This window comes from Megalops cyprinoides, chromosome 24, assembly GCF_013368585.1.
Source record: "Megalops cyprinoides isolate fMegCyp1 chromosome 24, fMegCyp1.pri, whole genome shotgun sequence".
Taxonomy (NCBI): domain Eukaryota; kingdom Metazoa; phylum Chordata; class Actinopteri; order Elopiformes; family Megalopidae; genus Megalops; species Megalops cyprinoides.
This window is the reverse complement of record NC_050606.1, coordinates 10,810,364-10,882,452: the sequence shown is the minus strand read 5'-3', so window position 1 is coordinate 10,882,452 and position 72,089 is coordinate 10,810,364. Positions and strand designations below refer to the sequence as shown.

The following is a 72,089-nucleotide window of genomic DNA, read 5'->3' as shown; positions in this document are numbered from 1 at the left end:
GCAATATGATCTCTTTGTGTGCTGAAGAAGCACAGTACCTACATGCTGTAGAAATACCGGGCAGCTCCTCTGCACTCTTGTTCCTGCCTTGGCAGTGGCGTCCTCCCTTGCATGCAGATGAAACGCCACTGCCGCTGAGATCAGAGCTGACGTGCACGCCATACAATCGGTTACACTCAGACAGACCAGCCAGACTCAGAGGGACTGGAACCCTTTTCAGCTTACATATAGCCCGTTCATGCTCAGTTAGTCTCGGTCACAGGTGTATGGGCTGTCGGCGCAAATCCCCAAATGCCAGGCGTTCTGTTCTATGAACGGGAACTGAAGGTCTCGTTGCAGGCAACCTCGGAGTGCCAGTGATACTCTGGAGACAGAACAGCAGGAAGTGAATTTGTGTGCGTTAATCGATATAAATGACGGTTGAACAACTGCATTGAAGCTATATTTGAAAAAGTGAATTTTTTTTCACTTGCTATACTGAAAATGTGGTGCTATAGTTTCACTGCACTTGTATGTGTGTGTGCACATATGTGTATCTATATAATACAATTTCATTCATGAAAGAAAATGTTTTGGCTGTATACTACGGAGATGAAACATCACTGAACACATAAGTCTCTTTGCCTATTTACAGCAACAGTGTTATAAATAGCTTCGTATACATAAAAAAACAATCTTCCCTAGACAGTGTTTTGGCTTTCTTGTACACCAATGACACTGTTTAGTGGTCTGAGCTCCCACTGAGTTTAATAAATAGCTGGTGCAATTGTGGCCTGATAATTATTTTCAAGGCTCATTGGCACATAACACTGATGTGGTACACTGAAGTGTTTGACCCCTGGCATACCACGCCTTTTCACTAGGCAAAAAACAAGTTATTCCTTCGGTATCTTGGGGATCTTCACATTAAAAGTGGTACAGATTGTGAAAAATATGAATGCAGGCGTCCCGAAGGAAGCATTATTAATTAGGCAAGATAATCACCACATTGTGCTTGAGCCTGGAGACAAATCAAACTCATAATCCCTGGCCTCTGTCCCTCTCTGCTAAGACAGTCAAGGAAGCTAAATTAGTCACTAAATTGTCCTCACCGGATAGGTCACAGGATTCCTGAGTAATACTGCAGCACACACACACACACACACACACAAAACATATCACTGATAACCACAAATGCAAATCAAACATGGCATGGAAATTATATGAGCTGCATGATAAAAGAAACCATTCGTCAACAGTATGAAATAAAACATTTAAACCAAACACTATACATCATGAGGTGAATGCAGCGTGCCTGCTCCTTAAACTCCTTTCCGGAGCTATCATTTTTATATCTGCGCTGAGGCAGAACCTTCTGTGAATGGTAATACAGCGGTGAACAGAGTGCTCTGTCAGCATTATAACAATTCAACAAAGTAGCAGCGGGGAGAAAAAAAAGGTTTAACTCACTCTGCCATCCATCAATGAAAGCCGGGATGTGTTTCATTCCTCACTGTGGGTATAAAGACTTTTCTTGAGAGGAGATTTAAATGGATTTCAAGGTATTTATATAAAGTTGCTGATACAATGAACCAGACCCTCTCGCACATCAGGTCAGGGACTGTAGTGCAATATTTTAAAGTGCAAATTCATTTTGAAAGTGAGGGCTTCTTGATCGTTAGGTATTTGTCACAGATTAGCTGAAAGCAGGGTACTCAGCTGGAGGCCTAAATGCCTCTTGATCACAGAGGAACAAACAACAGCAACAACAAGAAACAAGTATTAATACACATCGGAAACTACAAGTACTTGAAACTTTAGTGTAACACTTATGTAACATATGGGATGATTGATTTGATTTGATAGTGCAGACATGTTTAAAGCAAACCTTTGGTGATGCCTTGCTCTTTCATTAAGGACTCTTAGATGAAACACTGGCCAATTTCTGTGCTGCTACCCAGGCGGGAACAGATATGATATTATGTAACTTTTTATTAATGGTAGTTGTACCCATGACATTTATAATAAATCCTCTCATATTAAACTTACAGTAAACATCTGTTATCCACTCAGCCGGTTCTGCATGTGTCACCTCTGTGAAATGGAGCTTCACATCCATCTTCTCAGTCATTTTATTCAGACAAGCCACAGCTAAGCACGCATGGTCACATTATTTGTCGATGAAAAGGATGACTACAAATGAAAGTGAGTTTGAAGTCTTATCAAAGTAAAATTCAAACAGACTGGGTTGTTCAATTTAACGGCTACATCCGCGCTCCCCATCAGTAAATTGTACTTTGATTGACATCTGACATCATTTGCTATTTGAAGATTCACCCACAGCCTAACCCTACCTTATGCTTGCACAAGGCATGCTTAGTGGTATAATTTGTGCATCACTTTAATCTCACAGTGCCTTGTTCACAAATTCAGGTGGGATTTTAGAATGCAGGTACACTGGATAAAAATAAATGATTTTTCCAGTGATAAATCCATGATTGCAATTTTTTTTTGGTTTTGTATTCTTATAAGGGCACAATAAGTCAAATTCAGTTTATTCTAAAGAAACATACTGATCTGACTCTTCGGAGCTACTACCTATATTACACAGGAATGCCAAGTATTTTTCTCTCAGTGTCAGAAGAGAAAGAAGAATTACAGAATTCACATCATAATTTCTTAATCTATACATAATGGACAGTAGTTAAGAAAAGTTTCTTAGCTTAGTTTCTTTCCCAGCTCATTGTTACTGTACACCAGCTACAGTTCTAGTGTCTTAGTATTCTGTCCATTTTTCAAATGAACAATCAGGTGGTGTTCAGGCAGAATCACCTTCACATCTTGATTTTGTGGGAATGCCCAAGACGGTGTACACCGAAATTGTACGCCTGCATGCCGGTCTCATGTAAAAGGTTTATAAGCTTTAAATCGTGTCTACAAAGTCCAGCCTCTTGCCTATACCTGTGCCACACCCTGGTAGAGTTGACTCTTTAATTGGTTTACAATCCACCAAAGGGTAAGGCACTCAGAATATTCATGAGGAACTGTCCTGATCTGAAATTTGCTTCCCAGCAAATAAACAAGTTCAAAGGGTGGTGGTGAAGTCCATTGGAAAGCATGAACGCATTGGCTAAATTACTTTCACTAGTTAATTGTAGCATAAGTAACAGCAGGAACAAAAAACAGCCAGCCCTGAGTATTCTTTTCTGAAGATCATGAAATGGTAATAGTATTAATGTAATATAGCTGCTGCCATGTTACCATGACATGTTATTCTGTTGTCATTATTACTTTGTCTTTTTTTATCATCCTGGTTATTTTAGCTGGTGCAAGAAATGTTTAATGTTTGCATTTGAAACATGTAATATAAGTTATGGTAGATGGTTCCTGGGTCAGATCAGGCCATTCCCAACATAAAGCAACAACTAAAAAGGTCTACATTTTTGATGCCGCTCTTAGGGATTACAAAGGGTTTAGTTATTTACAGCAGTGCATTTAGTGCATACATGAATATAAAGGTGCACTCTAATCTACATTTTCTCATAATGATGTCCGAAGCAGTTAATCATGTTTCACTTCATTTCAATAAATTTCTCATGTGAGTATGGAGGATACCTTTAAAATGTGGGCCTAATGCCACACATGCCAAACATATGCTATGTTTTATTGAAATATTTTAAGTGTGCTGTAAAAGAATTGTCTTTGACAGATTCAGATTGCTTTTGTATTTGTCATTTCCCACACTCAAGGTATCCTCTACTATAGATACTGATGGTCCATTTTCAAGAATATCTTTGACAAAGTCAAAGGGATTATGTGTACTGCCCAAAACAACTGGCTGTTTCTCTTGTTTTTAATGGAATTTCCTTATCGTTTGTAATTAATAGTTCAAAATCTGTTTTACTTTCTTCACATGGAACTGTGTATGCCCCTGTGATCCTTATACTTTAATCCTTTATTTCAAGGGTGAATTGCTACATTATCCTTTGAAACGAAAGTGTTATGTGACCATGGTGCCATTTCATAAAGACGGCTTTAAAAAAAAAAAAAAAAAAAAAAACAGGATTAGCTGAAGTCAGCCACTTTAAATTAGCACAATCCATTATCATGGGCTAATGCAGCTTCATAAACACTATTTCTGCCTAATGTGATCTTGTTAACTCAAGTCTGCCTTGTTCAGTGCCATTGTAGTGGGCTGAATGAAGCAGCATTTTTGATTTATAATGCACATAATGGTTGCTTTGGCTCATAATGTGCTTTGATAAATGTTGGACAGACATGTGTTGCCCCTGTATTGTAACTGCTAATTCATACTTATCAGGCTACTTTTACCAGGGGCGCCACATCCTTTTAACCCTTTAACGCACATCAATTTTCCGCCTCATTAAATTTCTGCTGTTAGAACTCGTAGAGACATGAGATGCCAAAGAAGAAAATAATGAAAAGTTGTTCTGCTGGCGAAGGCCTCTGTTGTGGGAGCAGGGGGTGAGTCCAGGATGGTCATGACAACCAAGCAATGAAAATCACTGTGTGACTGAAGTGATGGCACAGAGCACAGCACCTAGGAGTGTCCTAGAGTGGACACATGGAGTCCAAGGACTGTGCAACAGATACAGGAAACCTATGGATGGACATGCCACAAGAGAAGCCACAAATGCACAATTCCACAAAAGCAACAAATCCTTATCTTTGTGGAAACTCAGAGCCAGATTTGACACTTAAAAAAGTGATATGATTGCAAAAAAAAAATGTATGTGGGATATTACTAACTAGGCAAAACTGCTAGTTGTGGAAAACATGGAAACATTTGCTAATTTGTACATTCATGGATTCATCTTGCATAGATGGATTCCACACCCAGTGAACCACTAACTATGACCAGATTATTAACAGTGTTTTCACTACACATTGTCTGTTGGTAAATGACATGGGCATTAATGGCAATTATCTGGCTGTAAGTGGATTGTCATTGATCTCTTCTACCCCCCACGGATCCATGTAATTCCAAGTCAGCAGTGTCATTCTTAAGTGTAAAGATACTACAAATCCATTTGGTATTTCAGCACGGCAGGCAGAACAAGGTTTTGCCTCTCCACACTAATTTCTGACACTTTAATCCAAATGTGAACTAACAAACTATATGCAGTATAAAAGAGCTTCTCCGAAATGTTTGACACCCTAAGATGGAATTTTAAACAATTACAAGCTTCCCTTCATTCTCCATCTCTTAGAATACATCCTCAACAGTGAACCTTCAGTCATCTGAACTAGTTTGTGGACTGTCCACTGATGGCGCTGGCCTTCCAGTCCTTTGGGATGCACCTCTCACAGGGAAGCAGAAAGCAGAGGGTTGTGGCACTACACTTGAATTTCTCTGCACTTCTTGAGAAAAAAATGGACCCCCTCTCACCAACACTGCATCACTTTGATCTTGTCCATCCTCCTGAAGGCCCCTTACTGCACCAAGAAACAGCTGCTCTCTCTCTCTCTCTCTGCTCGGCCATCTCAGTTATGCCATGCACATAATCCCTCGGGAGCGGTCCTTCATCTCACATCTGCTCTCCCTTACCTTTTCAGTCCCATTTCTGCACCTTGCAGTAGCCTTTGATTCATCTTGCCAGATGGAGCTCTGCCTTTGGCACTGATTTCATCTCCTCTGCCATGGCATCTTAACGAAATCAGGCTTGTCTCAGGGCGCCTTTTCCCACACTGAACCGACTGATCTCGGCATTCAGACAGGGCATGATCGTGCCATCATACTCCACCACTGGTCATAATAAGCCTACTAAAGCAACAGGTCCAATAAAACATTGTCCATTCATTGCCATGCTCCAAATGTAAACATCAGCTTCATGTTTGTGATGATGAGTTCAAATCAGGAGCTCATTAGGCCAACTAGCTAGAAAAAGATCCTCCCTTTGATTGAATACCTGAGTCCACGTGCACTTTTTTTTTGCATATATCACTATGCCTTGTGCGTTACTTGTAAATTTAAGATAACGGCACATACTGCAATAACAGTAACACTAAATGAAGACTGTAGTCAATAATAATGACATTGCAGTGCACTCTCAGGGTAATGACTGCCATTGTTGCCATCATAGTGGAGCATTATCCCTTACTGAACACTGTGCCCTCTAGTGATGTTAAGTGGGTTATACTGTTTGTTCATGGAGCCATTTCCTAGCAGGCCCTTTAGACCCTGCAGATCCACTGACCTTTATATGATCTTGATGGACTGATGATGCAGAGTGACTATTACATTGACCGATCCGCATACTGAAAAGATTAGAGGATTTGTGCAATGAACGAGGATGGATGCCCACGAAAGAGCAGCTTATTAATTAGATATCATCTTTAAAGTCTTCAAAGTTGTTAATATACTGTTAGTGGATGAAACACCAAGAAGACTGAGGAATTATTTTTTCTTTACATTACTTATTACTGAGGTGACAAAAAAAGGATTTTGTGGCTGGATACTTGGGCATTCTAAAAAATCTGCTGCATCATCTTGTAATAAGTGAGTACAGATGCGGTCTGTATCTAGTGAATTTGCATTAAGTAACAAATAATTTTGTGTGGAAGGAGCACAGCTTAAACACCACCAGTTACCAGTCTAAGCCAACATGTCACAGACCTGCTTTCACTGCGTACTGCAATCTCTTCATCCCTCCCACTCCCTATTTCCTCATTTTCTGAGTCTCTCTAGGTTCCTGTAAAATTGAGGGATCATGCAAGCCAAGAAATATTAACTTAACACTGCATGCCACATTCTCTTGAGAGATGACTCAGCCCCCCCACTTCCAGTGTTACCCCCAATCAAATGCATCAAGATCACGCATGCCTACCTCTTAGCAGTCATCTCATTCTTTTAACCTTGTCTCTTGAAAGTGTCATCTTGTAATAAACATTGCAAATTGGTAGGTGTTTCCTGTACCTATTGATCTGCTGGATTGCAATGGAACTATGCCTAAGACATAAGTGAACTTTACAGCCACAGTTAGTGTAATGTCATGTAAAACTTTTTTAAAAACTTTTTCCACCTATTTGAGACAGGCCACCAGGATTATAAGAAAATGGCCATAAACTGCAATAGAAATGAGCAGTAAGAATTTCATGAATGTTTGGAGTTCAGTTTTTACATGTTTATGCGTTTGACAAAGGTGTGACACAATGTGTCATCTACTTAAAATTTTAAATAGGCTAACGTAATTAAAATTAAAATGACTCACATTCAGTTATTTTCGATCCCGCAGCATTTGGCTACTAATTGATGCATGCCTGCTGATGCCTGATTCCCACACTTCCTGCCCCCACTCCTCTAATGTTGGTCTGTACTCTTGACTCAAGGGCCTTGACGTGATCCACGAAACAAGAAAATTACTGCCTCTTTCTTTTCTTCCCTCGCTATTCAAAACCCTTGACCATCACTGACTCTCCACTTTTCTTTCACAGCATTCTCTTCTTGATCTTCTCCAGGATTTCATTCCTCTCACTCACACAGAAAATACATCTTAATTCTTGATCCCTCTGCTTTTTGATACTGTGACAATCTACTCCAGCTGACCCCGGAGTCTTTGATGGTGTTCATATTTGGTGGCATGCATATTTATCAGGTGTCTCAGGTTTCCTATAACCTGCTCAGCAGACAGATGTGTAGCACATTTCTCGGTCTAGAAAGATCACCCTATTTCACTTTGGCCTATGTCATAAATTAAATATTAACGGTTAGGCCTCGGGGCATTGCTTACCCGTGATGAGATGATCTTTCCGAGCCATGGTCGATGCACTCACAACAACAACACCAAAACTAGAAAACGCCTTTTTCTGCCTTTCCCTGCCCTTGCCGGAGACGTTTTTAGACAATAACCTTGTGTAAAATTTAAGAGCAGAGTACAGGAGGCCAGATGTTAATAGCACAATCCTTTCCACTCGGAGGTCTTGACATGTAGTTTCCTTGGCTTATCCTATCATTTATATTAAGGTGCAGGCTCGGGTGATGCACAAATATGTTTCCCCTATACCACCTCTCATTCCCAGGTTCTGTCTTGGACTGTAGCATTGAAATGTCTTCTGGTTGCATTCATACCACCATGAAATTAACCTTTCCAGATCTGACATTTTATTTCTATAACCTTCATTTCTATTAATTTTCAAAATTTTTACCATATTTTCACCTCACACTGAATGAATACTTTCTCACATTACGGAGTAATGGACATGATTTTTCTGTGTATACAATCTGTGCCAGTCTCTATAGAGATACCTGAGCAGACATACTTGCTTTTAGAGGGGGCATTCAAGTAATTTTTTTTTTTTCAACAAGCAAAAATGATTTTACCTCATACAAAAGGGCATATCAAATTCCGTATGTCATGGTTAGGGATTCTGATGATATTTTCCATTAAACAAATTAGTTCTGAACAAAATTGTATATGGCCTTTGTGGATGGCTATTACAGATCAGTAGTACAGATCAGAGTATTATGCCTAAAACTGTCCGAAATGTCAAAAAAGGACAGGGTAAATAGGGGGAAAGTATTGGAGTGGTCAAAAAAACAATATAAGCACTTATGCAATGTGATGCAAGACTTTAGGAAAAAAACATGTTTGTTGTGTCCTCTACGTCTAGAACAAGATAAGAGCTCAGCAATCTCCCTATGAATCTTGAATTTGACAGACAGTCAAGGACAATGATAAATTAAACCCATGTGACATGGAAGAAAAAGCATATCTTGACTGTTTAACATTTAGTATGCCTGTAATGTGATAGTATGAATCTTACACAAGTCTAACTCACTGTACAAGATTAAATACATATAAAACAAAGACAATTCATCTTCATAATAAATCAAATGTAATATGTACAAATAAGGAGTCAGAAATGAAACCTTCAATTCTTGCATGCACAGACAGACGAGGTGGAAGGACTAAGATGGGTAGAATGAACTCTCTTTTTAGGTTGGGTCATTGTTCAGGTTGCGGGTGTTCAACAGCATGTCACTGGAGACTAGAGAAATAAGAAATAACATAGTATTGTAACATAGTAAGCATTCTCATACTGTGAAAGAAATCAGTTCTACTTTGCTCCATATCTCAAACAGTAAAATTTTTTTCTAAAATAACCCTATAATGTCCTGAGCTACGTTTAGTGGACATTTTGAAACGTTAACATATATTTTAATGTCTGCCAGGCTTCTTCCTCAGATGTCATAATCATATACAGTCGTGATATCACTTTCATATCTGTGGACATTGGTACTATACATTTACTGATCATTCTACTCAGATTGGATGTACCAAGAGAGGAGCAAATAGGTGAGAACAGATCCTTGTGGGACTCTGAATCCACCTCTGCCCTGTTCTAGCCAATGACCGCTGATTAAAACCCACACCATGCAAGCATGTTTTAGCAGAGATCTTTTCTCTTTCATTCGGTTTATCAGCAAAGCTGATATTATGTCACACTGTGAACGTGCTCCTTCTCAAAGAGTTGATATCGGTTGCTCTTGTGCAGCTACAAATGGAGTCTTCCAGCACTTCTCATTTTTCCATTAGGACCACTACAAGTTCTGGCATGCTGACGGCCAGCATTTCTATTAAGTTGTCAGCTCATTTCAATTTCAGGGAGATTGTCAAGGAAAACATTGGGTGTAGCACAGACCACAGGCATCTAAATAAAACCCACAAGAATACTGTCTTGACACGACAAGTGTTGCTCTTTGCGGAGGATTGCCAATCCTGAAGATATGTCATGGACACAATGTTTCTATAAAATGGATTTACATAATTAAACAACTTTTTTTTTTTTTTTAAATATGACAGACATTTAAAAATACTTTTTATTGTTCAGAGAATTCCATCGCTACAAGTAAACTTTTCATTAATGACTCATAACTGTGTTATTATTTTCAATTGTTAAATAAATAATAAAATAACTAAATTGTATGTATGTATGTATTCAATCTAACAAAACATTGACCATCTTAAAAAATACATACAGTCAACTCCTAATTACCCAGGCTAATGGAAGGGAGCTGAAGCAGAGATAATTTGAAATCTGCAGAATGACATTTTAATTGTTTATTTACCTTTAAAATTATACTTTTACAATCCTCTCAATAAGATTATTAATGAGTCATGTTATTAGTAAACACGTGTCCTGGGAAAGTATGATAATCCACTATATTGATTCTGGTGTAAACAAATGATACTTTTGGTATTATATTTCCTATTACATTTTGAAGTTGCAAAAAAAGTTGAAATATATAATTAAGAAAGATCACTGCTGTAACAACGACGGTTATACAAGTTTTATGTCAGGCATTACATAAGACTGTTAGGATATAAGACTGGCTTCATAAATAATATTGATGCTTCCTACTAAACAGTGTACTATGGTCAGGTATATATGAATATATATAATTAAAAATATAGTAGATATTATGAGAGGTAAGAGGTTCCTGCACATTCTTGTAAAGTGCCATCCCTTATGAGGTGAAGTGTTTACATGTCAGTAAAATTACTAATTATAAAACAAGATAGATGAATGTCTGACATTTTAACTTTCCATTTGTAAACTCGGCATCTCAAAATTATAAAAGCAAAAAACAAACAAAAATCTAATTTGTCCCATTGCTATTGCAAAATCTACAATGAAAATGGCATGATTTGCAGCTTGTTTAGAAAAGAATGCCAACCATCCAAATCCTATTCAAGTCTGTGATGCCATATGCAACGGGTTAGTGACAAGTAATGTAAATATTAATGCACATATGATGTAGCTATGGCCAGGAAATGCTATGGTAACATGTCTTTGTACATGCCAAATAGCTATGACTTGATATTTAGGAGCTAACTGGAATTTTACACTTACCAGCGCAGTTAGCCGTAGTCAGAAATGCACTTTGGAATGAAAGCACATCTGAGGCATTTACTGATTGTTTGTATGTCTCCCCTCCCAGGGTAACAGGTATCCTACCTTTTACCTCAAAAAGGAGCTCAGGAACTGTATGGAACTGAGTTGTCTCCCAGGCTGTTTTGTGCAGCCCAGACACATCAGGCTATCTTGCAGCTGGCTTGCCCCTATTTTCTTTACAGTACAAAGAATCCTTAAAGAACCTTGCTATCTAACACACCCAGACACATTCTGAATTGTTTATAGCTGGTTTATAAAGGCAAATTTTGATTTAATTATTCAACCATATTATTTTTTATCACTTATAAAATATTTTTGCTGACTGTCATACCCATCAACATGTCAACATTTCAAATACGTTAAGAATTAATGTATACTCAAATGTTTCACAACAATCTCTCTTTGTCCCCTGTTAAAAAATTACCTCAGCTCATGCATGTTTTGCAAAATGTTTTGTTTTTTATTAATTACACTAATTTGTAGACCATAAACAATTATCATTTGGCAAAGAAAAAAAAACAAACATTTTCCCATTTGTAAATCATAGCAGGAGGACATGTTCCAAAATAATATTTAGAGATCTCCCCCGTTTTTAGCAAAGAGCAGCCTCATTGCACTCGTTTCCTTTTGCATAGTGTTCACTGTGCCATTTGAATTCTTGTCCTGCTCACCAAAAGGCTGCATAACAGGATAATCTCTGCACTTACATGACATCATTTCTTTGTACTATGATTTCCTTCTCCCATCCCCCCCCCCCCCCACCCCACCACCCTCCAATTACAGAGTACATTTGTGTGGCATCCAGAAAGTGGGGCTTAAGAGTAATAGTGATTTCTGGCAGAAGTGAGATTTTGCGGTAATAGTTTTGGGGGTAGTGGCTTCTGTAAGCACTTTATAAAATGAAAAAATGGCTCCCTTTACTGTCAAAACACATTGAGCGTTGTCACTAACAGCAGACAGTACTACCGCAACAAAATGTATAACTCCATTCTAAAAGGAAATAGACAGCATTGGCCTGAAATGTAGAGCCTTTGACTGTGTAAGCAAACAATTTGGGCCATGGTGCTACATACGTGTTTTGCAACTGCTTGCAATACATAGTTCTCATAGATTTTTTTTTTTTTACTTCGTTTTTTGTCATCTTATATATACATGCTTATTTTTCACGAAAGTCATAGCATACCAATTTAAATGTAACCACTTTCTTGTCTATACAAAGCAATTGTATAAAATGTATGTTAAACTTTTTATTAGTAGTGCTATACATCATTTTTAAAAATTTAGGTCATTTAACTTGGTCCACACTAATGAAATGGATAGTAAGAATCAAATAGAATTTATTCATTTGATATTTACAATGATAGAAAGCCACAATTCTATATATTTATACTATACGATAGCATAATAAATAAGGACTGAAAGTGAATACATCACTTATTTGGCTACAGAAACTGAGTTAAACAATGACTGCATGGTGTATATAACATGAATGTGAAAGGTGAGGTATTCACAGTTGGCTAAAACAGTTTCATTGGAGGAAGGCCTGAGACACCATGTCAAATATATGTATCTTTTTTACATATTATATATATATTTTATATTGAATATGAAAATGTATCTAACAACGCCACAAACGAAAGCATTGAGTTGAATCTACAAAAAAAAAAAAAGCAACTGTCATGACTCGTGGCAAGATGGACATTCAAATATAAATTGATCCATGATTATATCTACAGAGACAATACACTTTAAAAGTGTCATTACAAAGTTAACGTGTGGATGTGAAATAAAAACGTGGATAAAAACTTCAGATTCAATATTGCTTCTGATTATGATTTCCTAATGATCATTTTGTGAATCTGGCTCAAGACTTGTCTGATTACATGACATTTCAATGAGGCAATAGTAATTAACCGGAAACATAAATGAGTTCACTTCTGTCTTTAAAGTAGACCTGATGAAACAATGCATGCCTCTGGGGTATATACAACTGTGAAATCTGAAGCGGTCTTTGTTGTGTGTATGTGAAAAGAGCTGTAATCAAATGTATATTACATCCTCAGAACAGTAGGTGCTGCGGTGTTTATCATTTTTATGTGACCGCATATCTAATAAATGGACAAAAAAAAAAAAAAAACTGAAATCCAAAACACATTGATTATTTTTAAAATGCAAATTCTTATTCTGTTATCAACAATTAGTAAATCAATTAGGTTATAAAATAAAAAAATATACAGCATCAGTAGTATTTCAAAATATTACCTTTTATATATTTTGGGGAGATTAGAAGTGAAATACACTTTTATTTGCTACAATTGTGCAAAAGAGACCTTTGGACATAAGACAGGGGTAATGCTTAACAGAACTTGACAATATCTACCAACTCGATGGATTAAAGACCATAATAGGGGGCAGTTAACCTTTTGATGGGGAGGCAGAAGCCACATATTTTAATATTATCCCAGTCAGACTTTCTCTGATAATGGATAGTCTGACAATTGAAATGATGAGGAGCTCGCTCTTTTCAAATAAAAGTTTTATAGGTGATTTTTTAAAAGATATCCTTGAACATTAAAATTGAAGAAAGGATATATTGGTTAGTCATAAACAATTCCAAGATTTCATAAAACTGTGCATCAGAAATTAGATTAGAAGTGTTGTTTGCCTCAGCTTTACACACAAGTAACTTTCATATAAATGTGCTCTGCTCCTCATGAATAAAACTTAATAAATAAAACATGGTGTTAATTGATTGACTTAAGATTTACTGTGTGTGTTTGAACCTGGGTGAATGGACTAAATATAAGGTCAATTAATATACTACTTAGTCCATACAACATGAAAACTCTTAGGGTGCATTCTGAGAATGACATGTTAGAATGGCAGGTACTACGGTAGTATATTTTTGGGTAAGAAATACACTAAAAATAAAAAATAACTCAGGCTGGCTAAGAGGCTTATCAGCTTGATTGACAGAGTCCTGGAAGTTCACCTGTGCTGTGATCTGTCAGATGATGTCACAATGGAAAGGTAGATTAAAATTGTGGTGGAAAGTTTGCAGGCAACGCCGTTGATGGGAAAGAAATATGAACATGTCTGATTTATGGAATAAAAGACAGCAGTTTAAACAGCGCCAACACCTGCAGTATTGTATGAGACATCAATACATTTCTTTGCCATTTTCTTACTACCTCAATACTTGTAAACATCTCATTTAGAATAATCTGAACACAGGTTCAAAATTAACTGGAAATTATTTTATTCCAATGCGTTTAAAACGGGTCCGACGGTCCAATCAGTTCAGAGTTCCGATCAAAATGTCTTTATCAGTCGACTCTGGTTGCTTCCAGTTGGTGGTGCAGCTTTGCGCCCTAAAATTGGGGTACACTAAAATCCTCCATTTTGCAGTTCAGGCTACGCTCTCTCTGAAGGAAAAGCAAGCAAACAAACAAACACGGTCTTCATGAGGATTCCTTTAGTCCTTAATGGTGAAACTATCCTGTGCTGGCCAGGGCGGTGTGGCTTTCCTCCAGGCTGTGATATGATGAGCATGTTGTGTGTCGTGATACAGCCAGGGAACCCCCAAGGGAGCGGGGAAACGGGGGAGGTCTGCCCATTAGGGCGCTGTCAGGTGGAGAATTTGATCTTCCCTGTCGGCGCAGTACAAGAAACGGTGGCCGCCACGTTGGCCACGGCCGCCGCCGCCGTGCCCTGACTACCCACGAACAGCGGATCCAGGCAAGCAACTTTGGCAGCGAAAAACGAATGGATACAATGCAGCACCGCGAACAGATTCGAAAACTCCAGCTCCTGGAAAGAGAAGAAACGCCAAGTTGTGAGATCATAGCGGATTGTTCATTCATTTTGACATAAGTAGGACTGCATGCATACCGCCTTTATGGCTCAAGGCGATACAAACATGCTACTATACTGTACCAGAAACCCAAACCATGTGCTTTATCAATTAGATCTGATATTGTTGTCTTTGCTGTCATTCAATGTGCTAAGCAACCTAATTTTTTTTTTTTTTTCTCATTGTCCAGATCCAGATGTGTACGTCTTATTTCAACTGTTTCAACTTTTTTTCAAATGCTGTCATCAAGTCTTATTTTGCAAATGAAAATATTTTACAAATGTAAAATACATCATTCTGGATCTTGTGAAAATAATTGTTTGAAAAGACTGAACAACATGAGGGTTAATACTGAGCACAAGGAAACAGCACTCATCAAATTCTTACAGTACTTGAAAATGATTTATATTCATGATGGGAAAATTGCAAGCAATCACATAATCTATTAAAATGTCAAAATCAAGTTCCTTTCTGTGTTTGTAGAATGTTGCCATTGCAGTTGAGGTTATCATCATCATAACAAACACCTTGAATCAGAAGTCCATTTATATGCTGGCACAACTTTACTTTCACTGATTGTGGAGAACTACTTTAAAAAGCGGAGCGTGTCCATTTGATTTTCTTTTTTTCAGTGAGATATTTTCTTCATTATAAAGATCGAGGATTATGCAACTTCTTGAGATTTCCCCAGTGCAATTTACCCAGTGTAAGGGGTTGCTTGAGTTGAAACAGACAAAACACTAAATTGGGAAGTTAAGGTTGCCATGACATGCCTCCACCTCATGAATATTTCCCTTTATTGCTGTGGTATGAAAGTGCCTTGTGCTCCAGCCAGAAGCGCATGTAGCTATCGATCAGGCTAGTTTAAACAATCAATGGATAACTTATTAGACTGTCAAAGAACACACAGTTCTGCAATTACAGAAATAACTTCCTAAGTAGCCATTGCTCAGTTCACAAAAAAAATGAAGTAGGCTATTTGGATATCCTGATAACCCTTTTATGTTATGATGTATAACCACTTTTTGCTTGTTAATAAAAAGCAGTGTCATTTAAAATGGTCTTTACGAGGCCCTGTTCTCTGTCATGCATCAATATTTAGGGTACAGCCATGATAGATTCTGTGATTGTCAGGCATATTCATGTTTCTATAAACCTAAACAAGTACTTAGTAGCAGAGAGGGACTAACAGTGGAAGACTTGTTACCTTGGCTTCAATGAGTTTAGTGTCCTGATTTTGGAAGAGGAATTTGATCTTGCTCTTTCCATCGTCAGACGACCCTTTTAGTTGGGAGAACTTGTATCGCCAGAGTACAGCCTGAATGGAAAAGTAAGGTGAAGTATACACTGAGTACCTTTAACTGAGTACCGCCATTGTTAACATTCATGAAAAGGCCAAAACACAGCAGACAGTTGTGCAACAGTGAGCAACTGATCAATCAACTAGAGCTCTAGTCGACTACATTTAAATTTACAATTTAAACATTGCAGTTTTGCCCACACGATGGGCCGATACAGCTGCGGCCATCTTGGTTAAGCCCTGCATGACTTTCCATTGCCCCTGCATCTGAGAAGTAATCAAAGAAGTTCAATTCTTGTTTGATAAATCAAAAAATCCTGTGAAACCTGCCAATGTTCATTTCAGTTTTTCAAAATGGATTGTTTTGAATCTTGTACTTCCATTAGCTTATCTAGATTGCTTTCCCTTTTATATCTGTATGCAGAATGCTTTGGCAGTGCCTCATTTCCTCTTCTAAGCCTAATTTGATATCATCTGAAGAAATCTTGTCCACAGCTGTATACTGCTACAGACATCTCATCTGACAGAATTATTGGGACCGGCAACACAGAACCCTTCAGAGCTTAGCTGCAGGGTCCCAAGTGTGTGACGGTGTCAAACAATATCATTATTATATGGAAGCAATCACACATTTTAGGCAAGTACTGGTAATGATCAAAAGCACCTCGTGATTCTTGTAGTATACAAAAGGGTTTGTTATAAATAATATGAAGCAATTTCAATATTAATTATCATGTCTGTATTTTTTTTAAGAAATCCTTTTATTATAGTTAAGTGGAAAAGACAACAACTTTTAGAAACAACTTTTTGAAAAGTTATATCAGCAAACTACAAATCGGTGAAGGCAGCCTTCCCATTTACTGAAGCAAAGTTTAGCAGAGAGAAAACTCACTTGCATATTAAAATACCTCCTCACTGTTCATGTTCATCCTTTTAACAGACAGCAAAACTTATAGGTTAATCAGTAAATTATTCTGCAATCAATTATTGCTATTCATTCAAAACGTTTTAGTTTGACGATAAATGGTTTGAAAAGTACCATTAGTGACAATATTCAGGTAAAAAAACAGGAAAAAAAGGGGCAGCTCAGAATCTGCATTGTCTTCAACTGTATATCTTACTCTTGAAACATGAGAACAGAAAGCTTTAGGAACTTGGCTGCATATTTGTTTTGGTTTGTCCCCCAATGGATTCTGGTTCACTTTGGCTTACCATTCTCAACAACAGTATTGCTGCAGAGTACCTTGTACATCATGATACACAAATGATCATGGACGAGAGGACAAGGATGTGTTTTGCGAGAGAGATCACACTGATAAAAATTAACTGAACAAAGTGAAAATAACAAAATAAAACGTGATAAAAAAGACAAGGGTGACATAAAGACAGTTTAAGAGCATGGGATTACATCAGTAGAATGGAGCACGGGGTGTAGGGTAGTGAATTCAGTTTTGTTTACATAGACCGAAATCACACATAGGTCTACTTTCAAGGAGAGCCCTGCTGGCAGGTAGCAGCCCTTTGAGGAAGAAAGGCCAGGTGTGTCAGTGCACAGGAAAACCAATGACACAGTAAGGGCTCTCAGGGGGATCGAGACTTAATGGAGAGGCCTGATGCATTATGACATTCTGATTACTGCAGGTCCACACATAGTTTTCCAGGGTTGTTTTCTTCTCTGTGCAGTTTTCAGAAGCTCAAACCATCTGCAGTGCTCTCCATACTCTATTTTATCAATGACGGGCTCTTTGGACATGAGGGTCTTTGAACAGGTCTTCAGCAAGCGCCTCAGTGTGTCACTACTGTATGTGGTACAATATAATTGGTGGAATTTGTAACTTACTGAATAAGGTATAATGGTAGCCATTGTCTTATGGCAGCTACAATAAAGTACTGCAGAAAGTACATTCATTGTTAATTTATGAGACTTGGTTGTTTTTTTTTTTCTTTTCTTCTTTTTTTTCACAGCAAGCCAAGCTCACAGGTTCCCGGATAAGATAAATTATTACACTAAAAATGCTGAAACACAACAGTACAGGATTTATAGTGCACTGTATATTTATTATATGCAAAAATAACATTTCAGGCGATAAATGTTGTTGTATCAATATTTCACAATTACAACTCAAGAATTTAATTAATAAACTTGCTAAAAATTTCAAACTAGTACAAATTGTACTTTGTGCATTAAAACACAGAAGTGAAAACCAGAATGTCATTGTGATTAGCATTAATGCTTGAATTCACATTTGACATATAAAACAACTGACAATTGCCTATATGTAAATTACACAGATGAAGCAGACCAGAGTGTTTCTCTACCCACTTTCCATAAGTTTCATTCTGGCTGAGCTCTCAGTTAAGGTTTGCTTAAGCCGCTTCAGCTGATTTGACATTTATAAACTTAGTCTGCGACAAATTTGTTAAAGAACATCTTTTATTTGGGACGTATTTGTGCTATTATGTGGACAAAGTTGTTTGTTCAACATATAGATTACCTGCCCCCTGGTCAAATTTGGTGGAGCTGTCTCAATTAAGCATAATTGCTCAAGTACTTCTACACCCCACTGAAGTATTAATTACTCCTAAGCATTCACAGCAATTACTTGTTTAACTAAATTGCCTAAGGTATTGAAATCATCAGACGTAGCATACAGAAAGACCTTACTTGTATCCTTCCATTAGAACAACATATCAAACAACTCAAGAAGTAAGAGTGTTTGCTTAAGAAATGTTAATTCAACATGAGCATTCAACTGATGGCTCAATAAAACCTAACTAAGAGCTCAGCTGGAATGAAAACCAGCACAGAGAACCTGCTATAGACAATTATAGAATGATATATATATATATATATATATATATGCTATAGAAGCTAATATCATTACAGGCTTTCCACTCATGGTTCTCTGTCAAGAAAAACGAGGAAAACAATGCTGTAAAAAAATTAAATTAGACAAAACTAAATGCAAATGCGTATTACAAAAATACTATTATGCCATTTTCTAACATTCCTTCTCCTTTTATATAACATTTTAGTGCCTCTTGGCATAAATGTTATTTAAATATGACCTTCCACCTATCCTTACATAATACTCTTTTATTACTATTGAATTAATAAGCTAATATGTGTTTTGTATTTTGATTTTGATTAGCAAATGATCCAGAACAACATATCTGACAATTTTTACATGTTTTCCATTTATACAACTGGAAATATATATTATTTATGTATACAATGTCTAATTTCCTATTTGTAACTGCAATATCAGTCATACAAAATGTTCATTGTTTCCTTCATGGATACATTTAAAGCCAAATTGTTTTGTGTGTACAAACCTCATTTTTGCATAATTGTCTTGTTTCATCTACCGTAGCAAATGATCTGAATGAAATTCGTGTCTCCCTTACGGTAGACCCAACATTCATCATGGTGCCTTTACCAGTAAACGCATACTAACAATTTTATTACATACCCAAAAATACCTAAATTTCACATTATACATAACTAGTGAAAGGATTTTAGTGAAAGTTACAAATCATGACTCCCCTGTAGACAGACCCAGCATTCAGAATTTTGCCTTTGCCAATAAATCCACATTAGCAATTTTATGACACACCCAAACATACCTGAATGTCACATATTTCCATAATTTGAGGTTATTCTGTTTTACTATGTCTTGACAGATATGAAGAGGGTTATTCAAGCTTAAGGGCAATCTCCACCATGGTTATACATATGCAGCACTGAGAGATGGCAAGTAGCTTTAAACATGACAGCCTTCATATATATTAATGTTTTTTTTCCAGGTATTTTTCCTGTTCAGGAGAATGTGGAACCTACAAACTCCATTTTTAGCATTTGGCTACGAATAAACTAAAAATAGGATAGAATTGACCAGAATAAACAATTGCATATTTAATGTCATTACTGTTTCAAAATATTTGAGAAACAGAGTTTCAAGAAAAAATACAAATTCTTAAAATCAGAGAAACTTAACCCTTGGTATTGCAGAGCCTACACATGTGCAGAGCTGTTGTAATTAATATGTCACACATAATACTTATGTGTTTAAACAGTTTAGAATAAGTAGGGGCCATAAAAAACATGTGTCCTCTTGCCCAGCTTCACTACATTCATATTTGAGACCCCCCCCCCAAATAATTGTATAACTAGAAACTTTGCATTTTAAAAGAAATCTATAAAATGCTTCCGTCATTCTGTATCCTTGTAACCTTTACACTGTTAAAATAAATGGTAAAGTACAAATTGGACTCTTGTAGTTCCAGTTTGAGGCATATCTTGGCCAAAGTACAGTATTGCATGTCCTCAACACCCAGAGGTATTCAACTATTTGAATGCCTATGTGAGAGTATGAAGGCCTCTCCCTGCATCTGAAATGTCCGTCATTACACAGTAATGACACTTAATGAGTTCCTCAGCTCCTGAAAAAGCACCTCAAAAGAAGTTGCAGCAGCTGCTGCTACTGTATTTGTATTAAAGAAAACATAATTTATCAACTTTTCTCAAAGCTATGTTTGAAAAGCCAGGCAAACCATACTCTGTCCAGTGTACAATGTAAGAAAAGGCTTTAGAATAATGAAACGATACTTCTTGCCATTTCAGTAATTCTGTTCCGAGTACAAAGTGCAAAATCTTTCCCGTAATACTGGGTTTTTTGTTTTATTTATGGACTGATTATCTTGCCTCTCCTTATTTTAGATATGATGAATATTCATGTGAAACAGTAATATTGGCTTTACTTCATTAACTTACCTTTGATGCTGCATCAAAGCATATAAAACCCATTCCGAAGTCTATTGTGAGTCCCATTAGGTGACTTTCCATTATGCAAGCATATGTTTTGCACTGGAAAACAAACAGTACGTTAGAGTGCTTAGACACTATGTACAGCAGAAATGTATAAGCAGCAACACTGAAAAAGCAGTTTTTCCTTCTCACGTCTCTAAAGAGTGATTGTTCAATATGCATGCAAATCAATGTTGTGGGGTATAAGGAAGCATAATGCTGTTATTTTCTTATGCCTGAATTTATATTTCAATATGTTATTTTTTCATATGCAATTTTCTTTCCACCATTTGAAGTAGTTGCCAATGTCAAATCTTATGCTTTGGCCTTACATCTAGGGTGTTTTTTTTTTTTTTTTTTTTTAAACATACAGTCCTGTATTAAAACTAGTATTAAAGTATATTAAGTATTAAAATTCTTAGAGTCTGAATGCAAGTAATATGCAAACAGATTTCTTTTGCTTTCTGTTTAGAAAGAGGCGCAAACATTGGGTTGTTGTGCGACTGGTACCTGTATTCTCTCAACTTCTAAGAAGGTCGCCATTTGGAAGGCCTTCTCCCAAATCATCAGCTCACTCTCCAGCTCCACACTGAAGAACATGTCTTCCCCACACTCTGTCTGGAGGCTGAAGCAGTGTTTCCGCTGGTCCAGAAGGTCACTGTCCTGAGAAAACTTACAGTTATAAACTCTGTCACAATGTTTAATGAGTGGATATTCAATATCCACGTTGTGCTACAGCACAGTCAAAATTGGCTGATATTCTTTACTACAGCTGTTATATTTGTTTTTTTTTCATCTCACTCAGTTGCTCAGAATGAAATCAGATAACGCATTGTAATGACTGTCACATATCTCTCTTTCATGGACTTGATGGTGAGATTATTTATTTTGAGTATTTCTTTATTTTCTTTTTTTAATTATGCTTGCTGTTCTTTTTATAGCTGGCAATGATTCAGTGTTACATATTTTTACAGTACATATTTCATACTGTTTGTTTGTTTTTTAATGTCAGTTATAAATATGTACCATGCATTTTTTACGTGTTCCCTACCTGCTCTAATATACAAAAGAGGTCAATTGAAGATGTTAATTGGTATTTTGAGTTTGATTTTATATGTTATGAAAGTTACCGGTTAACAGGTCAGAGGTCCTTTTTGCACATGACTCTAATTTGGCAGAGCTATTTCCTAAACTGTTAATAATATCAAAGGTGAAATGATTATGTTTCTCTATCCAAGCATTAAAATCACTAAAAGCAGCAACAGTTCCATTATCTGGCCCCCCTAATTTTTTTTTTTTTTTTTTTTTACTTTTAATGCTTGTTACTCTTGAGAAAATTGTTGTGCTTTTCTTCTCTTTGGCAATCCCATTGAGGCCATTACAGCAGGCTTCATTAATAAATATTTTGTGAATGGACACAAATGCCGGTAAGAATAATCCAATGTATAACACAATGACAGATGCCTTCTTTACCTCCATGTTTCCATCATTGGCTGTTTTGTAATGTTAGGACTGAAATAGGTTCTAAAATACTATAACTTTACTAATACTAGTACTGTTTTAAATGTTTATCTCATGTCTAGAATTTACATATGTACCTTTATTCAGTACATTCTGTATGTCTTCCAACAGTTCATACTGCAGGTAATTTAGTCGAAAAATGGGAGTCTTATCTGTTCTGATCTGCAGTAAAGTATTAATATGTGAGTCCATTCAAATTTTTCTCCATTTAGATGTGTGGATAGAAGGGAAATTTGAAAGTTCTCTTTTCTTGATATCTATCAAAAAATCATACCATGAACACTGAAATTCTGTTGCCAATTGTTTATAAGCTGTCAGTTTATGATCATTTTGGAGCTTTCAATATATCACTCCAAGCTTTGCTAGGGTTTCCCCATCTGTGTTTTGATAGTTTTGGTCCTGCAAGCATGAATGAACACAGTCATGATTGCATCACAGTGTCTTTTGTTGAATTTTGTTGCAACCAGGCAATCAACATCTCATGCACCACTCATCTCAGTGCATGTCAATAGATGTATGCAGTGCTTGTAACAATTTATATTTCTATGGAAATTTCACCATCAAAAACATTGCTGTCACCTAACACTTTCAGCGAAGTGTGAAAATCACAGACACACTTTTGGCTATGAACTGAACACAGTGATTGAAATAGTACCTCTACTTAAATGAGATTGTCCAAGACTGTTAGTTCAGAAAAAAAAATATTTTCCTGAAATTAATTGTACAATAAAAAGTACCTCATTAAAAAGTACACAAGCAAAAGCTCACATTATTTTTGTGAGCCCTCTGCTAATATTAGTGGCCCTTGCCATCACTATTACAATGTAGGCTGGCATGCTCATGCTAGTACCTAACCTTATTGTTTGTTATCCTGGTAGCTGCAAGTGATGTTCTAGCTAGCTAGCAGCTATTGTCATGGTAATGTTAACTAACTAGCCAGCTCTGATTAGTTAGCTTACCACCTCTCAAACAATTATTACTGAAACTTTCCACTGCATGTGCGCTCAGCATAAAGTAAGATCTTTGTACTGACACAACTGCCCTTTCTTTCAGACTCCCATCTTTCAAAGATGAATAGTTCATGCAGGTACAGTCAGGGATGTCCATGAAATGTGCCAAAAACCTCTAAATCTCAAATTAAAATGACTTGCAAAATATCACTTGTGTCTAGTGCTGAAACCTCTAAAGAATATCCACGTGAAATATACTTTGACATTATGGCCTAGTTGGCCGTTTATCTAATGTCCCTGTTTACATCTGTGGTCATTAATGTCTCCCCAATTTGGTTGGTAAGAGGCTATGGTATTGTAGTATCGTCTGTTATATCAGCCCTTAAACTCACTCACATACAGCACACACAGTTATTTAATATATGAAAAGTGTGGCCTTACCTTTAAAATTTTGCACATGATTTCATACACAGTGAAGCTTTTTTCTGCCCTGGTCCAGTCCCATGTGGTTACCTGAAACATTTCATCATAAATAGCTTTACTTGTATTTTTGACAAGTAAAAGGAACAGCAGATCACACAATATAACTGAGAGTGTGCTGAATTTGATGGGCTCGGTACGGAAGCAGTTATTTCACGAGAAACAAGGAAAGAAGTTCAAATGCTGTTAAAGTAGGAACACTTTTTCAATAAAATTCATCAGCATGCCTCCGAGGGCATTTTATCTTCCTTTAATTAAGGAGGCAAATATCACTTCAGGGAGAGCTCAGGATGTTAATCAGCTTTCACTCCAAAACAGAAAAAAAAAGAATGGAGGCACTGCTCGACGGCTGCTCATTTTCTGGCCTTTTCGCCATCCAACATCCTTCAGCGAGTGACTCCCAGTGCTTGCACAGCCAGTCAGTCCACGTGAGTGAGTCGGTCAGTCATTTAGTGAGTAAGAGATACCACCATATATCTTCTTCCCTCTGCTGACCTCTACCCTGTGATCATGTGGTATAAAACGTGCCTTTCTCCTAATGCTTTCATAAATTGGTTCATGGATTTTGATCCGGCCGGTTCCATTTTAAAGGTAAATGCCACCGTTATGTCTGACCTTTTGATAGATTTAAGATACTGTGGATTTACTTGTCCACACAGTAGAAATAAAATAATGTATTACCCCTGCATGCTGTCTTGTGCTGCCTAGGAGCTTTCAGTATTCAGGTAGCTTTAATTTTCGCATTTTGTTTTGAAGATGAACTGTCATCATCGAAATAAATTTGAAGAACAATAGTTTGACCCTCCAGGGAAGCACTTAATTCTGTTTTTTATTAATAAACACTGCAAGGGGATATTTAAATCTCAGCTTGAAAATAAACAGTATATTACTGTTTATGTTGGACTGTCGCTAAAGCAATGTCAAATATTCTTGTTGGTCTAAATAAAAAGGAACAATGTCTAAATGAAGAATTGCCTTTTATTTTTCAATATTTTCAGTACTCTTTTTGAATACTGATGAACAATAAAATTGAACAATATAATTAGAAAGCAACATTTCACATCTAGTTTCATTTGAATTTTGCTTTCAGAACAGAATAACATTCAGTTATTTGTCTTGTCTGCCTATTATTGTATATTTGTGTATTTTTCTGACAGCTAGGTAACTACCCATCTGCAAACTGCAATCAGCCTTGACCTACAGCATTGTAGCATTGTTTCTGATATAATAGTTACTGGTGGAGGCAGACAGATTAACACTGTGAAATGCAACAGGATAATTAGCCAGAGATTTTGTGCATTTTGTACAGACATGTCATTTGAGTGCCTCAAGCAACTTGAAATCTACATGTCCTCATTTCAAGTCGAACTAATGCCACCACATGAACCATTAACATTCAACATCCAAACGGTACTCTCTCTACCTAGTCTTTTTTGATCATTTTTATTAGGAGGTAGCAAGCCTTCTCTTCCCCTGCTCTCCTGCCTGCTCGTCAACTTATATGAACGCCCACATGACTACTTCTGTCAGGTGGTGTACAATGATCATTGTGTACACCTATCTGTCTACGAGTTGGAGGAACTTGAATGCGGAAACCAGAAATCACACTACCACATGTAGCATGCAGTGGTTTCAGCTTATTGAATGTCACCATGTTAGGAGTTGCTGTCACAAAAAAGGAAAGGATTTACAACGTATAGGGGAAAGACATATATTTGTAGTGACAATGCTTTCCAACACACACTTCTCTCCTAAATGGTACCATGCTGCATATGTGGCTTCATTTCAGAGTAAATGTGGCCACCACTCAGCAGGTCAGAGCGAGTTTCTCAAACGGCCTAAAAGCTTGTTGGGTTTTTGTTACAGTATGCATTAGTGCACTAATAGTCTGGATACAGACTGTGAATACTTTCAAACAACTAATCACATACACACAGCTGGCCCAGAGGACCAAAGGCGAGCACGGGATGAAATGGACAACAAGAGCTGACAGGCAACACGGGGTCTCAGTGGTGTGGGATGGCAACTAAGTGACAGAGGAGAGTAGATAAGGTGGAGAGGTGGCTAGCGGATCAGGGGAAAAAACAAAGTTGATCTGATGTTCAGTCCACTGGGATGGAGAGAAGAAGGTATTAAATGAGGGGTGCACAAAGGAGAGCATTCAAACGTTAAAGTTTAGAAGATGAATGTTGACTTCACCTAACAAGATAAGAGTAATTGGAGAAGAAGACATAGACAGGGGGAAAGCAATCCAGTTCATTGAGGAACTGTCTTAGTTGACCAGATGGCTGATGAACAATAATAGGAGGGATTTCAGTTGAACACAACAGATTATTTCTGCTCGTTTCAAGTCTCACCGTCTATTTTGAAGGGCATGTGATGGTGAGATAAATTTTTTATCATTGCAGTGACAACCAGAAATATTCAGAGAACTTTATAGACAGTCATTCTGGCAACAACACCCACAAAACAGATGGGCAATTCCAGAGCTTTAGAGTAGAGTAAGTCCAGACTTTCATCACAGAGCACAATGAAATGATCACTTAAAATTAAAAATTAAATCCATGAAATTATATCAATTACTTCACCTTACTTACACTACACCCCGCTACATTCAAGTCAATTCCCATCCTACAGTATGCAAATGTGTTTTGTTAGAGTTTTATGAAATGAGATGTTTAGAATTTACCTCAACTGCAACAAAAAAAAATTCCCTTGTGTGAATATCTGCACTATTTGGAAATATATACTCAGCTAAACAGTTTGTGCATAGAATCCAAATAGGATGAGGATTAGGATGATATCTGGAAATATATGCTCAGGTATACAGGTTTGTCCATAAAATCCAAATGCACAAAGTATTTGTAGCATGTTATGTGCAGCATGTTAAATGGGAGAGGGGGTTCTTATATGAAGGTTTTACATGCTGTGACCAGCACCTGAAAATATCTCACCCAATTCATGTATCTAGAGCAACGACGCTGTGGAGGATTCTCAGCTGGAGCTCTCCAGTGCCTTTGGGAATAGATGCTTTATATAATGGCTCTCTGGTGAGTGTCAACTTACTGGAGTGACTGGTGTTCTCTCCATTTTATGGCAGTTACAGCATCTTGACTCAAATATCCTACAATTGTTTTTTTTCCTACTAAATTACATACACTTGTTTTTACACCCCAACAGTTTTGACAACAAGGTATTTTAGACCATTGAACTTGAGAAATTGCCCGTGAGCTCCTCTTGCTAAGGGCAGGAAGATTTACCATTACAGCTGGAAGTGGAGCACTATCCCAATGGGTCAAGGAAGTAAAAGCTGTCATCTTACAAAAGTGAGCTGAAATGTGCTCACTAATCGACGATGATGCTGTGGATGTGTTGGGTTTTGACTTAAGCCAGTCACCTGCCAGTGCGTTCTTGAGATTGCAGTTAAAGGATTGGTCTTAATTTGGAAGGGGTTGGTTTGCTGGGACTGGTCAAAATACAGTACATCACAAATGCCATCTGCTAAATGCCAATAATGTAATGTAAATAAACTAAACTGATATCATGAGTTCACTGTTCACCCATGTTCTTGTACACAATACCAAACAGAGTTGAGTATAATAGAGTATTCTTTTTGATTTAATTTCTACTTCTTCAATATTCTGTGAAACCCTGGCCCACGCCACTGGTTTTTCAATCCTTCACACAAGGCATACGAGCTGGACAGCACTGCACTCAAACAGCACAGAGGAGAAGAGCCTGCTCGGGGTGAGGAAAATGAGATTTTATTGATTGCATTGACCTGATGGATGTCTCTCGCACGCCCGAGTCCGGAGTGTCCGGATTAGATCAGCAGGCCCCGGTGTTCGACAACATCTGCATCACAAAAGACATGCCCTTGCCCGACTCTGCTACGGAGCAGGAGGCCAACGATGAAATAAAACGCACACCATGACAGATGGCATCGTCAGGAGAAAGAGATTAAACATTTATCAAGCCTGGAGACTTAAAAAATGATGTTAGTTAATGTATGCTATTGAAATCCAGCGCTTCTGTGGAATCATGAGCTAACATAAATGCATATCAGTTCAATTTTTGTTCATTAGCTCATTAGCTGTCTACTTTGTTAGGACTTTCCTTATGGGAATTATGGCTATGTGTAAAGTGTAATCCATAAACAGGTCATTGATGTAACTGGATTTAATCACGCATCATATTATAATTTAAGATTCGCTGTTATTGGCTGCAACTTTTATTTACTGTGATTTTTAATGCACGTGTGCATTAAAAAATAACATGAGTGATTACTTATTTGTGCAGTTGAGGCACTGCTTATTGCACTGCTTAAGTTAATTGCTATGCAAGGTTTTCATGTATTAGCTCATGCCCATTCACAGGCACAAAAAGGGCCCCTATTTCACTTACTTCAAAGTGAGGCTGTCATGACAACTACAGACACATCATCCCTCGATCTCCATCCAAGACCTCTTTGGTGGAAGTGAGTTATATGCCTGAGGGAGTTCCCATAGTGACCAGCCATGGGTGCAAAAAGATAATTTATCAGTTTGGCTACACTGAGTTCTACCTGTAGTATTCAGTAATACTTGTGCTATGACATCAGGGTGCAGGTAACATTAAACAGAATTTTGCCTCCACAATGTGTCATCCTGGTAACTTAACTAGCTAACTAGACAGCTCACAAGATGTTCTTTAGTTACTAACATAATATGAAATAGTTGGCTAGCTGCTTTATTATATTTTCTAACTTATTATATTAAACTCAGTAATTTAGCTAGATAATGATGTCCTGTGTTACGAGCTACATGTGTACATCAGTTTATATTAAAGATAAATGTATTCTAATGATCGATATGTTTTTGCCAGTGGTCCTTAGCCTGCATAAAGCATCAATGTACAGAAGTGGTACAATAAGTAACACTTGCTCATTAGCCAAAAGAGTAGCCAGAAGAAAATCTCAAAAATCTTAAGTGTAAAGTTACCAATACAGTTACGATCTGCCAAGTTGCAAAGCAGTCACACAGAACAACAGCCTGTGTGGCTGGGTAACCTTTAGATGTCTGTTGGGGGCAAAGTCAGGTCTATTACATCAATACATTTGGTAACTTTCACAAAAAGGGTAAATACTGTTTGTAACCCCATTTGGCCATTAAAGGTGTCTTTTGAGAAGAAAGAGCCCTTATTCTTTGCTTGGTCAAGCATAAAGGCTGCCATCAGGCCGGCGAGGTGAATCATCACTGTTCCTTTTCCCACAGGGGCTGAGGGGGCCAACACCAGCTTTAGCCAATGATAACAACGATCCTAGAGGAGCTTAACAGTATCCTTTGGTTTACTTCCAGGAGTCCTTAGGTCTTGGGTCAGAATAAAGCAGTTCATAGATGTCATAACCTGGAGACAACCAAGGTTAAATCGTCCTCGTGAGAGAGAACTGAGGAAGGAGCTAGCCCCATCTGAGGAATTTGCCGATTTTACCCTACTCCTTTGTGTCTTGCCAGTTGCTGTTGTACTAGCAATCTCTTGCCAATAAGGTACAATAGATTGATGCAGACAGACGGATAGACCATATTGGTCTCTGCAGGCCTTAAAGAATAATCTGATGCATCATATCGACTCAACTGTTTTTTCCCTCTTGAAAGTGCAGAGGGGAGTCAATACAATGTACAATAACTCTGAAAGAGCACTTCAGAGATGGAAATGGCCTTGTGAATTATTTAATTCATTTTTTCCCTGTATTTTCTGTCTCAAACACAAATAAAGCAGTGGTCAGATGGAATATACATATATATATATATATATATATATATATATATGTACACACATAGTGCACTCTTCCATCTGACCACTGCTTTCTCTATATATAATTACACACACACACACACACACACACATTTTCCACATTTTAGAATGATGTAGTATACTACGATTAATACAGAGTAATGTATCATAAGTTCACTTAATTGATACACTGTAATGTGTAACAAGTTCACTTTAATGTATAATAATATGCTCACTTGATATTAATATGCAATGGATATTGCACTTCATTGCGCTGTTTTCATTTTATAGACATACTTGAAATAGGATTTAAAATCAATATTACAAATGACTTGTAATGTTGACTTATTATAGTATTTTGATGCACTGATCTGGAAATATGTAAAAATGGAGGGGAACAGTGCATGGAAATATACTGATTTATTTATTTAGTTTTATTTTTTTTGGACCAAAGGAGCAAAGGGGGGATGATCTACATGGCTCTCAAAAGGTAATGATGGTCTTGATCGATTACATATGGCAAAAGCCGCTATCTGTCAAAAAAGAGTTGATGTGAATTCTAAAAACGTGTACGAATTCTGCTCAGAGAAATGACGGCTTTTTAAATAATTGATGCAGAGAACTTTTGCTTTAGCACGTTTTGATAATAAATTTCATGCTCAACTGCTAGTAGCAAATCCCGAAAGTGCCATAACAACAACAATAATTTATGAGTTTAAGCTGTTTAGAATTTATTAGAGCTTTGTATATGACTGTTAAGGCATGTGTAGACTTTCAATTGTGGAAACAGTCTTTATCCCTCTTACCGTCTGCTTTCAAATCAAAAGTATTTTAAATAACAAACTTCAAAGGTTGTGTTGTAATCACAAGAGGTGTAACCAGTGATGATGGGGAAACAATCTCTTTGAACTGATTAATTTTTCATTCCTTTAAATCAATGAAGATTGATAGTTTCCTTAGAGGCTCATCCTCCCTTTTTTACATTTAATACTTTGTATACAAAAATTAATTGGCTGGACTTCTCAGGGGCTCATTCACTCTGATTAACCAACAGACTGATCAAATGTTTCCCTTTGTGCCAGACTGTGTAAACTAGCTTTGTATAATGTAACACGTAGTACAGTAAAATCACGTCATATAACTCAGGTAACATAATTCAGGAGGGACTTTGAATCAAACAAAAAGCAACCTGATGGAAAGGAAGCAATTAACTTATTAATACTGCATGACTTTAGCAATGAAAAAGCGAGAAAGCAATTCAAATCGGGCTGGCTTTAAAGATTTCTTAAACTTAACTGCTTGCTATAAAACAGTTTGCTAGATACCAATAGTACTGTGGAGTCAAATAGGGGCACTGAATACAATAAAAAAATCAATAATAAATTCAGAATATTAAATTCAGCTATACTGTTTTTCAGTGGGATATTTATCCAATGGAATTCAAAAGAATGACCATGACCTTTTTCTGAATAACTTCAGTAGCAAATACCATAAGCATGACTTAAAATGACTTCAGTATATACCTGAATCGATGTTTAAATATGTTGAAAGATATGTTCTTTATTTCGCTTTCAGAGATACAAGTACATCAGTGTCTGACGTCAAAATAATTTCTTGTAGCTCTTCTATAACTCAAACGGCATGTATATTTGGCCTGTCTCTCGCCTCAGGAGACTCACTGCAGTGGCCTAGGGCTAGCCCTGAACTCATAGCACTAATAAAGAGAACATGTTGACACCTGGCACACCAGAACATTTTAATCCATAGTTGTCACAAATGTGTGATTAACTGTACCATTGTGCACACTCACTGAATTATGTTTGCTTGGTTGATAAGCAAAGCTAACACATTTACATCTTATACATTCTGTCATCAATTAAAAAGAGATTTAAACAGTGCATACGAGGTGAAGTCACTTACCTGAGATTCAACTGATGTGGCCTGCTCAAGATTCTAAACTCAGCTGTCACATCCCCGATCCAGTGCCCTGACTACCATTCAACACCCCTGTCTTGTATCCATGTAGACCATTTTCAGAAGACATTGTCTCAATGGGTGGAAAATAGGGTGAATCTGCAACACCTCCATTTTTTCGGAGGTATTATTGACATCATCTCACCACCAGAAATTGGTTTTATGAATCGCCTGGATATTATGCAAATGAAAGGAAGGGAGACCGATCTGCACCATTGAATGCTGTCATGGCGATGTCAAAGCTACCCTAGCAGAACCTGCTTACAATTCAGAAAATAATACAAGTGGACAGGCTCATTCACTGTCATATAAAATGGTGACAGGTTGGGGATCATAGCTTTTCATCAGAAGAGATTGGTTGGGGAAGGGTGAAAAACACTGAGCTTCCTCCTGCACCACAGTAATACCAAACTCCATAAAAGAACTTGAATATAAGGGGACACTAGGCTCGAACCGTAATGCCTTTTCTTGACCTGTATGTACCGGCATTGTCTGGACTGAACAGAGGGGAGCAAGAAGCTGCTGCTGTAATGTGCTGGCAGTGTCAATCTGCCAGTTTCCATTGACATTTTCAGCTCAGGGAACAATGTTTGAGCAAATGTCAGGCCTAAATCCGCACTGGCTTGACTATTTCCCAGCATTTCCCTGACATTTCCCTGTGGAACATGTGCACACATTTTGAGAACCTGCTATGTAAACTCAACAAGTATAACAAAGCTGTTACTGTTCACAATCTACAGGAGCAACAATAAGTTAACAAGAAACTGGTTCTGATGGAACTCAATTTTCCTCACTTGATTAGTGCTCTGATTTTAGCACTAATAACCAGCAGTATATATATAACCAGCAGTGTATATATATATATGGGTTTTTACATTCACCATAACAATTTAAGTGTTACCTCTAGCCCAATTGTTTTGCTAGTATACAGTTGTATTTTCTTAGTTGTAACCTTTCCCTTGTTTTGAAATAACTGACAGCCTGGCCATATTTGTCTGTCATCCACCATCAATAGCATTCTTAGTGTGAAAACCCTTCCAGTCCAAATACTTAGGCACCAATACACACCTTAGAGCTATTATTGCCAGATTCTGCTCAAGCATAGAAACAGAATCAAACACATTGTGTCATGCAAGGTCAGAATGTGTGGCCTGCAGGTTTTCAAAAAAAAAAAAAAACAACAACTGACAGCAGGTTGATGAAAACCTGCTAAGTATTTAAATACTGATTTTATCACACCGGGCTTCTTGGCGAATACATATTCAATCACGTAACTGAAAGATTTTAACCTGCCTACCCAGTTGACAAACATGGTTATGCACAGTACTTCTGAGATGTCTGTTGCTTTCCTTAATTCTTACATTCTACAGTACAGGCACATTACATGCTGTGCAAAATATCAATCTGCCTCATTCAAGAAATGTTCCCTTTGAGTAATTATCAATAACTCCTACCATTAGCTATTTTCCTACTTGATGAAAGCATTTCATTTTACTCTAGAAACTAATTTCACGCATCTTACAGCAGATTGCCAACAACTGCAAATTTTTTTCTTATTGGCATCCAAGAATGAAATAGTGGGGTGCAACATCGACAGTGCTCAACAAGAAACCTGTTTGTTTATGCTTACTTGAAATGAAATCAGCAGTAGCTATTTTATTTTTATCTGCTTACACTGTATGCCTGTGTTTAGCATTTTCCTGATTGCACAAGCATGTGGTAATTTCACAGCATCTTTTGACCTTGGTGAGCTCCATGACATTTTCATTTTCCCGACAGTCTTGACTGACAAAGGGAAGCGTCTTTGCTTCATGTGAGTAAACACCTGAAGGATGTATTTCACATTAAATGCAAAACTGCTTTCCTTCGTATTATTGGGGTCAAATCTGATTGCACTGTGATATTAACCAGTTTTACAGTTAGCATTTGTTTGCTGTGATTCTTTGCATATGTGACTAACTGTAGAGTTGATTTTAGACTAATTAGATTTTAGATTTTCTTTCCTAAGCCTGCTGTGTTTTAACTAACTTTAAGCCTACATAAAACATATTGATCCCATTAATATGATAGTTGCTTTGTGGTGGAAAGTCTTCACCTATTCTCCGCAAAACTGTGTTTAATTGTTAAATACAGTATGTGCCCTAAGGTTGCCTTTGCAATTGCTAATTTGTTAATAAATGAGCTCATGTCAATGAATTGCATCTGAACAGGCTCATCGTTTAATTGGCAATTTATATTGTCCATTTGTCTGTCTTTGTATTTTTGTGAACCAGCACCTGGTTAATTGGTCCCACCTGCTTAATTAAGGATAGTTAAATACAGGTGAGTGGCTACAAAGGGAGGCTCACTTCTGCACACTGCAGCTGAGAAGTGCAGTACAGTCCTCAGAGCTGGTTGCTTTTGTTTGAGGATTTAAAAAAAAAAAAAAAAGGCCGTATCGTTTTTGTGAGAGGTGTTAGCCAGGTTCTCCACTTTCTTGTTGCATTCATTTTTGCTAACTCATGAGCTGGTTTATTTTCAAGACCTTTTTTAATGGAGACATGTCAAAATTTCAAAAAAAGCTTTAAGTGAGAAAGAGAATGTATGTTTACCTACTAAAAAAGGACCAGTATCAGAGATGATTTCCTGTTATCAGAACAAACCTTAAAAGGATATACGTTGAAAAAAAACTATACCAAGACTAAACAAGTGCGAACTAGCTACAACTAGTAACAGGAAGCCATTAAGAAAACAAAATTCTAGGTAGGATTTCTGTGCCCCCGTTCCTGTATCCTTTAGCTCTGATACCTTTGTACACCATTTTTTTTTTCCTTTCAAAGACATCTGTTTTTCTTACTGGCATTGAGTACATATCCTGCATGCTTTCACTATGCTCAGTATAAGCCCAGCCATTCACCTTTGTTAGAACACAAGAATGGAAGCCTAAGAATTCTCTCTTCTTTTTGATTAGAGACGGCTCAAATACTTTCGGCAAGGGATTTGTGAAGCAGCTTGTCACTATTTTAATCTTCCTGATGACTTGTATATTTACTCCAGTGTGTAGGAGCACATTGATTATGTGAATTAACAGCACTTTGGTCAACTCTGTTTGACAGAGTGTAAACATGCCGTCTCATTGCATTTTGGTTCATTGTCAGATCAAGTCCCATGGGAAGCAAACACAGAATGATCACTCTTAAATTATCCTCTGTATTTACCTTGGATAATATATTCCTTCTCCCTGCTAGTGTATCAGCGTTACCCTGCCTCATGTAAACAATGCAGTAATGTATTGCTTAGAGGTGGAAAATTTACAAAGGGGAAATAATGTGTCCTTGAAATTAAAGAGACTTGTGTAAATTATTGTAAAAATGTACCATCTTTCCTTAAATCTGTGAGATTCTATTCAGAATTCATCCTGATCCCGAATTGGTTTACATGAGATTTAAATGTGATAACACTTCAAAACCAAATTATAACTGCACAGTTCAAAGTATCCAGGTAACGTACACCAATAATGGGAAAAAAGGAATAAAATAAATTATTGGTGTTTGTTTAAACCTAGTTTTTGTATTGCACAATATAACATGTAACATATTACCTTCATGGATGAAAGAGAATATTTTAATAAAGTATTTGAAAGCTGTGAAACCCATAAAGTGAAACAAAAAATAACCAGGAGGATTTGGGTCCACTGATGTTAGTTGCATTATTAACTTTTGCAATGGACGTTGGTTATCTGTTGCAGTTTAGCACAAGGTTCCCTGAAGTTTAGTTTTTTCATTTATAAGGTTGCTCTTAATTGCAGCAAACATTTGATCTTTCAATCATGTGTCTCAAGAAAATTCATTTTAATTTGCAGCTATGTATTATTTCTCATTGTAGTCCGAATTGCAACGTTCATAAATTATGTGCAGCCCCCTGGGAAACTAAAATTTTAGTTTGTGTTGAGTTGTACGTCTGTTGATTTGTTAGAGGATTGATTATTGATTGATATTGTGATGTTTGACTACCCATCAATCATACATGTATGAATAGCTACATGAAAAGAAGAAAATGGATAAGAATGTCTTTCACAGTCATTTTGTCAGACATTAAAATCAGTGTATATCTGTACAATTTCACTTCACTCTCAGAACAGGTTGTAGGTCAGACAAGACACATTTAACATCAACTTAGCTTTGCTTTTTGCTCATTTGATGGAGGAATCTGGCAATCATCTTGTTTGTTGTGCCACACATGCCATACCAGAACAGGCTTAACCAAATCACAAAAAGCGGATCTCAAAAGACCACCGCAACTGTCCCAAGAGAACGGGATCAACAGAAGATCAGACTGCGGGTTATGAAATACCGTCTTGATCCTGTGCAAATCCTGTTGTTTGCAGCATGCTAAGATGAACCTGTTGCAAATGCTTCCTTTTTACGACTCCCCTTTGATACTTTCATCTTGTGTGATTATCAGCCTAAGGCATATCCTCTCCCTAGTTGAACAAGACTAGGCGTTAGGTTTAAGAGGTGTTGAGTGTTGGTGACTGCACATCTCTGATATACGATCTGATACACCAATGATATACAGTACCAGTCAAAAGTCACAAAAAAGACACATCTGAAATCTGTTTCTTAAACAAACATAAATAGACATCAACTTTTATACTATGTATAAATGAAAAAAGGGCTACTTTGAAGAATCTAAAATATAAGAGAGTTTTGACTTAACACTTTTTGTCACTGCATAATTCCATTTCTGTAATTTCATAGATTTGATGTCTTTACTATTATTCTAAAATGTGGAAAATAGCGAAAAAACCCTTCTATGAGCAAGTCTGTCCAAACTTTTGACTGGTACTTTATATACATACATATATATTATGTATACATATGTTGCAAAACACAGCCTGACCATTTTGTACAATGATGCAATCTTGAAAATGTCACAGTAGCCTATACATATGTATTTTCATATGCATTTACTGTGGTTCCTTCTCTGACTCTTGATCTTTCAAACCTCAGTGTGTTCTTTCAACCCACTTTTAATCAGATATAAATCACTAACTATAAAATGAAAGTTTTTCATGACCCTCTTCTTTAAACTGTGCATATTTTAATGCAGATATATTCCTTTCCGAGCAACTGCTGAAAAGGAGAAGGAGACGCTTACCGGAGGTGCTGAGAATTTGAAGAGCGACGACCCTCTCAAGGCAAGGAACTTTGGTGTATACATTCGGTCCTGTACAGAGTCCTGTTCCTTCTCATCTACCCAACCCATGTAGATGATCTGCCAAAGACAGCAGCACAGTCCACTGAGTGGGCAAGGCTTAAGACCTTTGCTTAATCATTAAGTCAAGTTGATTGCATCAGCTGAAATATTTTGATTTACATTCCTTCCCAGGAAATTTTGACAAACGACAAAACCACTGCAGGTTATACTCAAGACAAGTAGTCACTTCTTATGACAGCGGGTTGTTATGATGTGTGCTCATAGACGCAATGCATATATAATGGTTGATTTTTTTTTGCTTTCCCCCCTGGTTCTCAGGTTCTTAATGTGCATGACTTGTTACACTAATTCCATCTAAAAAGGCATCCATCATCATGGGAAATTGCATCTGTCATTTAATTCCTTCATCATGATGAGGTGATTGTTCAAAATCAGCTCAGTGCAAGTGGGTGGAATACTAACAACGTGAGCTCTACAATATTCCAAACAATCAAATTACTGTATGGCAATACACCTTGACCTTAGTCAAAGACAAATCAGACTGAGACTTCCCTGTCTCTTTCAGACCATGAAAATGTCAAGGAGACTTGGATATATAGCTGTCAGTGGAAGATTCATTATGCCTTTTGTCTTATTTTCTGTAGGCTCCGGAAAACCAGAACAGGACAAATAACATGCATTTGCAATTAAATGAAATATACAGGTTTGTTCTTTTGTACAGAGGAACACTAGCATGTTGATTTCTTAAAAAAATCTCTTTCTGTCTTTGAGCAAGAAATTATTACCCCCCAACCCCCCCCCCCCCCCCCCCCCCCCCCAAACTGTTTATGCAATATATTCAGTGTTCCCCAGGCAAGAATTTCAGATTTAAAATGGTCCTTTTTACTGACTGGAAGATGAGGTGGATTATTTTCAATGACTACACATAAAATAGAGGGAGTGCTCTCACAGCCTCTCACAGGGCTCATGTAAAAGTACGGCCCCTAATAAAGGCAAGCAGATCATCAATACCTCAATATCAGGATGAGGAATGGAAATATCTAATCATTATTGTCCATTTACTAATTACCTTTTATGACTTTCACAATAAATACGAAGTGCTACCTTGGGGAAAATAATTCTATAAGGGCCAAAAATATAAATAATACATATATCAAGAAATACAACATATGCTAGTGCATGCCACAACTTTGCCACTGCAATTGTCAAAATCTGTAAATCAGAGTTACTACCAGACAAAATGAGGCACAACGGTCCATTAGCAGAACACAAGCAACTGCTAGCCCTTTTGATTAATTGATACTATTCAGGCTTGATTTGCAACTTGGTTTTAAGGAACATTGATCACACAAGAGATTGAAGCTATTTTGACTCTTACAGATTAAGAGGAACAGCCAGCCAATAAGCTATCCAACACAAAAGTATCTAGTTATCTGGCTAGTTACTATTGATACGTAATGTTTCAAATATAATGTAAGTGCAATTGATTGCACAAATGTATGTGTAACTTATCTACACAATCTTTTCATGCTACAATATGAGATGTACAATAATATTTACACTGAAAAGAAATGCTGTTTCAGCAAAAACACAATGTTTTGTTAAAACCAAATTTAAAAATGGTATAAAAATGTGAAAAAAAACAGTATGCATTATGGTGGAGGAAACATGGTTTAACACAGGTGGCTGTGTGTCTTTCAAGGTCCACTTTGAACCCACAATGGAAGGCTGAATGAAACCATTGTAAAATCAGAAGCAATTCAGCTATCCTCCAATAGGGACACTGAAAATAAAGAGGTAAAAGGTAGAAAGGTAATGTGCAACTTATACCTAATCATAAGTGCGTTTTAGAAAAAAAGTCATAGCAAGGGTTATGATAGTTGAGAGGATATTAACCAGGTTAATAAACATACAACGTGGGGGGAAAAATGGAAAATAAATTAAATTCTGTGTAATAGAGAGGGTCAACAGAATGCCAAATTTTGTTCATGAAATTATGAGAATGAAATTTCTTTTTACCTGTTGGTTTACTGGAAAATTTCTATTTATCTTCTTCACCTGTAACAACAAAAACCCTTAGTCAGAAACATACAATACAGGCAAATCAATGATCAATGATTTTTTCTAAATCATTTCAGCTGCATTTAATGTCAATTTTAATATTAAATAATTGCGGACAAAATTTTGCAAAACGTGAGGTCAACATATGCACAATTTCATGACTGACATATGATATCCAATGTCTTTTTAAAAACTATAAAATGTAGTTACAATTTTATAAAAAGTACCAAAATCAAAATTGCTTCATTAACAGTTTACAGCAAATTTGATGAAAACAGAATCTAGAACAGATACTGGACAGTGTTGTGGAGTAATGGACACAGGCATTAAAAATGTAACTAAACTGAATGTCTCCACTACAGGTAGTCCGTTCATGTGATGCATATGCATTTGAAAACAACTAGTTGATTATAGCAAGAATTAGCATCAAGACATTAATATACACAGTATGGATACTATATTGTGCATAATGGGTACCAGGATACTCATAGGCTGAAATCATAGCAGCGTTTACTGGTTGTCAGTTTTCACCTCTAACCACCACCTATGCATCAGCAAATCAATAGCACCCAGGTAGCTGCCTTTTTCTGGTGGCTTGAAAGTATTTACATAAAGTAACATCGCACATGGAAGCAGACCTCATTATTGACTGATAACATTATTTGTATTCAAGAGAATCCTTACATAATTAGACAAATCAAAGCCTTGCCTGGAAAATTAAACCTGATAAAAAGTGTTACAGTGTGGGTCTCTCAAAGATGGAACATATCAGCAACAAATGCACTGAAGTCGGGGGATATTATATATCGAAAAATAAAATAAAATCTTTTTTTTATCAATCCTCACAGTGCTCCAGTATTTCTCGGTGGTTGCCTGTCCTATTCATTTAGAGCTTTTGGGCAAACCAGCCCATTAAAATTTAACACCCACCTTCCAATGTATATGGTGCTGCTGATTGGCGTTGGTTAGATAGATATTACTCTGGTAGCCAAAAACAATCATGAAAAAGGCCCTCCAAGACATTAATGGCACAGCTGATTAGCTCGGCTTATTGTTCTTATTTATAAGGGCTAAGTGGTTATGAATAGTAAATGATACAAATACATTATTTATTAGAAGCATCAAGAGAATAGCACAGCATTTGATACTTACATTGTGCTTTGTGAGACCAGATATATTACTTGCTATAGCTTGAAGCCAGTCTAAGCAGTCTTCAGCAGTGGGAAACTGAATTACTCCACTGCACACCCCATCCACTGCAATCACTTGAAATGCATTTTGCCTAAAGACATGTCAGAATATATGAGGATAGAAGATATCACAATCAAGTCGATGAAGGGCACACATCAATAACATCCTCAATTCAGGCCTTTATGTATTCAAGTATAGTTACCTTATCACATTAATTATATCACAGCAGTCTTTTTTTCCGCACCCAGTATAAACCCACTAATTGCTAGGTCATCATTCAAGGGGCCTTAACACTGTTATCAAACTTGATAATATTTCACCTACCTCGTGATTTACATTTTTAAATGTTTGATCATATCAATAAATACTAAAGAGGTCCAAGTAGCAAAATAATCTTTATGGCCAACATAATGCTTAAAATAGTTTAGAGGTGGTTCTTCACTCATTTCACATGTTACTACTTCAGTTTGGTTGTCTTCATTTCTGCTACATAATGTTTTGTTATTTAAATGGCATCTCAAATCATTCTAGAAAAAATACTAGTGGTTTGCAACACCTAACTGAAGATATATTCAGCCCTTATGCACACTTAGTTTGTGCTTGCTACAGTCAACTAAGACTGAGTCCATCTCCCACTGTGTTTCTTATAGCATCATGAATCTTAACCATCAAATTACTGCTGGCATACCTTTGCAACTACATGCAAAAAGATGATTATTTTCTGCACTATTATATTATATTATATTATATTCTGACATATTATAACACATTGTGACTGGGGTTAAAATTATATCACTAAGATGGCACGTGGTTGAATAAAAACACGCCCACTCATACCTTAAACACCTTAACCGAATATAAAGACCTATTCTGCAGCTTCACATCACGGTCAGTTTACTGGAGATACTGTCGTGCCTTGGGCGCCCGATGATGACACTCAAGCCACAGCGCCTGAAGTCCTGAGGGAGGGTGCTGACAGCAGATAGCCCCGGCTCACCTGCAGACATCCGAACCCGGGACATACTGTGACAGGCGAGAATGAAGCAGGGGGATGAGGCGCAAGTCAACCCATCGCTTCTCCCACCGTAACCCCGGAGACGTGGGCCATGACGAGCAGGACAGCGTGTCCTGGAACAGTTGAAACACACACACACACACACACACTTGCATGACGGAAATGAAGAGTTGCATATATTCCTTTATAATTAGGACATCAATGTTTTCATTGCAAGACATAAATAACATGGGAACAACTTCACATGTAAGAACTGGAACATTAGGTTTTAAAAACTTTTTTTAATCCCATATTTTCATAATCAACATTTGTTAAATAGATTTTATGAATAAATTCATTTTGCATTGGGATATACAGTGAGCTGTAGCTCTATAGGTTAATATACAGAACCAGTCAAAAGTGTGGACACACCTGATTATGGGATCATGGGAAACATGCATTCAGTTGCATTTTGATTAAGACATATGCTTAAATGCTTCAAATTTCTTACTTGTTCTACTTCACTATTTATATTTGTCTATGTATGAGTTTCTTTCCAAAAAAATTATATTTTTAAAAAATATTTTTGGATACTTTGACGAATCTAAAACATACGAGTTTTGATTTGTTTAATACTGTATAATTCAATTTGTGTTATTTCATTGTTTTAATGTCTGCTATTATTCTAAAATGTGGAAAACAGTAAAAAAAAGAAAAACACCCTTCTATGAGTAGGTGTGTCTGAACTTTTTACTGATACTATATGTATAGGTTGATTTTCTGCATTACACCTGTAATAAGTAGTTAAGTTGCAGTATATTTAATGTATACACTCTAATTAGTAAGTTTCTTTTATAGTTTCTTTTTGATGATTAGTATTTCCCAGCATGCACTGCAGTCAGCACCTTTTTGGACATGGCACCAGTCAACCTAAGCTCTCTTCATGCGCACACAGATTTGGGATACTTATTGCAGGTTCTTGTTTTCATTATTATTGCTATCATATGTTTTTCCACAAAGTATATCCAAAAGAAAAAAAAGGATAGTCACAAACTTTACCCACAGTTTAATATAAAATATAAATGAAATCATGTTTTGAAAATTGAGAGTAAAAGCCTCTCTCTCTCTCTCTCTCTCTCTCTCTCGCTCACTCTCTCTGCCCCAGCCCTGCTCTCAGAATTTCATTATCAATGAAAAACCTCTTTCCTACCAGGAACATATTCTTTACTTTCTGTTGCTCTTGAAGATGTGCCCAGAGCCTATTATCACAGGCACAGTATTAACTAAATATAAATTATTTCAGGGTAGTTGCCTTCCTTTAATCATCAAAGTCATACATTTTGCTCTTAATCTGAGTACATGATGAAAGTGATTATTCACAGCTGAGGCATCTTTACCTACTACTTTGATGTTATGAATGTTTTTGATCGAAAACACTGTTGATGCATTCATGGTACATTTTAAGATTTTCCCCTTTTTTTTCAATCCCTACAGTTTTTACAATTGCCAACCATATATGGCTCATCTCACCGTGACAACTTCAGTGTAGTAGCACTGGTGACAGGGAATGCAATCCTCTGACACACTCACACACCTGCATTGACTATTTTGCAGACTGTGAAAGCCACAGTACACCACAGCACCAATCTGAGAGTCTCATTGGTGCCTGATAAGTTGCAAGGTGCCTGAGAGTGGTCAGACATGAAACCCATGCTGGCAAGCTCAACACTACCCCAGCAGAACAGAGCTCACTTGTTAAGCCACTGTAAGCTCCTGGCCATTGTCAGCTAATTACACAGCGTAAACCAAACCTGTGCCGTAAGGCCTAGCCTGAGCTTGGAGAGAGCACCTTAGGTGGCTGAGTCACCTAAGGAACAGCCAAATATTATCATCTTAATATAAGTTAGGTTGTGTGGCTTCCCCATCCTTACCGTATTGTTTGGATGATAGTTCAAGTGTAAACCGCTATCACAGAGCGGTGATGACGTTCCGCTGCTCTGGTCACTGGGTACACCTGACAGCAAAGACAACATTGGCAATGCAGTTTATGAAACAGTTGCACTGTAATGACTAAATTTTCACACAATGTGCCAAACCCCACTGATGAATTCCCATCTTTACACTGAAATCAGTGATTTAAAAAGATGTACTAGAACTATAAATCTGGCTTGGAATGGACCCAACATCTGTTATGTCAACATTAAAAGTGATGAAGCTGTGACCCACTGAGTCGTGGGAGTTGAGCTAAAAATAGCAGACATCTTTGTACTAATCACAGGTGAACACATGGCACATGGTCTTCTGAGAGTGAAAATCGTCCCACATATTAAACCTAGGCATGAATTAACATGCAAATGAGAGAGGAATTAATAATGCATTGCACTATATTTCTGAAAAAAAAAAAGAAAAAACAAACCGTATTATTAAATGACAAAGAAATGCTGTTACGCCTTCATTACTGGGCTCAGAAGATCTGGTCTCAGTCAACATGTATCGCAATTAAATGATAAAGTTAATGGGATGATAATAACTTGCTGAATTATAATTGATTTTATGCACATAGACAATGAGCTTGTACAGCATTCTGCCATCAAAGAAACAGATTCGTGTTTCAAGTTTGCAAGACTGAGCTACGATCTGGAGAATACGGTTTTATATGGGGGACAGTGCGCCAGAGGTCTGCAGTTACTGGAGATTTAGCACTTTTTGTAAATGGCAAAAGAAGGTTAGATTTATTTATTCTCTTGACTCTGGTGATGACTACTGCAGTGCTGAGTTTATTTCAGTGATATAGCTCTTTGATTTATGCCTCTGTGCAGTAGCAATACTTTGGGACTCTTTGTCCTTAACTTTTGGAGACAAATTTAAGAAAGTGCTGTTTGTTTTTTTGTTTTTTTTTATGCCGTTCAGTACATGAGTTCTGAGGCTGCGAAAATAAATTAAACATTTGTGCAGAGGAACAGAAAGCAACAAAATGCTATCAAATAATTCAGAGATTTTTCACAGCAATGACACTACATGTAAGGATATAAAATGGAAAAAAAAAAAAAAAAACATACATGTGCAATCTTCACAGAGAGGCAATTTCAGGAAAGCCGGTGTCTTTTTCAAGAAGGAGACTGTCAATGTCACCTCCTCCCCGGCGTTCCTCAAAACCTGCACCTGGGATACAGAGGCAGAATTACACACAACCCCACACGACCGTCATGACATACACAAGAGAACCGCAAAGGCACGGCCCAAAAGCTACTGCTGTTTTACTGTCCTCTTCACTCCTCCTAGTGTTTGGTTTCCATTACTGCGAGAGCTGCTTAGTGAGTGAGTTAGTGAGGATCACCATCACTTCTTGGGCTGCTTCCTCTGGTTGCAAGCAAAAAAAAAAAAAAAAAAAAAAAAAAAAAACGCTTATTTGCATCACAGATTGACATTGATTTAATATTAGCCTGAATGTCTGTATCATGGATTTCCATTCAGAACTCAACCCCTAAATGACAATTCATAAACCCAGATACCCCCGCCCCTCAACAGGTATGGGTTTGCGGGGTGGGGGTGTGGGGGGGTGATCTCTTTGAAAACCACTAATAAACCACCCCATGGTAGATTAACAATGCTTAAATGATTTACTGACCCCTGGACACTTTCAGCACAGCGCATTCATCTGTGGTTTATGCCGACCCGTTGGATTCAGGATCCATTTGAGAATGCTGATATACCTCTCTAATGGTCCCGCGGATGCCGTACAATCACAATATCAATGAAACCGAGGGAATGTTATTAGTGGAATAATACGTGGCAGTCCCTTAACTGTAATTGATAAATCTTATGGCTCTGCTATAAGAACCATAAAAGAACCAGTGCCCTGATATATTACTCGAAAGCATTAAAGTCTATACGATCCATCACTGCCCAGCACATTTCTAATTTAATTATATCAACTTCTTACTAAATTTATTTCTCAGCTAGGAGATGTGCTCCCTTTCCTATGATAGACATTAAGAATGAATAGATTATGCCAGAATCGAGTCCCTCTGTATATAAACCAGGAACCAGTCAGGATATTTATAACAAGCTCATTAGAGTTTGGCCTCTGTAATTTACTCCTGGTAATGTTCCAGTTTATCGGCCTTATGCAAGACATCTGTGTACCTGGGAAAACTCAGCACAGGCAGACATACCAACATAGTCATGATTTCAAACAATGTGAAGTGTGCTAAATAACTGTTTTCTTAAAAAACAGAAAGATGTAATTACTACCAAACACTAATTCAAAGTCAATTCAGCACCTCTGTTTGCTTTTCTAATTTACTGATACAGCTTTGACTCACCACTTTGAATTCAGTGGCTGTACAGCTAGCTAGAGAGACAGGCCCTAGTTGCTAAGAGTTACTTGTGCTTGCAAAGCAATGCAACACATTCTCTGCCATCAAGATGCCATTAACCTCTCAATTGACCTCAGCCAACAGCTTTGCAGTAACAAACACATCCCCAATAGATTACTAGATCTGTGGTTTTCCTGCCAGTGCTTGCTTGCTTTTGAGCCGTTATTTTGCATGGATACAAGAGGGAACCTACGGAGCCGAGAATCTTCCTGTGGCAACAATGTAGACATGCACACCATATTTTGTGACACGTCAGCTGGAACTCATGAGATTTGACATGTTATGCTCCCTTGACAGCTACTGAATGCCCAGTAGGCCGTGATGGTAATCCTCAATGAGATTTAAGCATACAGTTCTCCAAATTCTAGTGGATGCACATCATTAAAACTTCAATGACTTTGGTTAACGAAAGCAAAATGATCATAGTATCTTGAGTGCAAAGACCCACAGTTGATGATTCCCTTTGATATTTAATTGGAACTTTGAGCCACTTACTAATTGCATATTAGAAACCTTTTTATAAAATTCTGTATTGCCAACAGGCAAATAAACAGCATAACCCTCAGTAAAAAAGGGGGGGGGGTGGTAATGAAAAATGTAATATAATAAGAACTAGGAATGCAAGAGGTTATGTACAGATAAAAAAAACAGTTGGATATATATTTAACATGTAGCACTTTTTGCAAGACAATAAATTACTAAAGATCATTACAGACAAATTGAAGTATAATATGTCACCAGCATAATATGTCACTAAAGTGTATTTTTCTGCCCCATCCTCTTGTTTCCCATGTAAGCTTTCTCTCATCAAAAGCATTCTCAAGTACAAGTCCCCTGTTAGCAGTGCAAACTATAGCCTAAACAGAGTATATGAAAGCCTCCGTCAAAATGACAGCTTCATTACATTGGCAAAGGTTCCATGAGATTTCACAGGGCATCTGTCACGAAAAAAGGTGTCACCATTCATCCACGGTCGCTTTGCTTACATTGTTAGAGAGGGATTTTAATGACTGATATGTTGGAACACATTTTGTGGCTCTCGATTGCATGGAAATCAGGGTCCCGTGGTGTCTGAGGGAATTGCTCGAAGTCACTGTTGCCATCTGTAATGAGCCCTGGACAAACCTGGCCTAATAGACTGGGCTCCTGTCATTGTGAATCAGCTCACCCCACAGCCGGATGTTGAGGCATCTATGTAAAAACGACCTGGTGCTTTACTCATCGCAAGTACGCGTGTGTTACCATTCCATGGCATTTCATAAAATTTGACATATTAAGAATTTTCAAACCATGGAATGCCTGTTTTTTTAAATAATTATCTGATTTCAGTGATTAAATATGAGTTCCATCTCAATTTCAGGTAAAAGATAAGTTTTAGAAAGGAGTGGACATTTTGTGAAAACAATACGGTGTTAGTTATGGCATGAGAATCTGTGGTATATCATAAATATTGGCACAGCTATGGGTTGTTGTTAGGCATGACGCCATACTTTTATAAAACAGATCCATGAACTATGTGAAGTGGGAAGAGAGACAGAAGTTTTATTGATTACATGAAAAATCCTTCCGCCACTGAAATCAGTTACCAATTTTCTTATGATACTCTTCCCATAGTAATATTTCTAACATTATCTAATTTTTGGTATATGAAGCCTTTAAAGTCTATGGGAGAGCCATATTTTTGTTCTTGTCTATACACACACATTTGCAAAATGATCACAAGAACCTTTTGAAAGGTTCAAATAGTAATCAACACTGCATTTCAGTTTAAAGCCGTAAATTTAATTAAAATGAATTTCAATTTAAAGTCTGTCTCATAACTTGACATCAAACATTAAGATTCAGGTAATTAATAAATTTACGGTGAAGCATTCACAAATCCCAACACTGGAAGTAGCCAAGACTGACTGATAAGCAATACCCATCAGCCTGTGTGCAATACAGGTCATTTCCACAGTATCAAGCATATTGGCTTTGTAAGTGAAAAAGGGATAAGTAAATATTTCCCAGAGTCATTCAAATAAGGCTGATACAGAGAAGAAACCCATCCAAATTACATGGTGCAATGAACACGTCAACATTGGCCCTGCAATTAAATAAATATCCAGACAGGAATAATAGTTGTATTATACAGGTGATTAATGAGGTATTGAATGGGCTAACAGAAGTATGCCCTGTGACGTGTATGCTAATGCACATATTTTCCTAATGACACGATACTGGATGAGATCTTTGTCATTCTCTCATCTTGGGTCACAGGAAAGATGACCATCTGTTTGTCATCAGGTGGTCCAGCAATCACAGGCTATGGATATTTCAGTTCACACTGTAAATGTATTGCTTTGGTTATAAAGCATGTTATAGGTTGAATATCCAAAATTTTGTGTTTATATTTAGTACTTACGCAGGTAATACATCATAAACATTCACTTACAGGTGACATGAAAACTTCCTCTATAGATCCCTGAAGGTATGGAATCAAGTTACAATGTAAATCTTGTCATACAATATTTTGACAATTTATCCCTACTTTTTTAATTATTATTTTATATTCACCCATATTAAAAATAAAAATACTGTAACATATTGAGAAAAACGTTGTTCAGCCCAAGAATATATTACAAATACATTTAAAATATATTTCTGCTTTGTATGACTATATTACAACATACCAAAAAGGCAATAATTTTCTTATTTTAAATATATTGATTGAAAAAAAAAAAAAAAAAAAACCTCCTACCCCCCCTAAAATATATTCCAAATGTATTTTTGTATGGGCAGTGACATTGAGTTTACAGCAAGATTTTAACTGAAAGCCAAACCAACTCAGAAAGATACCTAAAGACAGTTAGCCTTTGTTGTTTCCCTTCTCCCTAATCAGACTGTGCAGTTATCACAACCCAGCCTTGTTTTGTTTCTTGACAGTAACAGCGTTCATCTTGAATCATTATTTTCAAGATTTCCGAAACACCCCCAGGTTCAAAATGGTTTGTTTTGTCCTTACCTGAACTGCTCCTTCAAATTAAACTTACAGCCGGGAGGACAGTTATTCCTGAAGACAGGTCAATTACAGCAACCCTTGCACTTGTTTTAGTTTCAAAGGCTTTATCATAAGTTCAGTCTGCACTACCGCTCCACACAATATATGCCTGCCATTGATGATAGCCACCTAAACAATAGAAAGTTTTTACTGCAAGGTGAGATTATCCATTTGTATTATTCAAGGCAAATTGTCCATTTACTACCTAGATATTCCTTGAAGTAGTTCAAGTGAAGTATCTTGCACAAGGGTACGGCATCAATATCCACCCAGAAATTTGAATACGCAACGTACTGGTCAAAAGTCCAGTTACCCAACCGCATTTCCATACTGTCACTCACTGAACTGTACATTGACATTTCACCAGTGTAAAACATTCATGCAATTTCACCCATCTGTGCTAAAAATGGTCATTGCTTTAAGGTTTTCATGACATATTGTACAGTAATGTAAACACGCATACACACATGCACATTGTGTTTGTTCCTGAGAAATGACTACATCTATGATTCATATGACCTTTTAATATTGCAAGGCTGTGGTTCTTGTTATACTTGAAGACGTGATTGACAAGGGGCCTGAGTGGCAGGGACGCTAGTCTCTTATACAGTGTGCAAGTCAAAAGTGGTGGGGCTGGCACAATAGCAACATGATGACAGCACAAACATCACCACAAGCAGCTGGAGGGCCGAAGAACAGTGTTGAATGACTTGCGTGAGGGGAAAAGGGGTGACCATGTACTGCTCAATCAAGCCATTCACCACAATACCTTTAAAGTGTGTTGGCTATGAGCTTTGGCACAATGGCACTCTGGCAAAAGTGGACAGTAGCAACCCTGACAATCAGACAAAAAGGAAGACAGCAGCATAGGAAAGGCAAGAATGTGTCAGCAAACTGGTGAATGTGTTTTGAAAATAAAGGTAATCAAGTGGATAAAATATTCTACGGAGTTTATTATAAGTAATGCTCTAAGCTTGCTAAATTTGTTGCAGGTATGTCTTCCATTACCTTCATTAGTGTGTAATGTTTTTAAAAAATTCAAAAGCCCTCTGTCGCATACAAAACACCTGCTGTGCTCTGTGTATGTACACTGTGTTCCCAGTCAGACACTTGTTGCATTAAACACTATTGTTCAGAGCTACACTTTGATCACAAAGCGTCCTTAAGAGAGGATTATTCAACTATAGGCTGTATCTGTCAAATATAGATATTAGTCATGAAAATGTAGCCCATAATATAATGGGGAAAACATAAACTAATTAAATTGTGCCTGCTTGACAGCAGCAGTGGAGTTACATGAAATTCCCCATCATTTATTTTTTTCATCCTAATGTCATGTCATGTCATTAGAGTTTCTTTTTTAAAGCAGTTTTACTGTATTAAATGTATAAGGTTTATGGCACAAAAGGTTTTTTTTTATTATTTATAAGATTTATGGTGTACATATGGTGTGATGATGCACCTGACACCTCAAACTGTCTAGATATTGATGGAATGGATCCACTGATGGTGGCTTAAATGACACCGCTGACCGATGGCGGGCACAGGCAACGTGACCTCACAGACACACTGACAGTCTACAGGGAAATACCCCATGGTGCAGCGGAATGACCTGGTGGTACGGAGGGACAATGCGGTTGTCACCTTCAGTGTCACAGGTGTGGAATACAGACATGGGGCTTTAGCTATGGAGCATATGGCTGAGATTGGCTGAAATTGAGCGGAAGTAATTCCAAGGTTTCTGTACACTGCCAATACTTACAACACTGTCCCCACTGAATTAAAAATGCATGATCCATTATTACTCGGTGTCTTTCTCTGTGTTCCCCTTTCTCTCCCATGGTGGGTGTGAGACCCCTCTACTGGAACCATGCTCATATTGTTCTTGGCTGTCAGTGTTTTAGTATTTGACCATTGAGGACTATTTGCTGGAATGATTATTGCTGTTCATACAGAAGGCACAATTAATTAGACAATGTTACAAGCAATGCAACACTAGTAATCTCCACATTTGTTTTATGATGTTTTGTTAGGGATTGACTTTATTTAGTTTACTTTTTTACTGCAATTTTTTATCATTATTTATTATTCATAAGAATTTATTAATATTGTTAATTAAATGCTTGTGTTCATAAGCAGATGCCTTTTCCACATCTGACATAGTTGGTAGACACTATGCCAGACCTCACTGTGCCACATCTAAGGTGGTATAAACGTAAATGCAAAACTGTCTGTCACTGTGCCAAAATACTGCTGGGCTCTGAATATTCACAGCCACACCATGCTTTTTTGACCACTACCCATCACTTTCCTATACTAAGTGCCATGCAGGGCAAATGGAATGACAATGGAAAGGCAATGCAGTTATTATTTTTACTGACATGAAATTTCCAAACACCACTGCGGGAGGTGCGTTTGCCAACTACACCAATCATCCCGCGCTATTAAAATCTGTGATTACGTCCATTCCGCAAGAATCAAATCATTGCTTCATGAGACACTTCCTAATGCAACCTCAAACAGACTTAAATTAAAGAGTTCTGGAGGCTCCAAATGCATCACTCGGTGATGGCTTGTCATTTTGATACAGCTCAGAGTCCTCCGCCCTTGTTGCGCTCATCAGTCAATTCACATCCGCTTCCCGTACCTTCTCCCTATTAAATGTCTCACCTTTTTTTCCTCCACAGCCTAAAACAACATGAGTAATAGTGGGCTGAATGTCAGGTGCCAGACTTATAATTTGAGATTGTCATCAATAAGAACAGTGTGTACCTGCTGCATCCAGTGGCAGGGGCTTATAATTTTATTCATGAAAATGTTAATAAAATTCCCCCGTAAAGTTTCCCAAAGTACAAAAGGTAGCTTTATCAGCAAGATGGCCGTATAAAGAGGCAAGCATCATTTCTTTTCAACAGACACGTGAGCATTGCCCCCAAAGAATTGTATCAATTCAGCATTTTTTTTCTCTGTGAAATACATACCCAAACAGATGATTGTGTATTCATGAGCAGATGCAGAAATATTTGAAATTAAAATGCGCTTTACTCAGAACTCAGAGCAGGTGAGCCCATTGCCACCTATTTGAAGTGCATGTTTGTTCTGTCCTCTTTTGAACTTTTGTTTGAAATTCTGCCTATTGATATGTTTTCTTGACGATAAGTTTTCTTTCTGTAAATTTGCAATTGCTTCAACTCTGTAACCCATTATACTGTATTCAGAAGCTATGGCTCATGTTTTTTCCATTAGATTTGCAGACGTGTTGCTGATGCTGGGAAAATGCAATGTTGCTATAAATGAGACTTGAATGCTTAAATGAGAACGTGTTCAGTTTATCCCACTTTATGTGTTTCATTACAGTGATTACAGTTTAACTTCACCAGCAATGTAACACATGGTGTTTAACCCTATCAAAAATTAAAAAAAAAAAAAAACAAATCTTAAAACCATACTTTCGAAGTCAAAACGATAATTTGGCATTATGAAGTTTATTTTAGCATAGTTAGTATTTAAGTGGGAGCCACTGTTCTACATTGAAAAGAAATAGCTCACTGAAAATTAGCCAAAGCCATTTTTTCTGCTTCTTATTTATTTATTTATTTATTTATGTATTTTTAGATATGCAATGACAATGGTGACAAAGTGTTATGAAAAAACCCTGTAAATTGCATTAACTGCTTGTAGCCAACACTAGAACCTTCAAAGCTCCTCAGACCTTGTGATTCATTAAAATCATTTAATATAACACTGTTGGTTGACTAACAAGATGCTGCTGAAAGAGTTAAAAATGCACCTCACTTCATTCATGGTGTAAAATGCCTCTATAGAGTCATGAATACTTTAGTTTTATGGGAATGGAAGTCATATAATTAATAGTCATGTATAATTTGACACCCTGTAATGCATTGCAAAAGAAAAATGACACAGGGAAATTCCACATTTCACAAGGTTTTATCACATTACTATTATTATAGGTACTGCATCATTTTTAGAGCTTCATAATCTCCTGTCATATACAACACAAATGTGTCTACTCCTTTGTTTCCTACAAACATCAAGTATTCAAGTATCCATGTTTCTTGTGGCTTGCTAAAAGTCTGGTTGTCCATCAAACATAATTTGACAAAAGTCATTTTATGGTTACAGGGAATTTTCCAGAGTTTTTTTTTTCCTCAGTTCTACCTGATTTGACCTAGTACTAAAACAGAAAAACAAATGGAGTTGTTGTTTGGTCATTTGGTTCTCTTGGTATGAGGTTTGAGGTTGTTTTTGACCAACAGGTTTTTGGCTAACAGATACAAACAAGCTTTTATTTAAAAAAAAATATTTTTTCCCCTTCATACAGCCCTGTTTAGCCATGCCATTTGCACATTGCTCATCTCACAGCAAAAAACTGTGCAGTCCTACAGATGCACTTTGTACTACAGATCACACAATGGACCACAGGGAAATGGAGGCCAGTTGGAGAATAAGCACTATACCACTGACATCATCTGAGCAACTCATAAGTGGCTGATGAATCACAGAGTGTCCAGGAAGGATGAGGCAAGGAATTCCTGGTCAATTTACCCACCTCTTTTCCAAGTGGAACAAATTTCCCTCACTGTGGGATGCCAGGCATTGTCAAAAGATGACACAGCTAGTTTCAAAATCAGGCTGTAGGGCTCAGCCAGTCCACAAGATGAGATCCTTGCTTATGGAGCCACTCTGGAGCCCCAGTAAGCATTTTTTTATAACTTAGTCACTATAATATTATAATAGTCATTACTGGATCAGCACTCACATTAATGAATGAGATTAATGAAAAATATTATGGAATATTTTTTATAATGTATGAGTCAAACTGCAAAATGTGATCTATGAGCAACCCCTTCATATTGTTTCTCATCTTCAAAATCTGTTGAAAAAATGATATGGATTGCATACACTCATTTGATATTGTTGACTTAAAGTTTTTAGTCGGGAAGTACTGCAATGTCTGTAGTACTGTTTGTAGCAAAGCCATGAGTTGTTACCCTGCCTTTTGTATAGGATTATAATTGTGTAATTGTAGAATTGATTTATATGCAATTCATGCAGAGTCATATTGAAGCAAGGTATGTCACGCTACATTGAACAATTTATTTATCATTCTTATGAAGTCAACTCAATTCAAATTATTGCTCAAATTAAAACTCTGAAGTACTTGCTTACAATAAAACTGAGCTTGAAAGTGATTACAGCTTTTTTCCATTAACAGAGAGGTTCTTGCTTTCTCATAATGGAAAACCTGCTTCATCAAAGGCTCTCTAATTTGAAATTAGTGAATAGGAGAAACTTTTGATTGGAACCTAGCATAAACCTTAGCATTTAATTACCCCAGAAATACACTTTCAGCTAAATATAACCTTCATTTCAGGTGAAAAACAGAAAACATACTGATTTTCAACTTACCACTTCTTCATGGCGGTAGCTTCTCACATTTATGCCATTTATCTGAAAACAGAGTGATATTTAAAAATAAATGTCTATAATCACAGCAAAAGCATCATAACCAATTCATATTTTATTACAACATTACTTTATGGGAAGCTGTACTCATGGTGATTTACACTTTCTTTGCACATTTGTGTCCATTATACAGTAGGACATATGCTTTCAGCTATATGAACCAAAAAAAAATCATAGTAATAATAGTATGTAGCAGCAATAATAGTGGCTCCTACAGTTGAAAGTACAATTTAATGTGGATATGGGGGAATACACCCTCATGAAATCCAAAATGTGAGGAACTGTCATATGCCATCATCAGTGCCATAAGTTTCAACCAGTCACTTTGCTATTGGAGGGCAATGTATTTTTGATTGGTTTATTCAAAAAAAAAAGAGTGTTAACAGCATATGGTAGATCTGGTAGATCCACCCATAAAGTGGGTCAAGAAGCCTCACTCTGATTTACCTGAAGAATTCCATCTCCTATGAACAGCAATCCAGACAGTTCAGCTTGAAAGATAAAAGAAGGAAATAAACCACAGTTAATCATATGAATCACAGGCAGAGGAGGGAAAGAGGGAAAGAAGAGCAAATGCTTACCTTTCTGCTCTTTAGAAATTTTTGATATCACAACAGGGATATTGTGTTCTGCACCACCCTACAAGAGGTGAATACAAGAGGGAATTTTATACATTTACACAATCTGTTCCCTGACTTCTTTTAGAAGTACATGATTCATGGTGTGATGATATCCTCGATATATAAGAGAGAGGATCTAAATACTAGGCTGCCATTCATCAATCATCAAATGCAACAATCTGTAACACACACATAGAAAAAGTGTGGTTAATGCCCGAGTTTTATTCCTTAATATAGTGCTTATTAACCTACACTGATTCTGAAATGACAGTTAGCAACAGGACTCTCAAAGTGATTATATCTAACTAAATGTCAGCTAAAATTACATATGTTCCACTATTGCTGGTATTGGTTTAATAAACACTGTTACCTGCACAATATTGTGCCTGTGTAAGCAAGCTGGTTAAGATAAACAGTAATTGGGACACTCCAAGCCCCCATCCCCATATTGTTGGCCATTTGGACTGTACAAGGGGACATTATTGTCACTCTGGGATATTCTCCGCTGTCAAAACCACTTGTCTTGACAAAAATATCAATGTAGCTAACAGGTCCCAGAGACACAGCACGGCAGTGGCTCCTGTTCCACCACTTACTGTCACAATGATGAGAACAAACAGCACTCATAGCCCCCCCCCCACCCCCCCGTGTGCACTCTCCACTCTACCTGCTCTCTACTCCCTCCAGACTGTTTCTCCCCCCCTCCAACACATGCACTTCAACCAGCTTTCACATGGTCAACCTGGTACATTTTCTCCTTCGTTGCGTCCCCTGCACTCTCCTGTACTGTGAGTTAAATGTCCAGCTGTATAAATGGATGAGGTTTTGTACTCCTGCTGTATAAGTCTTTCTGGATTCAAGTGTCTGCACATACTGCCATGCATATACACCCATGGTCTCCATTTCCCAGAAGGTCACTGTATACAATGTATTAAAATGAATTATATACCTGTCTTGTTTTGGTCAAGCCTCTGTTTCTTCTGTGATCTTCAATTTACTATATTTGCATATAAGTGGATAAGACTCAGAATTAATTCCGCTTTGGGGTTACTGTTCTTCTAACTGGTTTTTGCCTGTTGGTGGTTCCTGAACTGCAGAGCTCAATTTCAATTTAGGAAGCACTACAGAGCTCTGGCATCTCAAATTACCTCAAGCGCTAACCACATTGGTGGGCTTTGTTTATGAAGTTTTCAAAAAAAAAAAAAAAAACAGAAGGATCTTAAAAGCTTTCAGATGCCCTGCCTCTATACCAGTAATTCAATTTCTCACAATGTGGCCGGCAGGTAGCACAGAGCACAAGGTGCCTCGGGAATAATAATGAGGGCTGTGCAGGCAATGACAGCAAAACCCGGGACATGCAGAGCTGAGGACAATGGGGGTAATGCATGTGTTATTGACACCACTGGAAGGAGTCAAACAGCCAGGCGGTTTTTCTCAAATTTACTGTCTCCACGGGAGTCTTTTTGATGTCTCTTTGATTGATCTTGCTTGCATTGCATGTTTGTCATAATCCAACAGAAGCCTAAAACAAATTAGGATAACAGTTTGAGCTGTCTGAACACAAAGTGTTCAGTGCTCATATTCCCCTTATAATAAAACTACTTCATGTGGCGTTTTCTTCATCTATCATAATTAGACTGCCAGTGTGCACTGTACACAATGCTGAAGCACGGCAGTCTCCGAGGGGTATTTTTTGTGAGGCTTATTTCCGCTTATTAGGAAATCACAGAAGCCCAAGTACCAATGGCATTCATTTGTCACACATCCAGTTAAACTGAATATTTTTTTCAGATTATCCTTTAGTATAAAATGCAGATTAACGGTAATAGTTTTGTTGCTGATTTCAAAACATGTCTCCACCAGCCTCACAGTTGACACATAATATGACATATCTGATCTAAATCCCTACAACATCCTTGATATGCATGGCATCAAAAGAAATGCAAAGCATATTCATGGCAGGGAAAGTGACCTATCAAGGAAGGCCACAGCTTCTGACACAGTACATCAAAGATTTTAATCTAGTTCATAAAACCATTTATTCATTTTTTATGCCTCCTGAGGGTTTTTTCTTTTTTTTGTCTCTGAACCCCTTGTTTAGGAAAAAATCTGGTGTGAATAACAGCACATAACAGTTGAAGCTTCGCTTGGAAGAGAACTGTATATAGATTTCAAAAGGATGCTGGGAAAAAAAAAACCCTGAACATAAGTATGGGGAAAACATGTCAAGCCAGGGCCAGATGCATGGCTTTTCAAAGAGCATAAGGGGCAGCGCTGATTTTGATTCAAAGCCCCTGTCCCTTTCAATACACATAGCATTAATTATGAGGAGACCCACACTCTCAGCAACAAACAAATGATTAAATCAATGCCTGGTGTCGCCGACACCCAGACAAAGGAAGTGCAATGAGGGAGAAAATATGGACACAACTTGCATGAGAATGTGTGCATGCCTTGTGAGCCAGTGGAATACATTTTATGAAGAAGACAGTCAAGCACAATGCATTATCAGAGATAAAGGTACATATAAATCAACCTTAATACTTAAGCCAAATCCTCCAATAGTCTGTCTTCTGATTGTCACAGTTCTTTCCTGCAACAGAGAATAAGAGTGAGTTACATTTTTATGAATGCAGTGTTGCCATGTCAAAGACTAGGCAATCGTGTTCAAAATAAAATGGCAAAAAAAAAAACCTCAGACAACGGGTTATTAAATGTCCAATAATATGAGTCACACACCAGGCAGAACATTGCAGTATCCCTGTGTATAATCTCCAAAACTGAGCTGTGAGGTGCTTGCTAAAACAGGTCTTAAAAAGTGCAGAGTGAAAAAAAAAATGTTCTAAGCACAAGAGGCTTTTGCTAAATCCGAGAGATGGGAAAATCCAAAGGAAAGTGCTTCCAGGGGATGGGCCAGCATGTTTCTACACACTGTGTGCAAATCTGACAGGTTTCTCTAAAAAAAAAAAAACTATGAAAGATTCATGATCAGCTGTCATGGAGTGTCTAAGGGTGAGTCAAATGGTAATTTGTGTTTTTCCCCTACATTAGGTAACTACCATAGAATATTACATTTTTACATAAACAATTGCACATGGATGCACAATTCATGCACATTAGGTGCAAGACCTAAATCAAATTAAATCACCTAAATCATTAAAATAATGGCGACTCTCCTACAAACCAGAGGGTTTAACTTACAGTTAAAACTACAGTAAGCCTTCATAACACATAAGTGTCACCTGAGTCTTTGTAAACACTTTGAAATGACACAGACTGTAATTGAGTGTTCTATGATTTGGTATGTTGTGGTAATGTCACTTGTGTTATGGAATGTTGACATTTCATTTCTGACAAAAGGTGAAAGAAGCAGCCATCGAGCAAACATACCCATATGCATTGAATGAACTCATGCTGATTCGTGATTTGATTGATATTTCCTTTTTTGCACTTCTGCTACAAGAGAATATTCCGTCTCTCCTCTTTTGAATATTCATTCAAAGCAGTGTGTCTCCTTACTACTACATGACCAAATACCTTCCCTTTTCAAAGTGTAAAAAAAAAGCATTTAGATATCTATTTTGTCATGACCATGGCTTCATCTAAAAAAAAAAGCTTAGTTTTAGCTTCGAATAGAAAAGTTGACCTGTTTTGGCATTTTCAATGCCCTAAAGCTTTTCTTTATGTTGGCTCAGGCCCGTACGGGGAGTGAATACAGGCACTGCACCTCTTTACATACAGGTATTAGTTATGTGTTTTGGTTGTGTGCTCTAGTGAATCAAGAGCAGTGGTCCTGAAAATGCAGGAGAATATGGTTCATTGCATCTGGACAGAGTATTCTGTCAACATAGGGTGACGGGGATGGGGGTTTATGGAGGATGGGCACTTAAGGAAAGTTATATTTGTCACTCCATCATATAAGGAGTGACATGTTGTGGCTTACTGCATTACTAGATGTATATTAGCAGTCTGATGAGGGGTGGTAGCAGTGAGACCAAACACCAAACAGGACTATATAGCTTGTTATTTAGCTGCTTGTACTTCACAACCCTGCTTAACTGGAATCACTGAGACCATAAAGTCACAGCTAGATGATTCCAAAAGATTCAGTATCATACTAAATTTAATTCTTATCAATACTGTACAAAGAGTTGTAAGCATATAAGTAATCAGAGCAATGTCTTTTCCCACTAGTTTGCAAAACTGTGTATTGAATAGGTGGATGCTATAAAGATAATGTTAATTTAAAAGCGATGAAACTTTCTACAAAAAATGGTATTTTTTTCAGTAATGGCATGTCTTTAAAAATGGAAACATATAGAAGTAGAACCCTGACTGGCCCTACCTACCATAGCTTTCTTTGGTACTCCTGAAGATTAGAAGCAGTTCTCAATGGATGAGAAAAGGATGTGTCCTTTTCCTTCTAAATCTGAGGTATCTCGGTTTCAAGAACCAAAGGCATGCAGCTCATACTCACAGCAGGACAAGAGACGCAGTCTTGTATCAAAGCTAAATATTGTGAAACTTATTTTAGTTCTCTAAGAGCATTCAAAATCGGATAATATTCACTGTCAGACATACTGACTGAATGTTCAATAACATTTAAACCGAAGTAACTCTTAGTCAAAGTTTCAGTATTCAAATAACAGCTATTGTGACATTTTAGACACCAAATTATTAATCATGTTGCAGTTGGAGACGCATCTAATGAATGGATGTCACCACATCCTGAAGCACAATAAATTTTTATTTTATTATTTAAAACTTCATATAATTTATGAGGGATCCAATGTAATTCATAACCTGTGTCAGTATGCCTTTATCGTTACAGCTACAATTGCCGTGGCAATAAATCCCTGTAGCTAATAATGTATTGATCTTAATTCAGCTGCTGGAGGCAAAACACAGTGGTGCGCTATAGGAGCAATGGGGTGAAGGCTTGATTTGCATTTCCTGTCGGTCTCAGAACACTCAGTCAATTTTCAAACTGCGCAACAGAAGCGAGTGCCATGAGATTCAAGTTGGCATACAATGAGCTTCTGGTAAAGGCAAAGCTTCTTCTTGACTGAGGAATCTAAAAGGGGGGAGTACTTCCCTTGGGGATAAGAAGCCCCTTCACTTATGGAACTTAATATATATATTTTTTTCCGAATGGCAGAGAAAATGTTTATTTGCACAATTCACCGATTGATTACAGTGTTAAACTGTGCAGGCGTTGACAAATCAAGTGAACAGCACTGCTCCGAGGGACAGGTGAAACATCCGCATTCTCAAGTGAGGTCTCTGCATTCACAGGACTCATATCTGTACCACTGCAGGATCTCTATAAACAACAAAATAGAGCTGGCAGATTTTATACTTTACTTATTTATTTATTTATTTATTTATTTTTCCCACAAAACATACCCAGTGATTTATGGCCCTATTATGATTGTAGTGACATAACAGGAAAATGCAAATACCGCAGCTTATGAATAAATTTTCTCATCCGTAGCACGCTGAGCCATTCTGTGAGTTTCTTTCATTCTGCAGGACACTTTATAATGATTTATAAATAGATTATTTCCTGTATTCCAGCAGTGCTTGTGCTTTGTCTTGACTGCAACATGGTGCGGAGGGTGTGCAAGGCATTGCTTTACCTGCTCCTTTTTAATGATGGGAGGGTCTTTTCTGAAGTCTTTAAAAGTGAGTGAAAAATGAAATAAAATGCATGCAACCCAACCACAGATCATAATATATTTTATCAAACCAGCCATGGCGATGTAGTTGATCAGTATTTATATTTTGAACAACTTTGACTGGTAACCAAAGGTTTTTTAATGTTCCTTTTTATAAAAAAAACTCTTGTGTTGCTCTTCCTTGTACTGTTTCTTTTTAATGAAATCTTGGTAACTGTGTGCATTTAACATTTTAATTACAAACTTACAAACAACTTCTTCTACAACAACTTTCACTTATGTTTCACATACAACATTTCACAATTAGAACACATTTTTCAGTATTTAATGAAAACTTGGAAAGAGCAAAGATGGACCAAGAATCTTAACTGTGTAATGTCCTTGAAATATCAGGAAACAACTGAAAAACATCTGAAAATTTTACACATTTACAATATGAAGCAGAGGTACTTATTTTGCATGAATTCTAGAGAAGATGTACCTGTTTAAACATGCAGACTACATAGTGTACATTGTTTGTATAATTTCCCTGGACTGCATAAGCTGTTTAAGATGGCTCAATTACCATTTTGACTGCAAATTCCGATGCAAATGATACAAGCAAAATGCTTTCCTCCATTAAAACATTGTGGGTTGGACATGCATTTAGATTTGGGTTGTGTAACTGTAAACCTTGGGGTAAAATTTCAAAATGCAACACCTAAGCAGAGAAACCAGCTGATTCAAGTTATTCTAAGAAGCTGTGCACGCAGATTATTAAAACCACCCCCCCCCCCCCCCCCCCCCCCCCCAAAAAAAAAAAAAAGAAAAATGCCCTACCTACAGTCCCACAACATTACATTTGTTCTTGTCTGTGTGGTCAGCTGAGCTGAGAGAGATGCAGACATGAAAACACTACATCATCTGATCGAGCACCTTGAAAGACCCGTGTTCCTGCTATATAGCAAAAAAAAAAAAAAATCCAGAAAAGACTGAGGTATACAAAAATGAGGTTCATTCTGAGGTAAACAAGAGAACCTCTGGAGACAATGGGCCAATTTTATGTTTACTGATGATGCATTAGACACGTTGAGAGTGGCAATCTTCCTGTACATGGCAAAATAAACTGGAAGTTTGTGTCTAGAAAAATGAGTTATTTAATAGAAAATGAGGTAAGCTCACATGGCCACAACTTTCGGGTTGTACGGGGTAAAACTCTTTGAATGTGACTTGTGCCTAGAAGTTGCATATTGTATTGAGTGTGATTACTATCTATGAACCACTATGTGCATACAAAGGCCTATTAATGAAGAACTATGAAAGAGTTCTGATTAAACTATACTTGCTCTGTGAGATTAAGGGGAATTTTTATAAAAACAGTTATGAATTGACTATGTCTGTAATTAAGACACCAGGTTCTAAATGTTAGCTTCATCTGAATGGCGATTCCAAATCAAAAACGTTAAGCTTTAATTATGAAGAACAAAGGTTAACTAATAAGCTGCTCTTGAGCTGAGTTTCAAACCCCCAAGTCAAATCAGGGAGACTCCAGGCATATGGCATCATAATGGCAGAAGATGTTCAGGCAGTGGGATCTGATGAGGGCCCCTGGCACAGCCCTGCAGGCATTGGCATACATGGCACTGTGAAGCGCCCTTGAGGTTGGGCCGGAACATTGCCACAGCTTGGGTGCCATCAGATGGCAAAACCAATACCAAAAGATGTTGTAATTGCCTCCACGACCCATCAGGGATTTTGATAAAACCATTCCACAGGCCTTTCTCTCCAAAGCATATGAGCAAATGATCCACTGTGTCCACGCTTTGCGAACATTCAGCATACAGACCAGGACAGAATGAATGCGGCATTATCTCTGCTGACACCACCCTGAATGGTAGTTGTTTTAAAGAGCCAGTTGATGGTGCTGAGGTCCAGGATCAGACAGAGGCATCATTTTTTTTGGAGACCAAAATACGTGAAGTTGAAGCCACTGTGCTGTTCTGTCTGATGTTGAAGATCTATTGCTTATTTAGACAGAAGCAAATAGTCTCCTGCAAATGGGAAGAGATGTGCGAGTCATGAGGTTGGAGGACAAAACTGTCTTGCTGCCCCCAAAGGTAGAAGCCTGGTGCCATAATTGGAGTCTGCACCCATGGATAACAATGTTGTAACTCAAGGGGATTGTGTATCCACTTTCTCCGCTCCTTCCCAGATCAGCTGGGGAGAAGTGATGCAGCCTGCGTACTGGCTGATTGGAGCAGCCCTTTGAGTGCTACAGAACTGTCATATATGAAGTGGCAGTTTGGTGATATGTCAGAATTAGTAGCTACAGAACATCATATGGGTGTTGAATGTTTATGTCCAGGCTAAACTCATGATGTTGCACTTTTAATAATGTTGGCATTCCCATGAAACATACTAGTGTAGATATGAATGCAACAGTGTTTCAGAATACTTTTGGGGAAATTACAATTCATTTGCATATGTTAGAAGACATGGTGATCGCTGTAGGAGGTGCATAATGTCCTGCAATTAGCATATGTCCCAACATGTACTGTGGGCAGATGTTTGCTTCAATTAAATTCAATTAAATCTCTAAAGCACTGGTAAAGAGGAAGTTATTTTAGTTTCATTACCCATTTCTGTTATTTAGCTACCATCCTAAATGAGCACTTTAATCATGTTGTCCTGTGATGTCGTGCTGTCTGGCTATTAATAAACATTTTCAGCTCACACATTGCACAACACAGAGTCCCTTTGATTATATTTGGGGTCTTTTCGGAGGTTTTTTTAAACAGTTGTGGCATTTTGGATTTAGCTTGAGGCATGGGCTTTTTCTTGTTTCATAGTAAATGAATTGATTGTAAATAAATTTCCTTGACTAAGATGTGACTGGTTACATGGGGCCACATGACCTCACGTAAAATAAAGCACTCTTCATATAGCTTGCTAGTGAGTTGAAATTAAGAATATTAAATTATGTCTTTATGTCAAGTATGTCTTTTGTTCAGACGTCTTTGAAACACAAAGTCTGCACTGCAAATCACATGCTATACCCTTGTTGGCTAATTCCCATCACCAGGGGGGGGTGCAACCTGTCGAATTAAAAATGTCCCATATAGATTCGTTGCATTAAACAATAAAAAAAAAAGTTAAAAATGATACTCACGCTTGAATAGAAAGGTTCCCCAGACACGCAGATGACATCTTGTTCTTGAATAGTCAGAATGTCTTTAGCTAAGTGCAGCCGAACACTGAAAGGCTCCTGATTTCCATCTTGCAGCAAATAAACCCCAGTCTTTGTCTGAAAGAAGAAACATGAGAGGTGTGGTTGTTCTTTTTCTGTCACATCAAATAAATGATCTTTGAAATTAGTAAAGGTGAATGAAGGGGGACAGTCAAATAATCATAACAGTTATCATTATCATGCAAAGCAGATGTGGCTATCAGCGTGAATTCACTGCACTCGTCTTCTTTTGTCATAAAAATGCAATTCATTTCACATGGGATTGACTGTTATCAGTTCGCATAACTTTGTTTACAATGAAAGAAAGTAGAAAGTTATACATTTTGATTTTTAAAAGGCTCTGCAGAGACAGATGGTAGGCAGTAATCAGCTTATGAATACAAATGTTTTCATTCATGTTTGGAAACCATTGGAAGTGAACTATATTTCTGGCGCGTTTAATGGGTTGAGGCAAAAAAAGCTGTACTGGTAAAAACCAAAAAGCCTTGGTATGTCTCTACTGTTTCTGGTGCAATGCGCAAACTTGGAACATAATGAAAAGCAAAAAAAATCTTGGCAACATTCATGAATTTAAAGAATTTTCACTGCATAATTATTTTACAGTATCTCTGGCAATATACATTTTTGTCCTAAAATATTTGAGATAATTGAAATGTTTTGTTTTTTTTGGTATTGAGGACATAAAATGAATGGCAGCATTTCAAACGGTGGGTGGCATTAATTAAACAGTAATCAGTGTGAATTTGCATTCCTTTTACTGATTTCTAAACTAATTGGCATGCTTGTCCTGTCCTTGACATCATGAGCACTTCTAATTAATGGCACAACCATTTCATATAACAAGATTATTAATAAAAAAAATGCGCCAATGTCAGCAACCTTCCGAAAACTGTCATACCGTTGGCATTCATCATCAACCACTGCCAGAAAGGTTTATATTAAACTTGTTTTATCTCCTCAGAAAGTTGCTGGTGGCTGGAAGTAAAAAGTGATAAACTGTAGGAACTTAAAATTCTGCAAAGATCCGTACTAATCATATTATAAATCTTTGATTGTACAAGGTTTTCTCTTTTTTTCCCTTTAAGATTATCTGATTTAAGGGTACCATACGGTTAGGAAGGAAGGATAGTTATGCAAGCACACAGACAACATTTAATGATATCTATTTAATAAATTCCTGGTAAACAACATTTTCTACATCCTGCAATGCCTCCAACTGTACACCTGAGTGAAATAAAGGTCTACCTAATGTTGGGTCAGCCTTGTTGTATGTAACAGAAACACTGGTCAGGCTTCACATACTGTTGCAGGCCTGACTTCAGCCTTGGGAGCAGCACATGTTCTGTGGTTTATTTTTTAGAGATACAAAATCTAATTTATATTATATATATTAATATATATTATATATATCTAATATATATTATATATGAATTGACTTTCATGCAATAACAATGTGGATATCAATGTGGACATTGAATATAACATAGCATTCCACTGCTGTGTACTGCCAATGGTAATACAGGGGTAAGTCCAGCAACAGTACATCTGCTATCTTCTATTAAGCATCAGATTGTTCTGCTGTCAACAAATTAAACCAATGACGGGGCTTCATTCCTTAATAAATCACAGGCCTGAATACAGGCGTATGTCATGCACAGATTTATATACTTCACAAAGTTCAGTCTCTGATTGAGAAGTCCTGTCAAACTATGGAGTAGTCATTAGCTAATGTGTCATTAGCTAGAGTAATGGCTTGTTTTCCCATGGCTTTCTTTTAATGTAATCTCTTGATTATTTAATCCTTCATTAGGTGGCTGACAAATCATATAAGTAATTACCTGTGTTCATTTCCCATTGAATGCCTGTTATTCATCAATTGTGAAATGCGATTTGAATGAAAAGGGGTATATAGTAAACTTACACCTTGAATAGGTTAACTAAAACTGTTTACTCTAACTGTTTGACCTGTTACTTCGAGAAAGACCAGTGAACGGCCAGTTTGTCTACTGTCCCCAAGGATTGCACAGCAACAGTAGTTTTTAAACTGCTTGAGCAACTACTAACCATTCAGACAAGCGTGGGGGATGCCTGTTAAAAGATCAGAATATGAATTTATTCTGATATACAGTACACAGTATGTACAACACATATTATATAAGCTATATAAAATTAGAATGTTGTCCAACTAAAATGAATTAAATATTGGATTACATGCCCCGTAGACCTTTTTTATGTATAAAAATGCACATACATTTGGCAGTCAAATTTATTGTTCTGCCACTAATTCCATGGGCTGCTGAGTGGATGAGTCACCTACAGGGCTCCTTCCAAGTGCAGGCTGAGCCTTTCACCCCAGGTTTGATCCCAGCCATGTCATCAGCCAGCAGTGATGGAGAACCCACAGCAGCAGGAAAAAAGTGGCTTTGTTATGCTTTAGGTTGGGGTGGTTTGCTGGCAGGGTTTCCTCCTCTCACTGCCCTCAGGTAGTCAATGACTCATTAGGTGCCAATGAGCCCCGAAGAAGACATTACCTGAAATGTGTTCATCCTCCAATTGACATTTGCTTTACTGTAGTGCACTGTGGGAGTCCTACTATGAAAAAAAAAAAAACAGTCCCTGCAGGCATGTGGGCTAATCAGAGAATTGCATTTGGTATTCCTGGTTCTCCTGTGTGCGTTCAGAAGTTGTTGCAGTGAGATGAGCATAACATGCAATTGGCGATTCCAAAAAAATAAATTAAAAATAAAAGCAGCACTGGAATATAAAAAAAAAGATGATTGATGATTGTGTTTGTGGATCAACTTTTGAGTGAATGCCTGAAGATAATATTCTTGTCACCCTTGATGTGGAACATATGTGTGTGTCAACATTCCTTTACAAGAACCTGAGAAATTATATGAATGATGATACCCTGTTTCCTTGTAGTAGATGCACTACAACAATTGATTGCATCTTGTTTGTGAAGTCAAAGTGTTTCCTCCTTGCTCTAAAACTATGACAGAATCACATTTATAACCACAATGCTCAAAATCAGTTAAGGACATAATTTACAAATAAGATAAACATGCATACACATCAGTGCAGTTAATGAATATTTATACTATAGACTAGACAGCTCTCTCGTTAGTTCATCACTGACACTAACCATTTTTGGCTGAAATGATCTGAATTAATTTTATCAATGCAAGATTAATGATAATCATATAATATTACTCAGCAATGCTGAATAAAAATAACTGGAAAGCAACTGCAAATGTCAGTTCATGGAAGAGAGCTCAGATCAAGTTCTCTATTATGCCTAATTAGTTGTTAGGGAAATGTCCTTGTCACTGAAAGGTTTTGGAGCTGAACCCTGACTGAAGCACCACTGTGGTACTCTCAAACAAGGTACTTAACCTGACATAATTCCCAATGTATACATCTGTGTAAATGCATTATATGTACAATGTAAGCTACATGTGGTGCCCTGATAAGGAATGGAATGTGGCTCCTATAACACAACTCCAATTGAGAAATACCACAAAATGACAACTCTAACATACAGTCCTTCATTCAACAGCAACAACAGTATGTAAGAGAAATCATACCTCCTCACTGGAAGTCTTGAAATCCATGTGCTATGGCACAGTGAGGAAAGCTGGCCTAAAACGAGAAGAAAAGAAAACATCACTTTAATCAAACTCAAATGCAAACTGACTTTGCGGCTGTAATGCATTTTTAAACCAATCTTTTTGTCTCTGTTTGTCGCATAGTTTAAATCCAGCACGTAGAGAATGCTGTTTACTTTCAGTCGTTTCACAGTGTGAGCTTTCTGCTTGTGATCTGTGGTTTCAGGCACTGTCTTATGCCTGAGCCACAGGAGAGGCTGGTGTGAAAGTCACGGAGACATTCACGATGGGTATGAATAATTTACCGACAAACAAGATGGCTCCCGCATGCTAATTAATGATTAAACGGTCTGGTCCCCATTGCCCTGTCCACTAGAGGCCACCCCTACTGTGATAGCTGTGGAATCGCAGAATACAAAAGAATTATGTGAGTTAGAATTCAAGGCAACCTCTCCCTAGACAAGTGACATTGCATGCTGGGTTCAGAGGTCATGTTGGAGTGGAATAAGGGCTGTTTCGATTCTACATTACTTGTGCTGCCCTGCTCTGTTTAAGGTGAAAATGGCATCACAGACAGTGTCTCTTATTAAGACCTATTAAACCATAAATTACAATTAACTGCCTTGACAACGTCTATGTTTACCCGTGTGTGAAAGAGATGTTCTTCATGAGGGGAGACCTTGAAATAACTTAGTTTCGCATTTCTATACAAATGGGCCCCGCTGCTTTCTTTGGCAGCTTCTAATAATGTTATAATCTAATTTATGATTCCCATGACCTTTGAGCTGATATGACGAAGCTATGAGTAGGCATTGTCTGATATATGCAGACTGCATCCAAATGATGCATGAGGATTAATTCAGTTGCCATTTGAATGTAATAACTTTACTTTTTTTAGAAATGCAAATGCCTCTGACATGCCAGGGAAAGCTTTCATTATTGTGCTCAGCCATAAGAGTGGTATGCCGCACATACAAATGGGTAATTAGTCCAGATGAGCTGAGATGAGTGGCTGGCACGGACAAGTACTATCTGCTGGTATGCAAAAGTATGTATGACCATGTGATGTGATGTGCTGTACTGTTTGGTGAGTACCATTCTGCAAAAGTGCTCACTTGCACTATAAAGTCATAATTTCATAATTGGCCACTTATAATGTTTGGTTATATAACAGATAGTTTAACAGAGCCTATTTGTTGTTGGTGTTAGCTTTATTTCCCTTATTGAAAGCATTAGCTTTTATTTAGAGCTTTATCCTGCAGTGTTGTGCAAAGAGTCGAACATAATTTCATAATTTCACCGTATTTGCCTCCCAGTAATCAAATGTTACTTCTATAGGCCAACAAGAACATCTTGAAATTTATAAAACACCAAAAACATTGGTTTTTACTTGATATATATAATGAGAGAAAGAAAGAGAAAGAGAGAGAGAGAGAGAGAGGGAGGTCGAAGTCTCAAAGTATCAAAAGTGGGACACTCTGAAACATTTTTGTAATGATTGTAATACAAGGTTTTGTAATGATTCAATTATTTTAACTTGCTAGTTAGTAAGTAGTTAACTAGCTAGCCCCATACACTTACTAGCACTCACATGCAATTGGCTTAGCTGCCTTAGCTGGCTTGCTGGCTTGTAATGGTTGTTGAAGCACACAATCACATGGTCTTTGAAAGGGATAATGACAATTATTTGCAGAAAACTCAATAAAACTAGCCTAGCTTTCCGACATTAACTTGCTTACTTTTTAACCAAAAGGGCTAGCCTTTAGCTTGCTAAATGTGAAAAGTAACCAGTCAATTAGCAAACCAGCATACATTAGCAAGTAACCTACAGTTACTGATGGTAGCTATCCTTGGCTCAGATGACCCAAAAAAAAAAAAAAAATCAAGCAATGAAGTGATTCATAATTATGTGTTTCAATAGACTGCACTGGATTGGAGTCATGGGCTGAAATTCTTTTGCAGCACAGCATAAATATGTTGTTTAGTCAGATGAATCTGACGTTGTGTAGACTGCCTCTCTGGCAGTGCTTGTCCTTGTTGGCTGCACTTCATCAAATATGGCCAAAGCTTTTTGATCTTTTTTTTCAGGTGGGATATCAGCTGTGGCACCGTTAGCAACAAAGTCTCATCTATGTATTGATCGTATCAGACAGTCTGGAAATGTTGTCTTGAGGGAGTGCAATTACAGTCACCAGGACTCCTTTTCATAATTCTGCTGAATTGTCTTTGATCATACTGTATATGATCATTACCTGTATCATTTCATAACCGTTCAGAATGCTGGCAAAATATACACCCCCACCAGCCAACACTTTTCCAAAGTTATTCCAGAGTTTTTGCTGTAGCTGGTCAAGGTCACTTTTCAGCAAGTTGGCATTGCAGTTACAGCAGGTGGTTGGCTCGGTGCTGTACCTAGTCCTTGATGATGACAATAGGATTATCATTCAGTTGCGTGAGGCAATGTAAGAGGAAATGGCTGAGAAGAGCTAAAATAAACCAGATATCTGTTCACAAATTAATGGCTCACATCAATGTGAGTTTTTAATGTGAGTTAAAATAAATGGTGACGGCTTTTCAAAACTGATATTGTCGTTGTAAGCAGGAATGTCTTGTTTAGTTTTCATGCCTGGATTCCAATACCCAATTCTAGTGACAGGTTCATGTGGACACAGTATGTGGCCCAAATTCTCTGCTACTCAGGTTGCCCTTTATACTCAATGCAGAACCATATCACCTTCAGTTGTACATATGTTTGCACTGCTTGAAGGGTGCTTACACTTAAGTGGAGCAGTATTATGATAACTGGTGAACTAAAGGCATATGAACACACATGTAGAAGCACGCAAAAAACATATTTTTTCTGTCATAATCCCAAATCATATAACTCGTCCATATAAGCAAACCCCTCAGACAACATTGGGAGCCAGGATGTAGTTTGTAGGATGTAGTATTTACAGACACAGGATATGCATTTGATCACACACACTGACTATCATCCACCTGTCTGCATTTAGCCTTAGAACAGCTAAAAATTTAGGTCAGTGGTCAGTGACCTCCAAAATGGCTACAAAATGTATTGAAAAAGTAACACAGTCATTTGCAAGTCAAAATTGAGGACATACAGTACCAGTCAATAGTTTGGACACAACCTACACAAAAGTAAATCAAAACTACCTTATATTTTAGATTCTTCAAAAATATATATTTTTTGGAAAGAAATTCATAATTAGGCATCAACTTAACTATTTATATTTGTCTAAGAAACAAATATGAAGCATTTCAGAATACGTCTTTGAGTCAAAATGTCTTTGAATGCATGTTTCCCATTATCTTAATCAGCTGTGTCCAAACTTTTGACTGGTACTGTACGTCAATTGAATCCAGGGGTAACCTGGGCCTTACTATCATAAAACTGCTAGATAAAATGGCCCATTGACCCTAATACTGTAATTACTGTTTATAGTGTAATATGTTCATGCTTAGTTAATTTAGTGCAAGTTCGAAATAGTCACTTCTGCCTGCTTGCCTCTTTCCCATTATCACAATGCAGAGCTGTCACAACCTCTCACTCAGGAGAGACAGCTCTGAGTGAGTGATCTGATTAGGTCTCCGAGAAGGTGATTGATGTCAGTGAACCCCAACTAAATCTGTCACGCTAAGAACACCTGCCCCATCTTATCAGCACCTTCTCAAACAGTTTAAACGTTCTCTTCATTACTACCTACTACCTTCCGGCCTGGAAGGCATTGAGTTCAGAGAGGACATGGCTGGCATGAGGAGAGGCAGCTGACGCTAAGATTCTTCACAGCCACAGTTGAGTCAGTCTGGCTTTACAGTTGTGAGGTAGAGACCTCTTACCAAAACACTTCGAAAAGCATCTAAGTGGTGTGTACAACAGAATTCTAAGAGTGGTGATGGGAGTTCACTGGTCTTCACATCTGACCAATGAGCGGCTCTGTGGAGCACTTCCTAGGATCACTGGGAGGATGAGGTTTGCTTGGCACTGTCATAGACACCCAGAACAGGCTGTCAGTGGGCTAGTTCTGGGGGGGTCCCAACACATGGGCAAAGAGCTCAAGGAAGGCCATCATCGACCTACGTTAATACAATCTGTCGAGACACTGGCATCAGTGTGGCCGATCTCTCCAGTGCTATGGAAGACAGGGAATTGCGACAAGCCATCATGTGGTGCAAAGTGCTGACATACTCACTTAAGCAAGCATTACCACCCATTTAATGCATCCCTAAAAGGTTCATGTGCCTATACTAGTATATGCACAAGGTATTAAAAAGTCAGTCTCCAGTATAGTCCTTTCCTCTGTGCCAAAAATGTTGTCTCTAGGTGATCTGGGTTCTAGCCATTTCTAATGATATGAATACTGTATATTTTACTGCTTCATTTCATACTCGACCTAGCATAACGGCACACCATTTCCAGAAACATAGCAACAAAGGGGTCATTTTGCTTGGAGATCACACAGATGTAGATCAGAGGAACTGCCCACAGCAGATGCCTGCTGTATGTATTTGTCCACTTTAACTGCATGTCCATGTATATTTTGTTGAATGAATGTCAGTCCTCTTGACCATGTTTTTAGTGCAACACAACATCAAAATTAAATCCACCATCAGAGGGTAGGAAGCACTAACTTATTTTGCAGGCTTTCTGAGTTCAAATTACACTCTGACTCATTGATGAAACCAAAGTATAAAAAATAACCACATATTTACGATGCCCGTGGTTACATATTTCCTATGTTTTTATGTCTTCGCAAATGCTGTTTTGGCAGGGAGAAATGATAAGTACAGGATGAATGTATGGATGTGTGTGTGAGCACTAAGCTGTATTTAGCACCAACAGTTTCTTGACTTGGCACCATTTTTTCCACAAGACCTTGGTGTCTTTAAGTCATGTCCGCTTTGAGCCGATTAAGGTTAATAATTCATAGCCTTAAGCAATAATCAATTTCAATGAGACGGGAGACAGCTTGTCAAACTAGATGTGGACCACTATCCTAGTGTCACATTTTATTAGAGGCCTTTTTTCATGTTG

General features: G+C 37.5%; 1 protein-coding gene across 2 annotated transcripts; it reads right to left on the bottom strand.

Moving 5' to 3' along the window:
- Nucleotides 1-13,648: 13,648 nt before the first annotated feature.
- On the bottom strand, nt 13,649-67,064 carry sntg1 (syntrophin, gamma 1). 2 transcript variants are annotated; one of them, XM_036519186.1, is made up of 17 exons: nt 67,016-67,064; nt 63,351-63,485; nt 57,061-57,117; nt 54,486-54,543; nt 54,352-54,395; nt 53,848-53,889; nt 44,058-44,160; nt 42,930-43,012; nt 41,002-41,132; nt 39,966-40,095; nt 38,772-38,810; nt 36,693-36,809; nt 23,769-23,840; nt 21,367-21,519; nt 20,824-20,916; nt 15,957-16,067; nt 13,649-14,706 (listed from the first exon to the last, which is right to left on the bottom strand). In XM_036519186.1, the coding sequence occupies exons 1-17, from the start codon at nt 67,040-67,042 to the stop codon at nt 14,524-14,526; spliced, it is 1,578 nt and encodes a 525-aa protein (XP_036375079.1). In that variant the 5' UTR covers nt 67,043-67,064; the 3' UTR covers nt 13,649-14,523. The 2 variants fall into 2 exon arrangements, with proteins under 2 accessions (XP_036375079.1, XP_036375080.1); XM_036519187.1 differs by lacking the exon at nt 15,957-16,067.
- Between the last annotated feature and the right edge of the window lie 5,025 nt (nt 67,065-72,089).

Excerpts from the sequence above, each read along its gene's own strand:
- sntg1 (XM_036519186.1), bottom strand. The coding sequence starts at position 67,042 with ATGGATTTCAAGACTTCCAGTGAGGAG. Across the intron at positions 41,133-42,929 it reads ACTATCATCCAAACAATACG|GACACGCTGTCCTGCTCGTC; the intron begins GTAAGGATGGGG and ends CAACTGTTCCAG. Across the intron at positions 14,707-15,956 it reads CTAAACTCATTGAAGCCAAG|GAGCTGGAGTTTTCGAATCT; the intron begins GTAACAAGTCTT and ends TTCTCTTTCCAG.